The 72,089-nt window shown below is 35.3% G+C and overlaps 4 protein-coding genes across 8 annotated transcripts in view; 1 reads left to right on the plus strand and 3 right to left on the minus strand.

The window, feature by feature from the left end:
- Positions 1–26,220: 26,220 nt before the first annotated feature.
- LOC127832373 (uncharacterized) lies at positions 26,221–45,112 on the minus strand. 4 transcript variants are annotated; one of them, XM_052357811.1, is made up of 4 exons: positions 44,542–45,112; positions 43,842–44,187; positions 28,359–28,992; positions 26,221–27,491 (listed from the first exon to the last, which is right to left on the minus strand). In XM_052357811.1, exons 1-4 carry the CDS (start codon positions 44,874–44,876, stop codon positions 27,127–27,129), a joined length of 1,680 nt encoding a protein of 559 aa, XP_052213771.1. In that variant the 5' UTR covers positions 44,877–45,112; the 3' UTR covers positions 26,221–27,126. The 4 variants fall into 4 exon arrangements, with proteins under 4 accessions (XP_052213771.1, XP_052213773.1, XP_052213772.1 ...); XM_052357813.1 differs by lacking the exon at positions 44,542–45,112 and adding an exon at positions 44,298–44,392; XM_052357812.1 differs by lacking the exon at positions 43,842–44,187 and having other exon boundaries at positions 28,359–29,338; positions 44,542–45,111.
- LOC127832376 (uncharacterized) lies at positions 41,665–43,536 on the minus strand. Its single transcript, XM_052357815.1, has 2 exons — positions 43,208–43,536; positions 41,665–42,213 (listed from the first exon to the last, which is right to left on the minus strand). Exons 1-2 carry the CDS (start codon positions 43,446–43,448, stop codon positions 41,858–41,860), a joined length of 597 nt encoding a protein of 198 aa, XP_052213775.1. The 5' UTR covers positions 43,449–43,536; the 3' UTR covers positions 41,665–41,857.
- A 4,915-nt stretch (positions 45,113–50,027) lies between the features above and the next one.
- On the plus strand, positions 50,028–52,810 carry LOC127831558 (zinc finger MYM-type protein 1-like). Its single transcript, XM_052356538.1, has 2 exons — positions 50,028–50,603; positions 50,810–52,810. Exons 1-2 carry the CDS (start codon positions 50,469–50,471, stop codon positions 52,808–52,810), a joined length of 2,136 nt encoding a protein of 711 aa, XP_052212498.1. The 5' UTR covers positions 50,028–50,468.
- A 10,079-nt stretch (positions 52,811–62,889) lies between these two features.
- LOC127832371 (coatomer subunit gamma-2-like) overlaps positions 62,890–72,089 on the minus strand; it is a 21,835-nt gene continuing 12,635 nt past the window's right edge. For both annotated transcript variants that reach the window (XM_052357807.1, XM_052357806.1), the window contains 11 exons: positions 71,739–71,849; positions 71,039–71,247; positions 68,254–68,415; positions 67,723–67,949; positions 66,901–67,038; positions 66,581–66,655; positions 65,596–65,738; positions 65,015–65,183; positions 64,214–64,311; positions 63,622–63,760; positions 62,890–63,353 (listed from right to left, as the gene is read on the minus strand). In XM_052357807.1, the coding sequence (XP_052213767.1) occupies positions 63,121–63,353; positions 63,622–63,760; positions 64,214–64,311; positions 65,015–65,183; positions 65,596–65,738; positions 66,581–66,655; positions 66,901–67,038; positions 67,723–67,949; positions 68,254–68,415; positions 71,039–71,247; positions 71,739–71,849 (1,704 nt within the window). In that variant the 3' untranslated portion in view covers positions 62,890–63,120. The remainder of the gene's footprint in view (positions 63,354–63,621; positions 63,761–64,213; positions 64,312–65,014; positions 65,184–65,595; positions 65,739–66,580; positions 66,656–66,900; positions 67,039–67,722; positions 67,950–68,253; positions 68,416–71,038; positions 71,248–71,738; positions 71,850–72,089) is intronic.

Below are 72,089 nucleotides of genomic sequence, written 5' to 3' on the forward strand. Positions count from 1 at the left end.
CTAAAATGGAAGGAGAAGCTTAGAAAAAAGTCCTAAGCTGTATTTTGATGGGAAATGTGTTTTTTGTGGGAAACATGCCTTTTTCTTAATTTTCATTACACATTTTTGGAATTTATCTACTACGAAAGAATAATCATAAGTTTTCTATTTATTTCAATGTAAATTTTTCATTTTATGTTGAAATATTATATATATATATAATGAAACGCTTTTCAATTAATCTATCTTCAACGAGTGATATTTTTTCGTAAATTAAATTTTTTGGTCATTTTTTAAGGAATTTTATGAAATATCATGACTGTGATAAAGCATGAATCATTATCGTTTAAACACTAGCAATTATACTTAACAATTATAGTTCATTCTTAGACTTTGCTTAGTAGAAAACACTAAATGTATACAAAAACAGTTGATTAAGCTAATTTTTAACATGAAAATATTTCATTCAACATATCAAAATCTGACTAAAAAATCAAAAAATCAAAATTTGCGTTAATTCAATGAAGTTTTTATAATCAATATATTTCTGCATTTTCAATATGCTTATTGAAGAATTTAAACATAAAAACTAGCATTCATAACTTAAAGGGGCCTTTTCACAGATTTTGGCATTTTTTTAACTTATTCATTAAATGCTTTATATTGATAAATGTAAACATTGGATCGTAAAAGCTCCAGTAAAAAATCAATAAAATAATTAAAAAAAGGAAAAGAACATTGCCCGAAGCAGGAGTCCTGAAGTAAAAACGCTTTAGCCTACTGAGCTATTCCGCCGAGTACACATTCACGACGTATTGTATACCTTATATAAACAATCTTCGTAGTTTCACAAAATTTAACGACAAAAACAGAACTCTCCAAATTATTCAATCGTTTCGCGTTGCAACGCTTTATAATTTTTAGGTTTTAAAATCGTCAAAAGATGCATATAATGGCTATATTAGAGCATGGTTAATGTTCAGTATTACTGTTTCCTCACAAATATCATAAATAAAACAAAAACTTACGAATCTGAAACAACTTTTTTCAATTTTGTCAATTTACCAAAGCGTGAAAAGATCCCTTTAACAATATTTCTTTGTTAATGGCAATAGTCAAGCTACACGACAGTTAATGGTATATATTAAAAATTTGCTACCAAACGTGTGTTTGAAATATAGAATCTCATCTCATCATTGCTTTGAATTGAAAAAAAGGATGATACGTAACAAATAACACTACTAGCTGAGCAATAATGCTTTGTATATGTCAAACTTTTTGTTTTGATGTAGACATTTTAGTTTAAACAAATATGCTGTTTTATTGTAACCGTTTTTTGTTTTATTATGCCCATGAAATACATGTGTGAGAGGGTGGGGGGTCGTAAACACATAAAACTTTTACAGTGTTTTCATATCTATGAGTACTGAACCCCTATCGTAAATGAGCAACGTAAGAGTAAGTTAAGAATCATCTCCCCTTGAAGTTGAGAAAAATATGAAATTACGCTTACAAGATGAAGCAGATTTTTTAAAACCTACACAGTTCTGTTCCATTAATGAAAACTGCACACGAAAGCCAGTAAAAAAAAAGAAATCAATGTAAATAAAAATGAACTATGAAATATTTGGGGGTTACAACACAACATCATAGATAATGGTCATTTGGGGGTTATAACACAACATCATAGATACTGGTTATTTGGGAGTTATAACACAAAATCTTAGATAATGTTTATACCGGTATCTTTTTCTATTTTGTTTAAAATAATCGGCCAATATATTAATATTTACAGTAGAACAAAAATTGTTCCATGTAAGTTCATTGAGTGCCTTTTACACTGAAATTCCCGACGCCCTTTGATGCTTTGCATCAATACCTATCTTGTTAATTAACATATCTCTATTGTCACCACATTGGATGATTGATGAATAATTGTATTTTGGGCCGGAGGCCTTGCATTATAATAAACCATATGTTATGTTATTATACATGATTTTAAATGAATAGTAAATTATTAGTTAGGATACCTTTGTAGTTTTTGAAGCTAATTAAAGTCCTTGACATCCCTTATCTCCAAGTTTTGAAACTGGACGGACATCTTGCTCTTCACAGATGACACAAACCTTTTTAATGTTGTATATACTGGTTACTGTTACTTCCAGGCTGTAAATATTGAAAATATCGTTAAAGCTACATGCATTTTATACAAATAGTATATAACTATATATTATCAGAAATATATACAGCTAAAATCGTTATATAAAGATAGACTTAGTCATTTACCGATGTTTTTGCAAATGATCTCACATATTACTGGTTCATCTTCTAAAATCATATATATTTGTTAATGTATTTAAGTACAAAACAAAATTTGGTTACCTCATTTTGTTTTGCTATAAACAGTTGTTTCCTCATATCAGAGAAATAACAGTTGTCTCATTAGATCACACAAAGGTAGATACTTGTCGATAAAAGCAAAGACATGATTCTGAAAAAGAATGGACATGCATATTTTTATAAGTGTTGTGTGATTCTTTATCCAGACATTATTATATTATAAATTAATAAAGTATTTATGTTACAGTTACATTATTACAACTGTATATAATAAAAAACACACAGAAACTAGACCTAATCCAGTTCATATGTACATGTATATCTTTATTTGTATTCATATAAAGTTTCTTACGTGTAGAGCTATTATAAATGGTTTACAGATATAGCGATATAAATATAAAGTTAAAATACATTTATTTTATCTATATGAAGCTGAAAAAACAGCAAGCTCATAATAGCAGACATGATTTTGATATTAAACAAACATCTCCTCCTGAAATAGAATTAAAAACAGAACATAAGTTCTTTATTTAAAATTTCACTATTTTAAAATTTGATAGCACTTACACGCTTCCGTAGTTTTAAAAATGCATCGTACGTGCGATATATTGTTTTTCTTTATTAAATAATTAAAATATCAATCCTATGTGCATATATAATTGATGTTTTCATAATTTACGATTTAGCTATTTAAACAAATATCATATAAACCCGAAAATTGAAAATATATCTAGCATGTATTAAAACGAGTTTCCGTCGTCTGCAAAGAAACGGATACGCATAATTGAATTTATAAGAGATTATCGTTCTTTTGTATTATATATTTTTGATTATGAAAACCATTACTTACCTAGAAAATGCTGCTTATAGCTGGAAATAGTCGGGTTATCCAAATTCGTTAGACTTACAATTTCGTGACGTTGCGTGATTTTGTGTATCACGTGAACATCCGGGTTTTCCGGGAAAGCCGTGTGACGATTTGTTTACTAACTGTCATTCGCCGTGCATTGGAACGATTTTTTTTGTCGAAATGCGCTTTAAACAGGTTAGTTACGATTGGTTTTTGCATTATGAGAGCAAAAAAGCCCCTTTTCACTATTACCACTGACCTTCTGTCCTAAAAATGTGTTTTTCATCAATAAACAGGAATGACAGCTGTGACCTAAATATCCGTCTGCGAGCAGAAGGCTCGGCTTTTGTGATCACGTGACAACGCCTTTTGAAAAAGGCCAAGTACAACTAAATTTTAGGTTTAAAAAAATACGAAAGATTAAGGATTTTTTTTTAATATTGTCATTTATTGGACATTTTACATAGACGTTGCTTTGAACACAACATTGTGATTTTTACTACTATAAATTGGTCCAAAATATATTGTTTGACCAGACACTTCAAATTGTTTAATTAGGAGATGGATTTACTATTTGATGGCTAAAATAATCTCACTTTTTTCAGGCTCATCCACAGCCTATAATGCAGAAATATAGGCTGTATTCGCCTACCACACTAACGAATGCCTATAAACGTGTCATTAAGGACAATGTTTCTGTCCGGAAAGCATCCATGCAGTTCAATGTACCAATGCAGACCTTGAGGGATCGTGTCCTGGGAAAAGTCCACATTGACACAGTAGCTGCAGGACGTGTTCCTATTTTGACCTGTGAGGAAGAATCCAGGCTGATTGATCATCTCAAGTCCGTTGCCACGTTGGGCTATGGATACACACGTCAGGAAGTCGTTGACATTGCATCTGATTTTGCAGTACAGCTAAACAGACGAACTGTATCAAATCCATTTTCCATGACATGGTTTTACTCTTTTCTTAATAGGTGGCCAGAGCTACGTGTCATTAAACCAAGAGGACTTGAGCAGTGTAGGGCTCAATCTGCTTTTGCCACTGTTGTTCACAACTACTTTGCTGAACTAGATAATATTCTGGATAAGTATGACTTAAAAGACAAGCCACATCTAATCTTCAATATTGATGAAAAGGGCATTACCCAGTGTCACACTCCACCTTCAGTAGTTGCAGGACACAATCTCTATCCTCCTGCTGTTACAGCTGGGAAATCCTGCACAAATACCATTATAGGTTGCGGAAGTGCTAGTGGTGTGGCTGTCCCCCCATATTTTGTGTTTGCAGGAAAGCGGCTAACTCCAGACCTGATGAAAGGGGCTGCACCTGGTGCAGATTCATCCATGAGTGACAGCGGCAGGTCCAATGCAGAGATTTTTCGAAAATATCTAACGAACCACCTCGTGAAATTTCTTCCTGCAAGGAACGACTACCAACATCTCCTGTTATTGCTCGATGGCCATAAATCACATGTGTCTGTTGGCTTGGTGGAATGGGCTAAGTCCCATAATATCATACTTTTCATCCTACCAGCCCACACAAGCCATATATTGCAACCTATGGATGTTGGTATCTACGGACCCTTTCAGCGAATGTACAATGCGGAATGCCATATGTTTACGCGTCAATCTGCATGCACTGTTACTCGTTATGATGTTTGTGAGCTTGCTTCAAAGGTATATGCCAAGGCCCTTTCAGCTGAAAATTTGCATTCAGCCTTCAAAAAGTTAGGTATTTTCCCTTTCAATGCTTCTTTTTTCCCTTTCAATGCTTCTTTTATAAATAGAGACATTTTGAAGCCAGAAGAAGTGTTTGATGCTCTTGACCAAAAAAAGCAAGAAGACACTGATTCTCAGAAGACTGTGGAAGGGGGTATTGAAACAGACTTACCGTTACATACGGATGAAGCACATAGTGAACCTGTGGTGGACCTAGTTGGTGTCACATCAGCTTCTACTTCTCACACACCAGGAACTATTAAGTTTCTTTGACAGTCGTGTTACCAAATTATTCAAAGTTAAACGAGAGGGAGTACTTTCCAAGAAGACACGCCGCACAATGAGTGCTGTTGTATCAGGACAGGCCATTACTGAACCCTATACTAAAGCACGGATGCTTAAATATCAGGAAGACGTAGGGTACAGTAAAAATCAACAAAGTTAACCAAAGGTAAAAAAGGGTAAAGGAAAGGCCCCCAAAAAAATCAACAAGTGCGCTAAAGGCATCTGATCATACCTCTAAGGCTGCAACCTCCACAAGGATAAACAACGCTTCATCCAGCGAGTCTGATGTGGATGACCCTAGTGAGTTATGTTGCGTCTGTAGCCGAAGGAAACCACCAGCAGGGCAGAACATTTATGTTCTTTATATATACAAGTGGGTACAGTGTGTTGGGATGAGGAGGGGTATGCCCTGTAAGCATTGGGTGCATATTCCTCATTGCAGCAATACAAAGGTTGTACGGCGCCACAGTGATTTCTTTTGCCCCTGCTGTGCCTCACCAGCTCACCATGAAGAATAAAAACTGTTGGGGATTTGTGAATGGTAATTGTTGCAAACATTGTTAACATTTAATTTCACATTCAATTTATAATAGTTTCATGCTATTGATATGTTGTTAAAGTTTTTAAATGTTTTTCTCAACGAAACTCATCCCATTCCATTACTAAATATATCAAGTGTACAAAAACTATTAATTACTTTTATTTGGCCTGTTTTACTGTGCCTCTTCAGTGTTAAATTATGCGTAGGTCAGAGGTCACGAAATTGTGTACTACGTCACCGGCCGCCATATTTTAAACATGACTTCGGAATTTCCTTCTTTTGTTGATGGATAATAGGAATTATAACTTGCATCTTACGAGGAATAAAAGGAAATTGGAATACTTTTTGCAGGTAAAGAAATTTTAATCATGTTATCTGTTTTTATTGATATTATGGCCGAATTCATTTAACTATCACGAATTTACAAGACTCGAGGATACATAATGAACGCTGCTCAGAGCACAATGTTAACATCTACACCGGTTCCGGTAAAATACGTTTGTATGGTGTAGTAACGGTACCATCGCTATTCCCCAGAATTAGATTGACTTCAAACATTTATATCTCGGAGACTGCACGGAGATTTGTGTAGGACTTTTTTAGGAGTTTGGTATGTTATTGATAAATCGTGTGTTGATAAAAACTATTTTGACGGAATTTGTTTGACCCAAAATTCCTCGTTAACTAGCCTAACATATGTACATGAACTAGTTAAACTCTTTAAAAGTGTTATTGAATTATAACCTTTGTACACATTGTGTTCACTTAACAAAATGTAAACATGCTAATGACAAGGAAACGTCCAACTGGAATGGAATGATGTTCATCCTTCTGAAATATCAACTATTCATAGGGCAAATCTTGATGATTAAAAAACTTTTTCAATGGAATCTGGCGTAGGAAATTAAGGACGAGAATCTTAATTAATATGCGCACATATTCCATAACATATTAGTTATTTCTAGCGAAACATCGGTGGAAACGCTCTACATCTTAAAAATCTAATACAACATTCAATAACTTGATACATGTATATGCATTTACATGATATATTTCTGTTATAATAAAGTAAGATAAGTTCATAAATTGAATTCTGTATTGGAATGTACTGTTTAAAACATCATATTACATATCACAAAGCCACATGTGTACGACTCACATGTAACAGTTTTAACATTAAAGAATTTGAAAAACCAAGGTAAAATGCATTTCCATTTTTCTGCACTTTGCTAATGATGATATTTTGTTAAAGGATAAACTTATGTGCTGTTGAAAGTTATATATTTACATACAAATATCAAAGATATTCATTGCGTTCAATTAAACAATCAATTAAACTTAAATGTTTGAAAGGTAATGTAAACGGATAATCCTGTCATAAAAAAACACGTGTTCATAAAGTTTTTAAGTGTTTTTTACAACAAACAACACATTTGTAGGCTTTGGCCCTGTAAATTACTGCCACATGCGTGCGAAGCGACGATTCATTTTTGAACGTTTTGATACAAATTCCACAAATTACTCTTCTGTTGCTCTGGTTGTTGCAAACCTTCTAATGAATTTGGAAATTGCACTTTATTTGAAATCTTTTCTGACATTTGTCACATTCAAAGGTGTACTTTCCATGATTCTTCCTCATATAAATGTTCAGTTGTTATTCATGTTTAAAAGTTTTACTGCAGTCTCTACATTTAAAAGGCTTTACATGGAAGTGCATACTCTGCTCATGCCTTGAGCAAATCCACCTTTCTTTGAATTCTTGACCACAAACAGAGCATGAGTATCGGTAATTTTTTTCTCCATCTTATGGCATCTTTTGATGTGGCGCAAGATCATACATGTATGCCTTCGAAAACACCTTTCCGCTATGTTCACAGGCTTTACGTTTTCTCTTGCTTTCCATTTTATGAAAGCACAGTTACAAAACAAAAAATAATTTAACCGTTTGTACTTATTATGATCAATTATTGAAAGTTTTACACAATACCCCCAATCAATTGATAACGCTTACTGAGTTTACAATAGAAAGACCTGGTATTTAGACCGGGTACTTTGGGCTACCAGCTTAAGCTCTACAACTTGAGATACCCTGTTTAAACCTATTTATGTTGCTACTTTGCATTGACAGCCTAAGACTTATTGAGAGATCCTCAAGTCTGTTTCCTGAGAGGAACCATTACTTGGTGTCTATGAAAGAGATCATGAAAACTCCACATCCAAACTAGGATTAGTGGAAAATTTTACCAACCCGTGCGAAAAAAAAGACATCGGGCCCCCGGCCTCAGACATTTCCGATTAAATTTGTCGAGGTATCATCAAACATTCGCTTGAAGAGGCAGCTTTACTTACAAGGGAAGTAACTGTTGAAAATATGAGGTTTTGGGGATTCTGATAATGACGTCACGTTTGCGCATGCTCAAATTTTGGCCGTCAAAACTGCGGCCATTCTGCTATTGTTTGCATTTGATGAACCACATCGTGATAAGGTTACAATTACATATTCGCGACCCTTTTGAAGAACAAAAAATATTCAGAAATTGAAATTCTTTCAGATTAAATTGAATCCAATGAATGAACACAAATAAGGACGAAAACAAACAACAAATTGATTGATTTTATGTAATGAACATATAGAAACTGATTTGAACCTATTTGTCTGTAAAAACTTACCTTGTTACAGATTTACTAAATCCTCTTGATAAATGTAAATGTTTTTATTCAATTGTTCACGCCAATTTAGGCACTCTTTGTTTCAGCATTTTTAACCCAGTGTTTAATTGCCACTTTGTTAATCACAAACCGATTATCTCGATATGATCGGATACTGTCAAGACAATTACTAAGAAAACAGTGTGTCATAAACCCAGGGACCTATACTTGTATGACTCTGTATGGGGTCTCTGCATAAACCACATGTGTCTGGTCATTAAACACAATTTATGATACCTGCATGTCACTTCTCGGCATATTAAGTCAAAAACTTAACAGTTGCTTTAATAAAATATTTGAACATATTTTAAAAAATAGACATTTGTCCGAAATGGATTAACAGCTAGGAACTATTAAGTATATATATATATTAGCCAGTTTAAACATAACAATAAAGTGTTTAATAACTATACATTTAAAATAGTGTTCACATTTACTGCTACACAATTAACATATTTAAAGGGTACCTGCAAATGTAAACTCTGCTATAATGTGTAAAGATCGTGCGTTACTGCAGTGTTCGAAACATCATCATGAAAACAAGCAATCGCGTTTGGTCATTATAGGGATATAAAATACATGCGTTAAATAAATTAAATGTGTAGATTTGTGGTATCATAAAATGCTACATTTGTATCGCCCATTATCACTACAGACGAGTTTTCAATATACATGTTCATGCAAATACAGTTCAATTTGCAAATTATGCAGGTGTTTTTTCAATTTGAATGCTTAAATTTATTAATATTTTCATTCAATGTAAACGAAACGAAAATTCATTCAATGTAAAAGAAAATTAAAACTACATTTCAAGATTGAAATGTATTGAGGTATTTTAGGGCTTTGTTTTATAAATGATTCAATGCACCCCTTACACTAAATTTCAATCGCGGATGAAAAAATAACACTATCGCATCCACATCACTTCTAATAATATTCAAATAATTATATGTTTTATTATCTTTGAAATATCATTTATTAAAGTCTTACTTAAAAAAAGAATACGGGTATTTATAGTTTTGTTTTGTGAAATTGTAAGTATTAAGTCTTCCGACGACCTTTACTCTGATACAATGTAAGATCGAGAAGTTGACGGCCAATCTAGTTTTAGTAACGGAAAACCCTTCTATTGACGTCACACAAAAACCTTCTATTGTAAGACCACACAGCGCTTATTTATAGCGTTGACTGGTTCTCGAGCTTTGCTAATCTTAAAGGTGGAGTAATTGCAGCCTATTTATAACGAATTTTTAAAATTGTATTTTCATTGATCAGGGACCAATACAAACATAGGTCCATGCATTCATTTTAACGAACAAATTTTGAATGAAATATCAACCCATCAACTAATAATTTTAGCAGTAATATTAATGGTGTAGACATCACTGAAAGTATCAGAATATACGAGAAGACCTAATAACCGTAATTTCTTTCTGAACTCGACCCCAAAGTAATTCACACGAGCAAGAGATATGTTGACTACGAATACAACTTATGTATCCCAATACCATTTATGTATCCCTATTAGATTTTGGTGAATTGTGGCCGTTCCAAAACGATTTGCGACAAAGGAGAAGATTCTGATGTCGCTGGCAATATGAAATGTTCAAAATACATGTTTAACAAAATGGATACAATGTCCGACTGTTACGAATAAGGATTTCGTTGAAAATGCGAAATGCTAACCTTATTTTAATCTTATTTTTTAAGTCTAAGATGTGTTTAAATAATCTTTGAACAATTCAAATATATAAATATCAACTCATTTATGACATACAAACCATTGAAATGCACGACCGAGTTTGAATCTTTTCTTGATTATTTGCCTAATTAATTGCGCATGTGTCTTTCAAAATAGTGTTTATCGTCTCTCAAATTAGCCGTTGAAAAAACATATCGGCGCTAATGCACAATATGTAATGTCAGTAATATTTAAGAAGAGAACCATTTTACAATTGTCTATGATTGTCTTCGTTAGAAGTTAAGGGACTGTACTGGAATCAACCTTCACGTTGGTCCGTCTGTCTGTGCTTCTGTCTTTCTTTCTGACTCTCTGGCAGCAGACAAAACATTTAGACAGACCTTATCCTAAACTGTTTAACGTACAACATTCAAGCGTGAGAAAGTATATCTTGTGATGTGAAGATGTTTCATGAAGCTCGTTCGTACAAGAGGATACAAAATTAATGTTATTATCAACTGAGACATTCATTGAATGCATGATTAATATAAGCTTTTAATTATAAGCAAATTAAGCTTCATGAAATCACATATTTTATATTTGGCGTGTGACATTCTCTTCTAAGTTATGTTACATTATGCCCTTGGGGGTACACACTTGCCACGACCTGGTCGTCAAAAGGTTATAAAGACGTATACAACAAACTAACATTAACAATATTTTTCTGAAACCGGTGTGTCAAAAATGTTATATTTGATATGTGGAATTGGAGTTTGGTCTCCAACACAATGCGTTCAAATAATGTCCTCATAGTTTAAAAGTGGGAACACCCCGGCGGCACATGATTGATAATGACCTATATATAAAAATACCTTAAAACATGAGTCGCATTGTGCTATTTGGTATATGGCAGTGTACAGAAAATCCCCACAAAGTATCCTTAAAGTGGAGATATTTGTCTTTTCCTAAACCAGTTTGCCTTTTATTTCTTGTTTAAAGGGGCCTTTACACAGCTTTTGGCATGTATTGAAGTTTGTTGTTCAATGCTTTATTTTCATAAATGAAAACATTGAATCTAAAAAGCGTCAGTACAAACAAGAATTAAATAAATAAATAAAAAGTAACCCTCAACTGGGCTCGAACCACTTACCCCTGGAAGCAAAATTTATCGCTTTGACCACTTGGCCATCCGTGTATACAATGTGTGATGAATTTTATACTTTATATAAGCAATCATTGATATATCACAAAATATAACGGCAAAAACAGAACTCTCCAAATTATTCAATCGTTACGCGTTTCAACGCTTTATAATTTTCAAGTTTTTAAAATCGTCAAAAGATGCCTATAATGGATATTTTAGAGTATGGTAAATGTTCAGTATTACTGTTTCCTCGAAATAACATATTTGTTATATCCTTGAGATCTATTTATAGAACATTCTTTATTATTTAATGACGTCGGTGACGTTCACGACGTTGTCGTCACGGAGAGGTAGATTATATATACAGAGTCCAAGAGAGTGTGCATTAAAGTATTGAAATAGCGAGCAGTCTTAGTGAATGAGTCTTTTAAAATAACTACAAGGAAAATTTGCGAACCTGAAACACTCTTTTTTTCAATTTAGCAAAACGTGAAAAGGCCCCTTTAAGAGCAGTGGTTAATGTTCGTAACGGAATAAGTACATGTATCTGATATTCATTTACCCATCAGAATATACTTCTTTATGAATACATCGGTGTTTACGTAAGTTAAGAAGAAAATTTACATTTTACATTTACATAAATTTAGGTCGATTTTAAAGAGAGAATGAGCGATTTTGTCAAATATGTATGAATGTTTTTAAAATGTGTGAAAAACTTATTATACATACAGTGCTCCAGCTAGAATTTGAAAAGGGCAGGGTGGCTTTTTGTCAAAAGGGCACTTTCGACGCGCAGTATTTTGTGAAAAGGGCACTTTCGACGCGCAGTATTTTGTGAAAAGGGCACGTTCGAGCGCGCGGGTGTTTCTGGAATGCTTTCTATTGCATGTTAATTTATATGAAATAAATAATTGTATTATTCCCATTGTTATTAAACCATTCAAATATAATGTCTATAAGAGATTTATGAATTATCATATGTAAAATAATGTCTATAAGAGATTTATGAATTATCATATGTAAAAAAAAAAAAAAAAAAAAAAATTATTTTTTTTTTAAGGGGGGGGGGGGCAGGGCCTAGGTTCGGGGGGGGGGGCAGGGCGAAGGTTCGGGAGGGCAGGGCGCGGCGCCCTTCGATTTAGGCCTAGCTGGAGCACTGTACATATATTTCAATATAAATAAAATAAAAATTAAGAAGAACATGTGCCGAAAATGCGAAATAAGCAAGATATTTAATTCTGAAATCGAAAATGTCTATACAGACGAATTCGGCAGCATGTATATAATGCATGTACGATGTGAATCTAAATTAAGTTTTACGGATCATTTAATTTCCTGCAACGATTTATTCATACGACACACGATTTATTCATACGACACACGAACACTAACTCCGATCCAAATAAAAAGACGAATGCTACGGTTCTTGTAGGAAAATATGTACGAAATATCTTCGTCACAATCGGCTCGGGCGCTCATTTGTCTTTGCTGCATTTTATGAAATTTGTCTTCAATGTATAATTGTTCTTGCCTATTTTGTGTTATTTTAACATATTTGTATCCATATATTACAATTTAACACATAAAAATCGTGGATACTCTCTTTAACATCTTGAAAGTATACACCTGAAGCGTGTGTTGAAATATCGGATAAAGCCTTTGTTATAACAGGATATACCCGGTAGTTAGTTTTATGTTAGTAAGTCTTCAAGAGTGAAATAAAAAATTTACAAATGGCACCTCGTTATAAATAAAAAATGTATTAACATTATTATAATAATATTTCGAATTGTAGAGTTGTGTCCCCTGATCAGCACGGACGTGTTTTTGTGACTCGTGCATTTCTTTACAAATTTGTGAATATGGGAATAAATATTGTTCTTTGGAGAGCGCGTATTGGCTGTTTTAGTCAGCCGAAGAAGTCAGTTTATCGGATTAAAGTACTTGTGATTCTTAAAGGTGTTAAATGTAGGTTTTTAACCAGTTTTCGCCTTGCCACGTGCATTGCCGCCATTATTCTCACATGTGGCGACGTAGAATCCAACCCGGGTCCCCCAAAGGAAGTCGGAACTAGACGCAAAACGCAGCACTCCGGCCAAGATGACACTCTAGGGCCGATAGACAGGTCAATACCTAACCGTCCCGTGACTCGAGCGCAGGCACCGTCCGGGGTTACTCCAGTAATTGACCCTCGGTCCCCGAACAACAACCGAACAACGTTTGACCCTAAACAAAGGCGAATATCAACATATGCGACTCCGACAACCTCTCACCCTATTTCCCAAGAACGAATACAAGAACCCAACACGATCGCAAGAGACGAAAACAGGTCAGTCAATAATATCGAAATCCTAGAAATGCTTTCGGCAATAAGGAACGACATGAACAAACAACATAATAAAGTCTCAACTGAATTTACAAACATTGATTTAAAAATGGATAAAATCATGTCGACGATCAGTGACCTTAAATCTGACAACGAACGCCTTAAACAGGATAACATTGATTTAAAACAACAAATTACCGATATGCAACAAAAACTGGATATTACAGAAAACCAATCACGACGCAATAATCTTAGATTTCATGGTATACCAGGAACTATCAACGAACAATGGGACACTACAGAACAGAAACTGAGGGAATTTATGAAAAACACGCTAGGACTCGAACATGCAGAAAACATAGACATCGATAGAGCACACAGAGTGAAATCTCGCAATAAAACAGAATGCACGATTATAGCTCGCTTTACCAGATTCAAGGACTGTCAATCTATCTTCAATAAAGCGAAAACTACCCTGAACTCAAACTCATCTTACTCTGTGCAACAAGATTTTTCTGATCGAGTCAAGCGTCACAGGCATAAGTTGGGCGAACGGATGATTACTGAGCGAAAGAATGGCAACTACGCAACCATAAGATTCGACAAACTGTACATAAACAATGATATTTACAAATTTAATGACACTACACAATGTGTTGAACGCATCGCTTCACGCAGGAGTTTCCAACCACGTGCACATCAAGCACGTGGGTACAACGTCAACAATAGCATCACGGACGAAAGACGATTCGCTGACTACCGAAGCGAAATACCACATGGACCACCCATCACCAATGATAACCCTTCTCAATTGGTCACCGAGGATTACCGAAGTTTCTCCGATCGTCGTTCGGACACCTCCGAGGATAACGACAGACCGAGCCAATCACTCTTTGCATAGGAAGTGGGCCAAGGCCAACATATAAAAGCTTGTGAACACTGCAGCATATTCACGTGGAACATTGCCGGTCTAAACAAAAATCAAGACAATAGTGAATTAAGATCATATTTACAAACGTTTGACATAATAAACTTGTGTGAAACATGGGGCAACATTCAATGTGAATTTAATAATTTTTTAGATGGATTTACTTGTTATGATTATGTCAGAAAACGTAAACCAAATGCTTTACGGAATAGTGGTGGTATTAGTGTCTTTATACATAATAAGTTAGAATCACTTAATTTTATAAAAGGGTATATTGCGATTTTATTGATTGTATGGTAATCCACTTTTGATTCTCAAAATGTTATGAGATGAGCGATGTTATTATGTACTTTACATATGTATCTCCCGAGGGGTCGACGATTTACAACATTAACGAGTATTCCGATTATTCTAACGGTATTACCAAAATTTATGATGACCTTAAAAAATTTGGTTTGATTATCCCGACACATCTCTGTTTCTGCCTGGTGATTTCAATAGCAGAACGAAAGATTATCTCGATTTTATACCATGTGATAATTTAAAATACATATACGGTGAAATCGATTATAACGGTAGCACATACGAAATACCTAGGCAAAATAAAGATACTATTGGAAATAGCTTTGGCCGCTCTCTAGTAAATCTTTGTTGCATTTTTGATATCCATATTCTTAATGGCCGATTCGAATCCGATAAAAATGGCGAATTCACTTGTTTCTCAAATGACGGATCAAGCGTAGTCGATTACATGATAGCGTCACCAGAACTTTTTAATACACATTTGAAAGATTTCAGAGTATTAGATAGAGATCATTCCGATCACTTCCCGATATCATGTACCTTTGAATTGAAATCCGTCGTACCCGCAACAACGCCTCAAACGTATCATACGTCAAGTACCACGAACCCGTTACCCCGATTTAAATGGCGTGATACTAAAATGCAGGACTTTATATCCACATTTAAGAATAACCTCCAATCAAACAGTACAATAATTTCAAATTATATTAACATTGATATCAACGAAGCAATAAAGCAAATCACAGCATTATATGCAACAGCTGGAAAGCACATGCAAGTACGGTCATTCCACATTAACCCAACGCAGCCCGAGTGGTGGGACTCTGAGTGCGATGATAAAAAGCGAGCTAAATACGCGGCGTTACGTCAATTTAGAGTTACAAATTCAGCAATTCATTTGCGTAACTTTAAAGATCTGAGGAACAAATTTAAAGCTTTCTGTAAGAATAAGCTTCTAGACTTTCAATGTCGTGAAAGAAAACAACTGTACAATATAAGAAACAATGCGTCTATGTTCTGGAGGAAAATCAAACGTACTAATATTAAATCGTGTATACACTCAGCTATTACGGCTGACGAATGGTATACATATTTTGGCAAACTACTATATGACACAGATGCTGTGGAAATCGACAATAATGAAAATACAGAATTTATTGATTTATCAGCTAATGTACTTAATGAACCTTTTACCGTAGAAGAAGTTGATCGATCATTGTCCAAATTGATAAACAACAAAAGTTGTGGTGTTGATGGTATTCCCGCGGAATTTTATAAGTATACTTCGAGCGAAATAACACCGTATCTTTGTGTACTGTTTAACAAAATTCTCGATTCAAGTAATTTTCCAGAATCGTGGGGAACCAGCATTATATGCCCTATCTTTAAATCGGGAACAACTAATGACCCTGGAAATTACAGGGGCATTTCCGTTGCTAATACTATGTACAAAGTATTTTCTGATATAATTAATACACGTTTATACTCTTGGGCCGAGAACAATAATAAAAGCGACGAATCGCAAGCTGGCTTCCGACATGGGTACTCCACGGTTGATAACATTTTTTGCCTCCAAGCTATGATACAAAAGTACCTATCTAAAAAGAAAGGCAGATTCTATTGTCTTTACGTTGATTTTAAGAAAGCTTTTGACTCTATCAACCATTTTAAATTGTTTAAATGTCTTGAAAGGAAAGGCTTACATGGGAAATTTATGAATATTCTAAAAGCTATATATACAAACTTAAAATCATGTGTAAAATTGCAAAGGAAATCTATATGCTCAAACGATAATAACACACAATCAGTTGAGCACGCTGTTACCAATTGGTTCTCTTGTAACATCGGCACCAAACAAGGAGACAAAACAAGTTCGACAATATTTACCCTCTTTATTGACGAGTTATCTTCCTTTCTGCGTGAAAACTGTGGATCGGGTATTTTTGTTACAAATCAAATCCCCGACATTATTTGTTTAATGTTCGCTGATGATATCGCAAATTGCGCGGAAACAAAACAAAAATTACAAGAGCAAATCAATTTAATAGAGATTTTCTGTCAAAACTCAGGGATGGAAGTTTATCTAAATAAAACCGATATAACTGTATTTCGTAACGGTGGAGTATTAAAAGACACCGAACGTTGGTATTTTCGAGGTAAAGAAATAAACACAACGCCAGTATACAAGTATATGGGTCTAATTTTTACCCCTTCATTATCATGGAAACTGGCACTTGATAAGCTAACTGCCCAAGCACAAAAGGCTATATTTTCAATAAATAACTTTCAAAAACCATTTGGCTATTTCCAACCTTTCGAAATGTTCAAAATCTTTGATTCCATGATCAAACCTATTCTTTGTTATGGATCTCAAGTATGGGGATATGAATACGTACAAGCAATCGAAACAGTTCACACTTTTTGTAAAAAAATTCCTTAAGCTAAATAAAAACACAAATAATTGTATTGTATTAGGAGAATGTGGTAGACATCCATTGTGTGTAAATTATTTTACTAACTGCATTAGTTATTTGTGTAACCTTTTACAAATGCCCACGCATCGTTATCCGAGAAAGTGTTATATATTGTTAAAATCACTAGATGACGCTGGACGAATCTGCTGGGCATCGAAAATAAGAAATTTATTGTTTACATACGGATTTGGTTATGCTTGGATAAGTCAAGACGTTGGTGATAAAAACATATTTATATCATCATTTAAACAACGCGTTATCGATTGCTGCACGCAAAAAATGGCATGACGACGTTTCAAACTCGAGTCGTTGTCACCATTATAAACATTACAAAAGCCTACTTAACACAGAAAAATACTTATCAATTGACTTAACACAAAAATATAAAATTGCTCTTTCGAAATTCCGAGCCTCAAACCACAGATTACAAATCGAACTGGGGAGACACACCAATATACAAAAAGAGAACAGAATATGTACTACTTGTTCTATAAACGAAGTTCGGTATCTAGATTGCGAATACCGTGCTTTCTTCAAGTGTAACAAATACAACGAAATACGATTGAATCATCTTTATAGCTGGTATTCTTCAGGCGATTCACTGCTAGATTTTTATACCTTAATGAGCTCTAATGATGAAACTGTTTTAAAAAAGTTATGTATGTATGTATATCACCTACTGAAAAATATCAATAACTAATCAAATACTTTCAATATATTAACACCGTATTTATTCTGTTTGTGTTGTTGTTTTTGTTGTTGTTGTTTTTTTATTTGTGTGCTTGAATTTAGAAATTGTCTTATCACAACAATGTAAACATCTTAAAATATGAATAACTTAACCACGTGCTTTATACAATAACACAATCCATATATTCATAAACATGTTCTAGACGCAACTCTGTTAGGATTTTATAGCCAATTATAATGTATCACTATGTATTTTGGGCCAGAGGCCTTTGTTTACAAAAAAAAAATTGACTTGATTTCGAATTATTAAAAAGAAAACGGTTTGTTTAAAAAAAACAATCTCACCGTGAATCTAAATTCCGGTTAACTCAACAACGTGTTTCCGCTTTATCGAACCGATGCACAACACGCACACATTGAACTGATATGTTACAAGGTAAAATTGCTGCTCTCTAAGTATTTGTTAAAGTCGCTCATCTGAGATAACAAGATATTATTGGGACAAATCTTCTGACCAAGTTTCACGAAGATCGGAAAATGAATGTGGCCTCTAGAGTGTTAACAAAGTTTTACTATAGCCATATAAGGAAATATGGCCTGCCCCCTGGCAGCCATGTTTTTCAACCAACCGGTATCATTTTTAAACTCTTCCAAAATATTATCGGGATAATTCAAACGAGATTTCAAACAGGCGGCGACATTGTTTCCAGACATTTTCAAATACAGCTCTTCACAATTTAAGCAAATACAACATTTTACAGCAAAGTTCTACTTTTTCAAATAAGGAACAGGTAAGCTGTAAATTAGATTGAGTTATGCTTGCATGAACAGCTTGAAAGGTTTAAACTTTAACCGCACGTCGATCGATTCCCAAGCCTTGTTGTTGTTCCAAACCCACCTAAATAAACAGCGCTCGGCCTTTGTCGTACTATTATATACAGTTGGCTAAATACTTTAGAAGATCGTAGGAACTTTAAGCACTTTCCACTTGCAAGGAGTAGAAATGTTTAATGTAGCCATATTAAATTCGGTTATTTTTCATTTTCTGGCAAAAACAAAGTCCATTTGCCACGATGTGAAATGAGATGTTAAAAATGAAAAGGATAAAAGCAATGGATGGGTGTTTATTAATCTTGATATTGAATTAAGGTAGCGCACCTCTGATGGGCACATATCCAAATATAATTTAATTAAGTATTTTCCTAATCAGCATCATTTCACTGAACTACATGCAAATTTGTAGGTAGGCTTTCCATGCTTTAAAAAAAAAATATTCCGATTTTTTCAAAACCACCCTCACGCTCGGCTTTTGTCCATTTTATTTTCACCCCTGGGGTATATAAAAGTTCAATAATTCATTCAAATTTCCAAATATGGGCATGCAGTTGGTGTGTACAGATGCAGTAAATGTGTTTTAAGTTTAAACAAGATGAAATAAGTATTCTTTTACAGACATTTATTTTTTACAATTATTTATCTATGAAATAGAGTCATGAAATGTAAGTGATTTCAGCCAAGTAAAAATTGGGTCGGTTAAAAACAAAGTGTCATAAAATTTAAAATAGTATCATTTAAGTTATAGTTTAAACTTAATTTTTATAGAAACACTATATACAGCAAAAATACCAAGAAATAGACAGATTTACCGTTTACTTTTTTAAATAAAAATAAAAATGCAACATGCATCATTCGTATTTTCAGCAGTAAATTACCCAATTTAGCCATAACGTTGTTTTAATTTTAAAAATTGAAGGATGTGTATACAATTTTCAACATATTTAACAATACACATAGCTTATATGCTATATTAAATCAAATTACGTTAGAAAAGAAATAAAACGCGTCGCAAAAAGAATGCGATGTCGGGAGGATTCGAACCTGCGCGGGAAGATTCCAATATATTTTAAGTCCATCGCCTTAACCACTCGGCCATGACAATTTCGCATCAGTAGGACCTTAAAAAAGATATCCATAAGTAAACAGGTAAAAAGGCTAGTCGATTTTTGAAGAAATCGCGAAATCGTATTTTTCAGATGATAATTGGATCAAAGTCAATATTTATAGTGAAAATAATGTATTCTAAATGAATTAGGTAAACACATATCAAAATTCGAAGTTTGAAAAAAATAAAATGCATCTCTCGGAAATAACCGATCATTGAAGATCGGCATTGATCGTAAAATAAATCGCGGGAAATCATTAGAGGTGCGCTACCTTAACACGAAACACCGCCCAGCGACAGGCTGCTGATGCGGATTTCTATATCTCTTATTCATATGAACAAGTCAATGTACATGGGTAGAAACTCTTAATATCATATTATTTATTAATTAATAATTAATGTACATGTTCACAAAATCAGGTATATTTTAATTCATTTTAATATTAACGATTATTACATTGTTTTTTTCAGCGAGTATTGTCCAGAAACCGAATACGGAGTAGAATATATGCCATGCCATTGCTCACTGTCTCAAATATGCCCCTGACAGAAGAGGAGGTGGGGGAAGAAAGTGATAAGCCCAGACAGAAGAGGAGGTGGGGGAAGAAAGTGATAAAAAAAATTGATAAACAACTACACACAAACTCTTCTTCACTAGAACATGTATAATATTATGCTTTTTAAATGCTTGATGAAGCTGTGTTTTTGTCATTTTCTGAGATATTTGAATTGTACGTAACAATGACATAAGTACATAAAATTGGCAATTTGTTCCTTTTTTTAATTCAGTGACATGTATTTTATTGTAATTGACCATTGTGTGCAACTTTTAATAAATTAAGTCAATTGCAAAAATAGTCAGTTTTGCACTTAAAATGATTTATCACCCTATCAAGGCTTTTAAATTGAAACTGATGTCAGTCTGTCCGTACTGATGTAATTAACTAGTATTGTTTATTTGAAAAAAAAACACATTCTTTTTTAAGCATAATTTAGAATTTTCTTCAGTCGGGTACATGAAAAACTATCAAGCCCTGAGATATGTGGAGCAGTTGCTCTCGCTATGGTCTACAGCCTAGTTGAAGATGACATGATTATTGCTACTTTAATGTAGAAGTGTTTCATATGTTGGTGTATTTTTTCCCAAAAGTAAATATTCAAGAGCTAAAACTTGCTTAATTATTTAAATCTTTGTTTTCCAACACTAGTCAAACAACTGCGTCACAGAGGCAGTTGTGATTATTGGTACTTTATTCAAACATATGGGATTTAAAACAAATAACTCTGTTATGAAATAGGAGCCCCTTCAGGATTCGCGCAGACCTTAAAAGTGCTTGAAAATAAAGATTTACCTTGCAGAGTGTTTGAAAAAGATCTGGATTGCTTAAAAATGCTTATTTTTTACGATAGCCTTTAAAAAATGCTTAGAAAATGCTTGAATTCGGCTCCAGAATGCTTGACATTTGAAATCTTCAATTCCAATGTCATTTCAAAGATCGATATAAATCATGTTAGTTTGTTTAAAGGGGGCATGAGGCGAATCGTGGATAAAACATAACAGGCTGTAAAGGAAAATTGACGAATCCAGTTTTAACCAGTCTCCCCAGTTACGGAACCACCCTATTGTTCATCGTAGACGTTCGTTATCGCCCGGCAGCGAATCATATTTTTCGCTGCATGTACAACTATAGCCGGAAATATCCTGATCGATTATATTGGTTTGTGGGAAATCGGCACGAAAAACAAAATTAATTGATCAGAAAACAAAAGGCAACACTTTTTATACGAAACAATAGCAACGCACATTATTTTTTTCTTCGATGAACGACATGAGTCATTTTAGTGTTTAGTTTTTCTTTATAGCATTGTATTACATATATATCGGAACAAATACTTTAATATTAAAAATGAATGCATAACCCCTTCCTCTGCATGTTCTCTGCAAAAGACGAAAACTTAAGAAAAATACATAATAGTTCTACCATTGCGCATCGATGTACTGCAATTTCATGAGAATGTTTGCTATTGTTAAACAGTGTTCATTTCATGGGGATTCATGATGAAATTTATCATTCAGGTGTTTTCAAATACGAGTCCATGAGATATTATTAACTTAGCTATCTTGTTCAAGTCACCATATTGTGTTTGCTTATTAATTTTATATCTGTGTTCAATAAGTCTTTGTGTCAAGCTTGGGCATGAACAACAATTCAGCAAATAATTTGATTGACACGCAGTCGCTTTAGTAAACTTACGTTGATACCACAGGGATCGTTAGGTAAAAAATACTCTATTATACTATATACATATATACAAGGGATACAACTGTCAAATTTTCTGCACAACATCATGGTCTGAACAATAGCAAAAAAATCGCTTCCAAAAGCAATAATTACACCAAAAAAACTATATAACAACAGCTCAGACATTTATCTATCAGATAATAACTATGTTTATAGCAGTAAAAGTGTTCATAGTTGTGTTTGAAACGAAAGTTTCATGAAAAACGGTAAAAATTTCGAAATGCGACACAGGTGTGCACACCCACTTTGACACATTTTGTTTCATAATTTAATAATTACAAAGAAGTTGAGCAAATTTTACCTTGTTTTATTATCCATAGACACTTTATTAATCAAAGTAGACACCTTCCATAATTGCATGTAACTGCATATATGTAAAACACCGTCAATATTAAATTTGTTTACATTTCTACTATCTTCAAGAATTTGTATGCAATTTGTCAGGTAATGTTACGTGGAACGTGAATGGCTGGATTTATTACTGCAGTGGAATTTCAACCAATCAAATCGCATTTTAGAAATACATGTGAACTATCCAAAATGAAAGTAAAACATTGTCATTGTGAAATTGAAGCAGATTGATATGAATTTCTAGCAAAATATGCTCACTAAATAGTAATTATGTTCTATTTTACTATGAAAAAAAACTATCCAAGGAATATGTACCAGCAAAAGAGCTTTATAACAAAGGAATACGAAAATTACTTCTAGAATTCTCAGTTTTCAGCTGTGCACACCTGTGTCCAAGTAAGGAATTTTTAGAATTTTGAATGAAACTTTCTCCCTTAGTTCAATGAAAAGCTTGTACTTTATTGCCAAGTGTATTATTTTCTGAAAGATAAATGTCTTGGCTGTTGTAATACAGTTTAATTGGTGTATTTATTGCGTTTGAAAGCAAATTTTTCGCTATTGTTTACACCATGGTTGTGTGCAGGAATTTTCACAGTTGTATCCCTTGTATATATATGTAGTATAATAGAATATTTTTACTTAACGGTCCCTATGGTTGATACTGGTTATCTTTTTCTGCAGGTAGAATTTTCTTGAGACCAGTTTTGACGCAGATCAAACATGTTCGATTGTCCAAAGATCATTATGTCGTTATCGTGGGCAAAGATCATGTTTTTTCTTTCCATGATGCACATTTTACGAGATAACGCTGATAAGTGCCACATGGGAAGGTGACAACTCAACCTGTTTGACTGTTGATTGTGTGAAGCCCGAGTTTTAAAATGTGATAAAGCCTCGTTTGAATGACTCATATAAGCCTGGGTGTATTTTAGTTACCTGATTCCTGTGTTCATGATTGCCATTTTTGTTTGTGCTCTTATATGAACATTCTTAGTCCACATGATGACCTTCCTAATTACAGTATATTTTACATGGTCAGTTATAAAATATAGTTAAAAGTAATTTATTTTTGCTAATCAAAATAACCAATGGGTGGTATACATGTATTTCATGTAATCTTGCTATTAATTTTTCACACATTTTCACCAGCCAGTAAACATATTGTAATGCTAATATCTAGTCATTTTAACCACTAGTTCATTAAATAATTGTCTGTAATTTCAAAATATAATGATACAGAAACAATATAATCACAGTTAGGGCATCATTTGTGCTCATGTAGTTCCTTTGTCATTTCTTGATTAGGGCTTTGAGATTCATTTGAATTTATGATAAATCATTGACATCATGAAAACGGGGATAAAATGCGTGTGTCGTTAGGAAAAGGTTTAAAAAGCTTAAAAGTTTTATCGCATTTGTATTTGTTCAATAAACGATGTTTAAAATGAATGGATGGGCGGGTGGGGGATGGTATAGGATGGTTTGATGGTTGGATGGATAGATTTGGGTGGGTTTCGGCTGGATGGGTGATTGGAATAAGGGGGGGGGGGCACAAACGACTTGACTTACGGACAGACTGACATCTACTATTTAAGCTATTATAATGGTGCACTTATAAATTTTGTCTAAAGTCATTCAAAAAACAACAATTTAACTATATATGAACACGAACAGTTATTTTAAAATTAGCATTACTCCGTTTTATTATTAGCTTGAAGATTTTTACTTATATATAAAAAAATAATTTTTGTATAAATACAGCCCCTTGTTTTTAGCTCATGCAAGCACAATATGCTCATGGTGAGCAACGATGGGTCATGTGAGGTCAAAAACTAGGTTACTGGGTCAAATTAAAGAAAAAGCTTGTTTACACTCTAGAAGTCAATTTTTTTCCAATCTTAATGAAACTTTGTCAAAATATGTGTTCTTAAAGTATCTCTGTTGTACTCTGATCATATGTCGGCCGAGTTCGAAAATGGTTCCGGTCCGTTGAAAAACATGGCTCTAGGAGTCACATTTTTAGTTTAATCTGAATGAACCTAGTCAGAAGATTTGTTCTTATGACATCTTAGCCGTGAAACGGTCCATTAAAAAACACGGCCGCCATGGGGCGTGACAGTTTTATTTATGTGGCTGTAGTGAAACTTTGTTAACACTAGAAGTCACATTTTTATTCCAATGTTCATGAAACTTGGTCCCAAGATTTGTTCTTATAATGTCTTGGCTGATATCAAAAATTGTTCCAGTACATTTGAAACATGGCCACCAGTAGCGGGGCAGTTATTCTAATATGACTATAGTGAAACCATGTTTACTCTGTAGAAGTAACTAACATTTTTAGTCCTCTCATCATGAAACTTGCTCAGAAGATGTTTTTTCTTATTATGTCTAGGACCAGTTCGAAATTGAATCCGGTCTTATAATGTCTTGGCTGATATCAAAAATTGTTCCAGTACATTTGAAACATGGCCACCAGTAGCGGGGCAGTTTTACTAATATAGCTATAGTGAAACCATGTTTACTCTGTTGAAGTAACTAACATTTTTAGTCCTCTCATCATGAAACTTGCTCAGAAGATGTTTTTTCTTATTATGTCTAGGACCAGTTCGAAATTGAATCCGGTCTGTTGAAAAACATCGCCACCAGTGGGTGGTAAGTTTTTCTTATATGGCTATCGTGAAAGTTTGTTACAACTCTAGAAGTCGCATTTTTCCCACTCTTCGTGAAACTTTCTGAGAATATTTGTTGTAATGACATCTCAACTGAGTTCGAAAATTGTTCCAGTCAGTGGAAAAATATAACTGCTACATGATTTGTTAGTTTAGTCTGTAATTTGGGTTGAAGTGCAACCTTTTATATAACACAGGTTGATGTTGCTTCTTGCTGAAGAGAATTACAATTTTTAGTTTTATTTCATCATTAACAGCTTTTTAGATGGTCTTTGTGTATGCTGTGTCATATCCGCATTAAACATTCCATGTTGTGAACACTGTAGATGTGACATTATTGGCTGATCTTCTTGAAAGTTAGTCAGAAAAATTTGCATTAAATTTTGTCTATATGATATTTTGACTGAGTTCTATATTCTGTCATGTGGGGTCATAAACTAGGTCAGTATGTCAACTGGAAATACCTTTCTAACATTTTGAAAATTCAGAATATTTAGCCCATTCATCATTAAACTTGCAAAAGAGATTATCTTGATCGATTGATATTCATTTCGAGTTTGAAAATAGTTCCAGTCTGTAAAAAACACCCAGACGGTGGGGCAGTTTTTTTTGTGTGTGACTTTATTGAAACGTTGTGGACAAGCAAGAAAGCTTATTTTTTACCCAATCATCATGCAACCATTTCACAACTTTTGTTTTTATATTATCACGAATTGCTTAAGAGTGTTAAGACATTTTTCGATAAAATACCTGGCTGCAATGAGGTGGTGAAGTTTTCCTTGTATAACATGATTAGTATGTGAACCATATTTTTATTTCACTATTTCAAAATGGTTGACCAACCAGAAGCCTTCTTCTGTGCTTAATTATCAATATTTGGCAGAACATTTGAATTATTTTGTCGATTCCCACATTATAACTGTGTCATAAGGCGTAAAAAAGCTCAGTCAGAAGTCAATATTTTTTTACACAAACATTACAAACACAGATCAGTTAGTTTTATTTTACATTTATTGTATTTTTACAGTGAATGACAATATTTAAGCATTATATACATGTGAAAAAAGCGGACGTGGTGCACATCGTACTGCCTGTGCCTGTTTATCGAAATCTCTTTATAAGTGATTATGATATATAAATACATAACATTTTATATTATGAATCTGTATTGTTTGTATTTTCGGATACATTATTTAAGCCCGCTGTGGTCAAACGAAAAGGCTTGTTTAAATTGTGTTGTTCCATATACTACCGTACACTCTTTATTTTTATTTAACTGGTACTCGCTAATAAATACGCTAAACGTTCAGCATTTTATTTTTAAAATATATCAAATGTATATGTATTAAGCACTTAATTATTATATAAAGCTGTATTATTAAATTTCTGACAATCGCTTTGGACACATGACTTTTCAATTTATACAATATGTTACATATCTTATTAAATCAACAGTTGAGTATTTGGCGTTAAATAACACCAAGAACTGACTAGGACTACTATTACGAGACGACATGGACGTTACATGGCCACAAATCAATGGACCGGAACGAAACTGAACTTAATCTGTTATGTATGCAGGTAGACTCACAAACCAAAAATCAGGTAAATATCTGGACGTTATTGATATAAAAAAAATAATTAAAAATTACTATATGCCACATTAACGGGGGCATACAAAGGTAAACTGCAATTTGTCGCCAACGATTTTCTGATTTCTTACAGATAAGAGAGTTCAAATGTACTTTTCGAACAGTCTTACAGTTTTGCAAAAATTATACAAACTGGGGCAATACTTCATTATAAAATATATAGTAGAAATGTGTGATACAAATCGAAAGTGCAAAAATGTTTAAGAGTAAGATTTATAGTACCTCACTATAAACTCTATTGTGAATATTTAACTCCGAATACCAATAAGTTGTCTTTGTCGAACTGTCCCACAATCATATAGTTACTAATGCTGTTTAAAATGACTGTCTGAGGAGGGCCTTCCAGTCCGTCTTTCTCTGTTACCAATGTAGCTAGCTTCTTCTTGCTTTCGCTATCCAACTGCAGTATATTTTTGGAGCTGTATCCACACACTAGTACCTGCCCCACAGGGGTCACATGGACACCCCACGTACCTTGCAGTTCAGGGTCGCCGAAGCTAGAGAGAAGAGTCCCATACTTGGCAAGTGTGAGGAGCTTGTGCTTTTCATTGTTGGTGACGAAGATCATGTCGCCAGTCGGACTCACCGCACACTTAGTTACTGAACGTAAACAATTTTAGATGTTCTGTTTTGATCGGTTTAACATTTAATTATATATTAATAATTTGACACATAAGAGTGGTCGTTTTATAGCATTACCTACATTAATGTTTTTTTTACAATGTTGAATATGAATTCATAATGTAAAAGTAATGAATAGTATCTCATTATACAGGTTTTACTTCAAATACTCAATACTAATGTGTTTCAAACTGTGTAAATGGGGTTTTATTTACATGAATATACTAATAGCTATGATGAAAGTTATATATATATATATATATATATATATATATATATATATATATATATATATATATAAGGAGTAGACAATGTAAACAATGTAATGATATGTAGCATATATGCATATTAAGCAACATGCAATCCAGATCGTTACTCGCGTTATTTGGGGTAAGCAAACATGCTTAAACATGAAGGCATTTTCTTAAATGTTATATTATGGAACAATTTGCTCCAAAGCTCAGGGTCACGCCTCTGACTTAATCCGAGCTCGAAATGTCCACTGTTACAAGAGAAACTTTCAATTAAAATCAAACAAAACAAATATTTACGCTATTGACACAAAATAAGATACATATGAATAGTGGTATTTGAATATGTTCTGTATTATAAATTAGATACAATACATAAATAGTATCTGTTTTATTTACTCTCAATTATTTTCGTTAGGTGAAGAAGTTAACATGGTGCAGACAGCCAATTTTCTTCTACAATAATTAATTGTACGAACGAATTTACAATGATTTATTTTCGCGACAGAAATTCATAGTAAATTAATCATTTAAAGCACGAATGTCTCATATGCAGCTGTTTTCCATAAAAAACAATGAACATTGTCGTGATTACCTGTATTTGAACCTGGTGTATCCTCATGCAACATGATCCCTTCCGAGCCAGACAGCGTGTACTGGTACAGAGCTGTTCCAGATGTTATGTATAGTTTGGCAAGGTGGAAAGCAATCCCAATGCACTTATGTTGTAACTGCATTGCCCTGTCTTTTGCCAGTCGTTCTTTGTTCAAAGATATAAACTGCACCTCACCTGTGTAAAAACCAACCGCAACCTCGCTAGAAGTGATTTGACACATATCTCTCGGACCATCAGACACAGCACAGTGGCTTTTTACTTTGAAATGCTGATCTAATAGCTTAATGCTGTTGTGTTTGCAGTCTCCGACTACAAAGTGGCCATTGGAAACCTGAACTATGCATTCAATATCACATGGATTACTAGAATCATCAAATATACTCACATCATACTCCGTTTTTCCCTTCACAAATATCGCCGTGTTTGGATGTATGAGTACTCCCAGTGTTGACTGTTTTGTCAGAAATTGTTCTATGCTAGCGTTTGGAACAAGTTTTATAACATGTTCAATCGTACAATTATTATCGTTCATATATGTTTCCGACTGCTGTATCATTTCCATGCATTTTATTCTGCCAATAAAGGCCAGATCCTGTTTTTCCTTATCACCAAGGTCCAGAACGGCTTCGCTGAGGCGCATGAGCTTGTCTTTTAGCCGTGTGCAGTGGTCAACATCGGTAGTGAGGGCACTTTTTAGTTTATCCATCAAATCATCCAAGGCCTTTATTGTCTTCTCTTCGAGTTCTTTCAAAGAAGCTTTTAGTTTCTTGTACATATCTCGTATTGCATGTAGCTGTTCTGCATACGACTCCTGTAGAGATAGGATGGTGTTTTGTCTTGAGTTCTGCAGTTTATTCAGTTCCTGAAGGTTTGATTTCATGCTTGACAATAACTGATTGAAGTCTTCTGAACCACAGGTTTTGGCTGATTCAGCAATAAGGTTGACCTTGCTACACTGCCTGTATAAGAAATGTAATATAGAATTCTGGGTTACCGCAAAACAAATTACAAATAAAAAACAACTAATACTATTACTAAAATATGAACCATTTATAAAAAATAGATTAACCTTTTTCTCTCTGATTATAACACAAACTGCATTTATAGCAAGAACAAAGTTGGAACCGCACATTTAAAAAAGTCAAGTGTTTACAAGAGCGTTTTCATTAACTTTACTCATTGTAATAGCAGTTTATATAAGTGCAAATACTGTTATCGTCGAGATTGAAAACAACCAATAACGCGTTGGTCTCTCTAAAACCTGAAACCACGGTGACATATTTACCGATGATTAAGGAGCACGCAGGTACTGCAGCAGAGCTGATGGTGATCCTCACAGAACAGTTTCAATCCTTTATTAACGTGGTCTTCACATTTCTCTAAGATGTCCGTAGTTGCCTTCGAAACAGGCCATTTTTCCACATTTGCTCGACCATATGTGGCATGCGTTCTAAACAGTTGCTTGTGTGGCGCGATACATTTTTCACAGTAAAATTTCTCACACTTTTCACAGAAAAACTCTGCCACGATACAACTACTGTCTTCTTCACACGAAGTACAACAATAATCCAGAACTGAGTCAGATTCTTTAAGGAAAGAAGACAAAACCGTGGTCGCCATAACGAAGAACGCACAAGATTGTGTGCATTTATTTGAAATTCACTTTATTTCGTGTTTATTTCATCATGTACACAGTTCAAACGAGTAGCGTGGAAAAAAATCCTTGTAAATAGCCAGAAATAGAATAAATTCAATACAACAAATTTCAGAAAACAGACAACTAAAGAGAAATGTACGTGTCAAAATCTCCGTAATCTGATCACCTCACTGCCAATGTACACACTGTGGCCTGATAAGATTGTTATTCAATACATATCTATTCACGCAGCTAACCACTCATGACACACAAATTAACTTAACAGGAAGTATACGTATACAGCTATTAATACACAATAAGCTCCAGATAAAGTTTTAGCCCAATTGGTATTGTACCCCTGGTCATATTATATTTACCCCCTAAAAATCAGCTTTGAATGGTATTTGATAAATGTTACGTATATTTTCATTTGTTCTAACATTTCAATAGATTATTCGATGATGTGATTATCCTTCAGTGACCAATTATCGATATAATAAGAAAACGAGTAACAAGATTTCCGAATGAATGAAAACAATGCAAAAACAAACGTTTTACCTTCAAAGATTTATTTAATTACCGTTAAATGCACGTCAAAATAGTTTATTTACAGCTTGTTTAACAACGGAAAGCCGATAGTTCCATACACACTGCAATAGCATTCACTACTTGCATGAGTTACCTATTTATCGTGACGTCACCCCAAAAATCAGAGTACTTGATTATTGCGCAATCACTCTGGATCAGCAGACGATTTATTCCATAAATCAATAGACCAGAAACTCTTTAAAATGTTGAAACTATAAAAAAAAGTTTAATTAGTGTTAAAGTTTATTTAAAATTGTGAATCACATTCAGTTTAGTTGGCTTAATGCCTATTGCATTCCAATCGTGAATCCCTCCTCCGCAAGATATTGATTTATGGAATAAATCTATGGCGTATACTATTTGGGTCGAAAGTCTATGTAGCCTTCTAGGTAAACATAAATTTGTACTTTTACAAATATGAAATACACTTCGAAGTAAATATTTGTACCCCGAAGAACAATTTGTACTTCGACGTACATATTTTCTGAACAGCCAATCAAAACACTCGTCTCTTGAGCCGCTTTTCCTTCAGATTTATTCATAATAAATGTTTAAAATCTCCGTTTTAATTGAGGACAAAATGAATAAAATATCAAAATTGGTAAAAAAAAAGAATTTAAAAAAGTATCTACTTTGAAGTAATTTAATTTTCTTAAAAATTTAAAGACATTCTATTATAACGATAAAACAGAGGTGTTTTCAACCGCTGTCTTTTTTTCACACCACAGTCAGTGTCAGACAGGTTGTGAAATCTAGCTGCAGTCACTTTTAAAAGAAAGTATATTAACAAAATATACATTTAAGGGCTACCTAGTATATAACATCTTTAATAACATTATCGTCAATTAAAATGATAGAAGTAAACGTTTAAAAACTGTATCAGAAATATAATTTGATAAAGTTTAAAACATGGACTGTCACTTTAAGCAACAGATGTAAGGCGTCTTCTGATTGGCTAACACTCAAGGGTCTGTAAAAACTGTACCTCGAAGTACAAAAAATTTTGTACGTCGAAGTACAAAAATGTAGTTCGATGTACATATTGTACATCAAAGAATATTTCTCTTTTTACCTAGTAGGTCTTGTTGACTTTTGCCTCAAGTGGTACGCCCTATAAATCGTCTGCTGATCCAGAGTGGCGATTGGCCTCATATAGCTTGAAATCTCTTGCACGACGGTTACATTACATTCACTGCATTAAAGAAAACCATCTCATACCATAATATCTTTTATCAGTCTTAATTCATTATTATAAAATTGATATGTTTTTTTTATGTTAACATACCTACATACATACATAAGTCGAAGCAATGCCTAATGTCACTCAATAAAAATTATTTTCAATTGTTTACATTTGTGAAGTGCGAGGAATGATTCCATATGCGTAAATGGGCAATAAAATAGTTTCAAAGAGTTGCATTAAAACTCGCAAGTTTTTGCACGATGTATCGTAAATTTAAAATTTCTATTTCATAATTTTACGCATCTGATCCTATAAAATCCAAATAAAATATACTTTGAATGCGTGTGTTTGGTTTTTCCCAGTTTTTGGTCAATATGGCGTGCTGAGCCTTTTGCAGAGGTGTATGTGAGAGCAAGGAACGACAACTCTGCGTGGAGATTGATAGCTTGACTAACCTCAAAGTGTCTCTAAGGCTGACTTACACTATAAGCTATCATGGATAGTTTGGTTAATTCGGTTACACAGTTTAGTCGATTTAAAATTCGTGACGTGAAGACATGAAGCGATGACCGCGATATGAACATTTGAACCAGAAGAACAATGATGGTATATAAAAATAAATTGAATTTTAGTAAATATCAACCTGACGATTGTATAAATTATTGAACTTGTTTTACTTCAAAAATACTTATGTTATTCATTTGACACTTACATTCATATCCTTGAAATCAACTTCATGTGCAATTTATTTGCTTATCGAAGTAAAAGTTTTCATCAAATCGAACATTGCAAACACTTGTATCTTAACATTTATTCCGAAAGACCGAACAGTATTAACAAGAGATTACCAAGCAATAGTTTCCCCTACCGGTGAAACTCCACCGTTGTCAGTAAAAAAAATAAATATATTTGTTGCCATAGCAATCACAATTTTTGACGTAGGAACAAAATGAATTGACGTGCATAATCTCCAAATTGCCATCTGCCCATGTATCAAGTGTCATGAAAAAATACGACGGACAGACTGACACACGGAGCGCAAGCCATAAGTCCATTCCGGTTTCACCATAAAATCACCGGTAGGGGACAAAAACACCTTTTTAGTAAAGACTTCCATTTTTAATACCAGTTTAACAGAAATTAATCATAATAACACGATTTTAAAATACCAACAATGTTTTCATTTTTGCATATATTTGTACATTCCAACATCTCGGAACATGGCCTAAATCTGATGGAAATATTGGGTGCTGGAGGTTTCGGTAAATGACAAGGTCGGTAAATTTGATTTATATAGTAAATGCCGTGGAGGTTTCGGTAAATTGGTTTTTTATAGAGGTGGTATACCTACAATGAGGTGTTAATGACACCTATTATTGGCTTACAATAACATCAAGGGCATATATTTGCAAACTGTGGATTAATTTTGAGTTGAGTTGCTATGCCTACGGTAACGAAATAACGGGCATGAATGAGATATCTACAAAATAACTGATTTCATTTTTTGCCTGAACAAATCCGTTATATAAAAAAATACTAACTGATTAACTTTGTAATCCGTTTTATTTACCATATATTATAAATAATCATTTAAAACATGGATACAATATATATATATATTATATATATATATATATATAGGACATTTTTTAATCTTTCATTTTCATGTCCCCTTCTGCGCCGCTTTGATTTTTTTTTTACCTTTTGCCTTGAAGGATGACCTTGACCTTGACCTTTCACCACTCAAAATGTGCAGCTCCATGCGATACACATGCATGCCATATATGAAATTGCTATCTTCAATCTTGCAAAAGTGATGGCAAAATATTAAAGATTTTCATTTTTTCTCTCAAATTCAAGGGGAGATAATGCTGGATAAGGGTTTGACTCATCATTCAGATAAAGACACTGTGCAAGTTGGGAAATGATTGGATGAAAACTGTGGACTTTATTGCGTAGAAAAGCCTTATTTCACAATTTTCTCATATTCAAGGGGAGATAATTCTGCACTTTTTACTCTGATGTAACCTATTTTCGATAGTGTTCGAGTCCTCATTAATATAAAGACAGTGAACAAGTTTGAAAAGAATCGGATGAAAACAGTGGACTTGATTGCGTAAACAAGCCTTATTTCACAATTTTCTCAAATTCAAGGGGATATAATTCTGGACTTTTTACTCTGATTTAACCCATTTTCAATAGGGTTCGAGCCCTTATTAATATAAAGACACTGAATAAGCTTGAAAAGAATCGGATGAAAACTGTGGACTTTATCGCGTAAACAAGAAAAAGTATAACGCACGCACGGACGGACGACGGAAACCACGCCATGACATAAGCTCTCCAGGCCTTCGGCCAGTAGAGCTTAAAAACAAGTAACACTATTACTAAAATATGAACCATTTATTGAAAAAAAAGATTAACCTTTTTTTCTCTGATTATAACACAAACTGCATTTACAGCAAGGACAAAGTTGGCACCGCACATTTAAAACAGTCAAGTGTTTACAAGAGCGTTTTCATTAACTTTACTCAAAATGCCCTCACACCGTTTTGTCAATTGTAATAGCAGTTTATATAAGTGCAAATACTGTTATCGTCCAGATTGAAAACAACCAATAACGCGTTGGTCTCACTTCTCTAAAACCTGAAACCACGGTGACATATTTACCGATGATTAAGGAGCACGCAGGTACTGCAGCAGAGCTGATGGTGGTCCTCGCATAACAGTTTCAATCCTTTATTAACGTGGTCTTCACATTTCTCTAAGATATCCGTAGTTGCCTTCGAAACAGGCCATTTTTCCACATTTGCTCGACCATATGTAACATGCGCTCTAAACAGTTGCTTGTGTGGCGCGATACATTTTTCACAGTAAAATTTCTCACACTTTTCACAGAAAAACTCTGCCACGATACAACTACTGTCTTCTTCACACGAAGTACAACAATTATCCAGAACTGAGTCAGATTCTTTACGAAAAGAAGACAAAACCGTGGTCGCCATAACGAAGAACGCACAAGATTTTGTGCATTTATTTGAAATTCACTTTGTTTCATGTGTATTTCATCATGAACACAGTTCAAACAAGTTCAAACAAGAAGCATGGAAATAAATCCTTGTAAATAGCCAGAAATAAAATAAATGCAATACAACAAATTTCAGAAAACAGACAACTTAACAGAAATGTACGTGTCAAAATCTTCGTAATCTGATCACCTCACTGCCAATGTACACAAGATTTCCGAATGAATGCAAACAATGCAACAACAAACGATTTACCTTCAAAGATTTATTTAATTACCGTTAAATGCACGTCAAATTAGTTTATTTACAGCTTGTTTAACAACGGAAAGCCGATAGTTCCATACACACTGCAATAGCATTCACTACTTGCGTGAGTTACCTATTTATCGTGACGTCACCCCAAAAATCAGAGTACTCGATTATTGCGCAATCACTCTGGATCAGCAGACGATTTATTCTATAAATCAATAGACCAGAAACTCTTTAAAATGTTGAAATTATAAAAAAGTTTAATAAGTGTTAAAGTTTATTTAAAATTGTGAATCACATTCAGTTTAGTTGGCTTAATGCCTATTGCATTCCAATCGTGAATCCTCCCTCCGCAAGATATTGATTTATGGAATAAATCTATGGCGTATACTATTTGGGTCGAAAGTCTATGTAGCCTTCTAGGTAAACATAAATTTGTACTTGTACAAATATGAAATACACTTCGAAGTATATATTTGTACCCCGAGTACAATTTGTACTTCGACGTACATATTTTCTGAACAGCCAATCAAAACACTCGTCTCTTGAGCCGCTTTTCCATCAGATTTATTCATAATAAATGTTTAAAAAAAAGGAATTTAAAAAAGTATCTACTTTGAAGTAATTTAATGTTCTTAAAAATTTAAAGACATTCTATTATAACGATAAAACAGAGGTGTTTTCAACCGCTGTCTTTTTTTCACACCACAGTCAGTGTCAGACAGGTTGTGAAATCTAGCTTCAGTCACTTTTAAAAGAAAGTGTATTAACAAAATATACATTTAAGAGCTACCTAGCATATAACATCATTAATAACATTATCATCAATTAAAATGATAGAAGTAAACGTTTAATAACTGTATCAGAAATATAATTTGATAAAGTTTAAAACATGGACTGTCACTTTAAGCAACAGATGTAAGGCGTCTTCTGATTGGCTAACACTCAAGGGTCTGTAAAAACTGTACCAGACAGACAGACAGACAGACAGTTTATTCAGACTTATACATAAGTACATCGTCTTCATACACAAATATATACATTGATTTCTGTCACGTAAATAGGTTAACAATATTACATTACATAACATAACATAAATGGTCATTTAAGAATACAAATATAATTAAACACAATCAATTACAAGAATACGTAAATTCCATCAAAGCGGTAATGAAATTTATTTTTTAAACATAACATAACATAATAAGTCATTTACTAATACAAATGTAAATAAACACTATCAATTGCAATAATACGTATATTCGCATACGCAAGGATACGTATATTCCATCAAAGCGGTAATGGATATTTTTAAACTTAACATAACATAAATGGTCATTTGCGAATACAAAAATAAAGAAACACAATCAATTGCAAGAATACGTAAATCCCATCAAAGCGGTAATGAATTTGTTTAAACAACATTATTCAGAATTGTATTTCTTAAAGCAAGAGCTTCCTTCAAATATATACATACATTTGAAATAACTGATTTGTCACATGAAACTAATAACTGGTGGAATTTATATACGGATGGGTTTATATAAAATTTGCGGCTTATATATTTTTTCCTAAGATCACTTAGGAAAATGGTATTCATCTTCTAAATCCAAGTCATTACAACATAAACAATAACGTTCATTTCGTGGTATGTTATTTTGGGCGTATCTCCCAGTTTGGATTCTAAAAGGATGTGCAGAGACTCTTAATCTTACAAAAAATAGTCGCAGTCGTCTAGGTAGTAAATCTAAATATGTTTCATATTCCAGACAGTTTTTAAAAACTGTATAATTATCTAATACAGTACTATTATTAATTTTACCGTACCATTCTTGTTTAAAATTGTCAACAAGTCTTCATTTGAACTCGCTAATAAAACTATTAACATGTACAACGTTTGGATTTTCAAAAACATAACCAAATCCAAAATTATTTAACATGTTCTTGACATTTGAGACCCAGTTTGTAAAACCTTTATTACAGTCGCTCAAGGCTTGTTTGTACACAGTGTTCAGTATGATATTATCATTGTTCAGAACTTTAAACCAATATTTAATAATTTTAACAAACCTGTTTACATACAATGGATATCTACCCAATTCTCCATAAACAGCAACATTACATGTATTTATTTTTACCTGAAGTAAGCGTTTGCAAAATTTTAAATGTATACGTTCTAAATCATCGGACTTCGTGAAACCCCATACTTCTGAAGCATAATTTAATATCGAACCCACAAAAGAGTCAAACAACTGGCAAAATATTTTCGGTTTTATGTCAAATTCGTTGCATTTAGACAATAATGTATTCATGGCCTTAAGGGCTTTACCAATCAAATGCTCATGGTTTAGTTTAAAACTTCCAGTATAATTCAACACTGTGCCTAGATAGTTAAAGTTATCAACAACTTCAATAGCATTACCATTATATACCCATTTTTCGTTTTCTTTTAATCCCCCTCTCTTCCGAAATACCATTATTTTCGTTTTTGCAGTGTTAACATTTAACCCCCAAGAATTGCAATATAAGTATAAATTATCTAAATGAGTTTGAACTTCAGCCGAGTACAATTTTGTACGTCGAAGTACAAAAATGTAGTTCGATGTACATATTGTACGTCAAAGTACATTTCTCTTTTTACCTAGCAGGTCTTGTTGACTTTTGCCTCAAGTGGTACGCCCTATAAATCGTCTGCTGATCCAGAGTGGCGATTGGCCTCATATAGCTTGAAATCTCTTGCACGACGGTTACATTACATTCACTGCATTAAAGAAAACCATCTCATACCATAATATCTTATATCAGTCTTAATTCATTATTATACATTGTTTACATTTGTGAAGTGCGAGGAATGATTCCATCTGCGTAAATGGGCAATAAAATAGTTTCAAAGAGTTGCATTAAAACTCGCAAGTTTTTGCACGATGTATCGTAAATTTAAAATTCCTATTTCATAATTTTACGCCTCTGATCCTATAAAGTCCAAATAAAATATACTTTTAATGCGTGTGTTTGGTTTTTCCCAGTTTCTGGTCAATATGGCGTGCTGAGCCTTTCGCAGAGGTGTATGTGAGAGCAAGGAACGACAACTCTGCGTGGAGATTGATAGCTTGACTAACCTCAACGTGTCTCTAAGGCTGACTTACACTATAAGCTATCATGGGTAGTTTGGTTAATTCGGTTACACAGCTTAGTCGATTTAAAATTCGTGACGTGAAGACATGAAGCGATGACCGCGATATGAACATTTAAACCAGAAGAACAATGATGGTATATAAAAATAAATTGAATTTTAGTAAATATAAACCTGACGATTGTATAAATTATTGAACTTGTTTTACTTCAAAAATACGTATGTTATTCATTTGACACTTACATTCATATCCTTGAAATCAACTTCATGTGCAATTTAATTGCTTATCGAAGTAAAAGTTTTCATCAAATCCAACATTGCAAACACTTGTATCTTAACATTTATTCCGAAAGACCAAACAGTATTAACAAGAGATTACCAAGCAATATTTTCCCCTACCGGTGAAACTCCACCGTTGTCATTTAAAAAAATAAATATTTGTTGCCATAGCAATCACAATTTTTGACGTAGGAACAAAATGAATTGACGTGCATAATCTCCATATTGCCATCTGCCCATGTATCAAGTTTCATGAAAAAATATGACGGACAGACTGACACACGGAGCGCAAGCCATAAGTCCACTCCGGTTTCACCATAAAATCACCGGTAGGGGACAAAAACAGCTTTTTAGTAAAGACTTCCATTTTTAATACCAGTTTAACAGAAATTAATCATAATAACACGTAACAGAAATTAATCATAATAACACGATTTCAAAATACCAACAATGTTTTCATTTTTGCATATATTTGTACATTCCAACATTTCGGAACATGGCCTGAATCTGATGGAAATATTGGGTGCTGGAGGTTTCGGTAAATGACAAGGTCGGTAAATTGGATTTATATAGTAAATGCCGTGGAGGTTTCGGCAAATTGGGCTTTTATAGAGGTGGTGTACCTAAAATGAGGTGTTAATGACACCTATTATTGGCTTACAATAACATCAAGGGCATATATTTGCAAACTGTGGATTAATTTTGAGTTGAGTTGCTATGCCTACGGTAACGAAATAAGGGGCATGAATGAGCTATCTACAAAATAACTGATTTCATTTTTTGCCTGAACAAATCCGTTATATAAAAAAATACTAACTGATTAACTTTGTAATCCGTTTTATTTACCATATATTATAAATAATCATTTAAAACATGGATACAATATATATATATATATATATATATATATATATATATATATATATATATATATATATAGGACATTTTTTTATCTTTCATTTCATTTCCAAACAAGAAATGTGTTTGTCAGAAACACTATGTCCCCTTCTGCTCCGCTTTGAATTTTTTCTAGGAGTCACATTTTTAGTTCAATCTGAATGAACCTGGTCAGAAGATTTGTTCTTATGACATCTTAGCTGTGTAACGGTCCATTGTAAAACACGGCCACCATGGGGCATTACAGTTTTATTTATATGGCTGTAGTGAAACGTTGTTAACACTAGAAGTCACATTTTTATTCCAATGTTCATGAAACTTTGTCACAAGATTTGTTCGTATAATGTCTTGGCTGAAATCAAAAATTGTTCCAGTACATTTGAAACATGGCCACCAGTAGCGGGGCAGCTTTACTAATATGGCTATAGTGAAACCTTGTTTACTCTGTAGAAGTAACTAACATTTTTAGTCCTCTCATCATGAAACTTGCTCAGAAGATCTTTTTTATTATTATGTCTAGGACCAGTTCGAAATTGAATCCGGTCTGTTGAAAAACATCGCCACCAGTGGGTGGGACGTTTTTCTTATATGGCTATCGTGAAAGTTTGTTAATACTCTAGAAGTCGCATTTTTTCCCAATCTTTATGAAACTTTCTCAAAATATTTGTTGTAATGATATCTCAACTGAGTTCGATAATTGTTCCAGTCAGTGGAAAAATATAGCTGCTATGTGATTTGTTAGTTTAGTCTGTAATTTGGGCTGAAGTGCAGCCTTTTATATAACACAGGTTGATGTTGCTTCTTGCTGAAGAGAATTACAATAATTAGTTTTATTTCATCATTAACAGCTTTTTAGATGGTCTTTGTGTATGCTGTGTCATATCCGCATTAAACATTCCATGTTTTGAATATTGTTGATGTGACATTATTGGCTGATCTTCTTGAAAGTTAGTCAGAAAAATTTACATTAAATTTTGTCTATGTGATATTTTGACTGAGTTCTATATTCTGTCATGTGGGGTCATAAACTAGGTCAGTATGTCAACTTGAAATACCTTTCTAACATTTTGAAAATTCAGAATATTTAGCCCAGTCATCATTAAACTTGCAAAAGAGATTATCTTCATCGATTGATATTCATTTCGAGTTTTAAAATAGTTCCAGTCCGTAAAAAACACCCAGACGGAGGGGCAGTTTTTCGTGTGTGACTTTATTGAAACGTTGTGGACAAGCAAGAAAGCTTATTTTTTACTCAATCATCACGAACCATTTCACAACTTTTCTTTTTATATTATCACGCATTGCTTAAGAGTGTTTAGACATTTTTCGATAAAAAACCTGGCTGCAATGAGGTGGTGCAGTTTTCCTTGTATAACATGATTAGTATGTGTACCATATTTTTATTTCACTATTTCAAAATGGTTCACCAACCAGAAGCCTTTGTCTGTGCTTAATTATCAATATTTGGCAGAACATTTGACTTATTTTGTCGATTCCCACATTATAACTGTGTCATAAGGGGTAAAAAGGCTCAGTCAGAAGTCAATATTTTTTTTACAAAAACATTACAAACACAGATCAGTTTATTTTATTTTACATTTATTGTATTTTTACAGTGAATGACAATATTTAAGCATTACTAGATACATGTGAAAAAAGCGGACGTGGTGCACATCGAACTGCCTGTGCATGTTTATCGAAATCTCTTTATAAATGATTATGATAAATAAATACATAACATTTTATATTATGAATCTTTATTGTTTGTATTTTCGGATACATTATTTAAGCCCGCTGTGGTCAAACGAAAAGGCTTGTTTTAATTGTGTTGTTCCATATACTACCGTACACTCTTTATATTTATTTAACTGGTACTCACTAATAAATACGCTAAATGTTCAGCATTTTATTTTTAAAATATTTCAAATGTATATGTATTAAGCACTTAATGATTATATAAAGCTGTATTATCAAATTTCTGACAATCGCTTTGGACACATGACTTTTCAATTTATACAATATGTCACATATCTTATTAAAGCAACAGTTGAGTATTTGGCGTTAAATAACACCAAGAACTGACTAGGACTACTATTACGAGACGACATGGACGTTACATGGCCACAAATCAATGGACCGGAACGAAACTGAACTTAATCTGTTATGTATGCAGGTAGACTCACAAACCAAAAATCAGGTAAATATCTGGGCGTTTTAGATATAAAATTAATAATTAAAAATTACTATATGCCACATTAACGAGGGCATACAAAGGTAAACTGCAATTTGTCGCCAACGATTTTCTGATTTCTTACAGATAAGCGAGTTTCAATGTACTTTTCGAACAGTCGTACAGTTTTGCAAAAATTATACAAACTGGGGCAATACTTCAATATAAAATATATACTAGAAATGTGTAATACAAATCGAAAATGAAAAATGTATAAGAGTAAGTTTAAAAGTACCTTACTATAAACACAATTGTGATTATTTAACTCCGAATACCAGTAAGTTGTCTTTGTCGCGCTGTCCCACAATCATATAGTTAATAGTGCTGTTGAAAATGACTGTCTGAGGAGGGCCTTCCAATCCGTCTTTCTCTGTTACCAATGTAGCTAGCTTCTTCTTGCCTTCGCTATCCAACTGCAGTATATTTTTGGAGTTGTATCCACACACTAGTACCTGCCCCACAGGGGTCACATGGACACCCCGCGTATCTCGCAGTTCAGGGTCACCGAAGCTAGAGAGAAGAGTCCCATCCTTGGAAAGTGTGAGGAGCTTGTGCTTTCCACAGTTGGTGACGAAGATCATGTCGCCAGTCGGACTCACCGCACACTTTAATACTGAACGTAAACAATTTTAGATGTTCTGTTTTGATCGGTTTAACATGTAATTATATATTAATAATTTGACACATAAGAGTGGTCGTTTTATAGCATTACCTACATTAATGTTTTTTACAATGTTGAATATGAATTCATTATGTAAAAGTAATGAATATTATCTCATTATACAGGTTTTACTTCAAATACTCAATACTAATGTGTTTCAAGCTGTGTAAATGGGGTTTTATATACATGAATATACTAATAGCTATTACAAAAGTTAAAATTTACGACAAATTAAATACATTACATTTCGAACACGTGATTTATAACACTATATATATTTATATATATATATATATATATATATATATATATATATATATATATATATATATATATATATATATATATATATATATATCAAATGACGGTTTAACAGTTCCTTTTCCTTACAAACTGCACATTTCTTCATTAAAGGAGTAGACAATGTAAACAATGTAATGATATGTAGCTTATATGCATATTAAACAACAAGCAATCCAGATCGTTACTCGCGTTATTTGGGGTAAGCAAACATGCTTAAACATGAAGGCATTTTCTTAAATGTTATATTATGGAACAATTTGCTCCAAAGCTCAGGGTCACGCCTATGACTTAATCCGAGCTCGAAATGTCCACTGTTACAAGAGAAACTTTCAATTAAAATCAAACAAAACAAATATTTACGCTATTGACACAAAATACGATACATATGAATAGTGGTATTTGTATATGTTTTGCATTATAAATAAGATACAATACATAAATAGTATCTGTTTTATTTACTCTCAAATATTTTCGGTAGGTGAAGAAGTGAACAGCCAATTTTATTCTACAATATTAACTGTACGAACGAATTTACAATGATTTATATTCGCGTCAGGAATTCATAGTAAATTAATCATTTAAAGCATGAATGTCTCATATGCAGCTGTTTTCCATAAAAAACAATGAACATGGCCGTGATTACCTGTATTTGTACCTGATGTATCCTCATGCAACTTGTTCCCATCCGAGCCAGATAGCGTGTACTGGTACAGAGCTGTTCCAGATGTTATGTATAATTTGGCAAGGTGGAAAGCAATCCCAACGCAAATATGTTGTAACTGCATTGCCCTGTCTTTTGCCAGTCGTGCTTTGTTCAAAGATATAAACTGTATCTCACGTGTGCCAAGACCAACCGCCACCTCGCTAGAAGTGATTTGACACATATCTCTCGGACCACCAGACACAGCACAGTGGCTTTTTACCTTGAAATGCTGATCTAATAGCTTAATGCTTTTGTGTTTGCAGTCTCCGACAACAAATTGGCCGTTGGCAACCTGAACTATGCATTCAATATCACATGGTTCACTAGAATCATCAGCTATTCTCACATCATACTCCGTTTTTCCCTTCACAAATATCGCCGTGTTTGGATGTATGAGTAGTCCCAGTGTTGACTGTTTTGTCAGAAATTGTTCTATGCTAGCGTTTGGAACAAATTTTATAACATTTTCAATCGTACAATTATTATCGTTCATATATGTTTCCGACTGCTGTATTATTTCCATGCATTTTATTCTGCCAATAAAGGCCAGATCCTGATTTTCCTTTTCACCAAGGTCCTGAACGGCTTCGCTGAGGCGCATGAGCTTGTCTTTTAGCCGTGTGCAGTGGTCAACATCGGTAGTGAGGGCACTTTTTAGTTTATCCATCAAATCATCCAAGGCCTTTATTGTCTTCTCTTCGAGATCTTTCAAAGAAGATTTTAGTTTCTTGTATATATCTCGTATTGCATGTAGCTGTTCTGCATACGACTCCTGTAGAGATAGGATGGTATTTTGTCTTGAGTTTTGCAGTTTATTCAGTTCCTTAAGGTTTGATTTCATGCTTGACAATAACTGATTGAAGTCTTCTGAATCACAGGTTTTGGCAGATTCAGCAATAAGGTTGACCTTGCTACACTGCCTGTATAAGAAATGTAATAAAGAATTCTAGGTTACCGCAAAACAAATAACTAATAAAAAACAACTAACACTATTCCTAAAATATGAACCATTTATAAAAAAAAGATTAACCTTTTTTCTCTGATTATAACACAAACTGCATTTACAGCAAGGACAAAGTTGGAACCGCACATTTAAAAAAGTCAAGTGTTTACAAGAGCGTTTTCATTAACTTTACTCAAAATACCCCCACACCGTTTTGTCAATTGTAATAGCAGTTTATATAAGTGCAAATACTGTTATCGTCCAGAATGAAAACAACCAATAACGCGTTGGTCTCACTTTCTAAAACCTGAAACCACGGTGACATATTTACCGATGATTAAGGAGCACGCAGGTACTGCAGCAGAGCTGATGGTGATCCTCGCTGAACAGTTTCAATCCTTTATTAACGTGGTTTTCACATTTCTCTAAGATGTCCGTAATGGCCTTCGAAACAGGCCATTTTTCCACATTTGCTCGACCATATGTGACATGCGTTCTAAACAGTTGCTTGTGTGGCGCGATACATTTTTCACAGTAAAATTTCTCACACTTTTCACAGAAAAACTCTGCCACGATACAACTACTGTCTTCTTCACACGAAGTGCAACAATAATCCAGAACTGAGTCAGATTCTTTAAGGAAAGAAGACAAAAACGTTGTCGCCATAACGAAGAACGCACAAGATTTTGTGCATTTATTTGAAATTCACTTTATTTCATGTTTATTTCATCATGAACACAGTTCAAACAAGTAGCGTGGAAAAAAATCCTTGTAAATAGCCAGAAATAAAATAAATGCAATACAACAAATTTCAGAAAACAGACAACTTAACAGAAATGTACGTGTCAAAATCTCCGTAATCTGATCACCTCACTGCCAATGTACACACTGTGGCCTGATAAGATTGTTATTCAATACTTATCTATTCACGCAGATAACCACTCATGATACAAATTAACTTAACAGGAAGTATACGTATACAGCTATTAATACACAATAAGCTCCAGATAAGTTTTAGCCCAACTGGTATTGTACCCCTGGTCATATTATATTTACCCCCTAAAAATCAGCTTTGAATGGTATTTGATAAATTTAAAGTATATTTTCATTTGTTCTAACATATCAATAGATTATTCGATGATGTGATTATCCTTCAGTGACCAATTATCGATATAATAAGAAAACGAGTAACAAGATTTCCGAATTAATGCGAAAAAGGCAACAACAAACGATTTACCTTCAAAGATTTATTTAATTACCGTTAAATGCACGTCAAATTAGTTTATTTGCAGCTTGTTTAACAACGGAAAGCCGATAGTTCCATACACACTGCAATAGCATTCACTACTTGCGTGAGTTACCTATTTATCGTGACGTCACCCCAAAAATCAGAGTACTCGATTATTGCGCAATCACTCTGGATCAGCAGACGATTTATGCCATAAATCAATAGGCCAGAAACTCTTTAAAATGTTGAAATTATAAAAAAGTTTAATTAGTGTTTAATTTTATTTAAAATTGTGAATCATATTCAGTATAGTTGGCTTAATGCCTATTGCATTCCAATCGTGAATCCTTCACCCGAAAAATATTGATTTATGGAATAAATCTATGGCGTACTATTTGGGTCGAAAGTCTATGTAGCCTTCTAGGTAAACATAAATTTGTACTTGTACAAATATGAAATACACTTCGAAGTATATATTTGTACCCCGAAGTACATTTTGTACTTCGACGAACATATTTTCTGAACAGCCAATCAAAACACTCGTCTCTTGAGCCGCTTTTCGTTCAGATTTATTCATAATAAATGTTTAAAATCTCCGTTTTAATTGAGGACAAAATGAATAAAAATATCAAAATTGAAAAAAAAAGAATTTAAAAAAGTATCTACTTTGAAGTCATTTAATTTTCTTAAAAATTTAAAGACATTCTATTATAACGATAAAACACAGGTGTTTTCAAGCGCTGTCTTTTTTCACACCACAGTCAGTGACAGGTTGTGAAATCTAGCTGCAGTCACTTTTAAAAGAAAGTTTATTAACAAAATATACATTTAAGAGCTACCTAGCATATAATATCTTTTATAACATTATCATCAATTAAAATGATAGAAGTAAACGTTTAATAACTGTATAAGAAATATAATTTGATAAAATTTAAAACATGGACTGTCACTTTAAGCAACAGATGTAAGGCGTCTTCTGATTGGCTAACACTCAAAAGTCTGTAAAAACTGTACCTCGAAGTACAATTTTGTACGTCGAAGTACAAAAATGTAGTTCGACGTACATATTGTACGTCAAAGTACATTTCTCTTTTTACCTAGTAGGTCTTGTTGACTTTTGCCTCAAGTGGTACGCCCTATAAACGTCTGCTGATCCAGAGTGGCGATTGGCCTCATATAGCTTGAAATCTCTTGCACGACGGTTACATTACATTCACTGCATTAAAGAAAACCATCTCATACCATAATATCTTATATCAGTCTTAATTCATTATTATAAAATTGATATGTTTTTTTTATGTTAACAAACCTACATACATACATACGTTGAAGCTATGCCTAATGTCACTCAATAAAAATTATTTTCAATTGTTTACATTTGTTAAGTGCGAGGAATGATTCCATCTGCGTAAATGGGCAATAAAATAGTTTCAAAGAGTTGCATTAAAACTCGCAAGTTTTTGCACGATGTATCGTAAATTTAAAATTCCTATTTCATTAGTTTACGCCTCTGATCCTACAAAATCCAAATCAAATATACTTTGAATGCGTGTGTTCGGTTTTTCCCAGTTTCTGGGCTATATGGCATGCTGAGCCTTTCGCAGAGGTGTATGTGAGAGCAAGGAACGACAACTCTGCGTGGAGATTGATAGCTTGACTAACCTCAGTGTCTCTAAGGCTGACTTACACTATAAGCTATAGTTTGGTTAATTCGGTTACACAGCTTAGTCGATTTAAAATTCGTGACGTGAAGACATGAAGCGATGACCGCGATATGAACATTTAAACCAGAAGAACAATGATGGTATATAAAAATAAATTGAATTTTAGTAAATATAACACCTGACGATTGTATAAATTATTGAACTTGTTTTACTTCAAAAAATACGTATGTTATTCATTTGACACTTACATTCACATCCTTGAAATAAACTTCATGTGCAATTTAATTGCTTATCGAAGTAAAAGTTTTCATGAAATGCAACATTGCAAACACTTGTATCTTAACATTTATTCCAAAAGACCGAGAAGTATTAACAAGAGATTGCCAAGCAATATTTTCCACTACCGGTGAAACTCCACCGTTGTCAGTAAAAAAAAAAATATTTTATTTGTTGCCATAGCAATCACAATTTTTGACGTAGGAACAAAATGAATTGACGTGCATAATCTCCATATTGCCATCTGTCCATGTATCAAGTTTCATGAAAAAATATGACGGACAGACTGACACACGGAGCGCAAACCATAAGTCCACTCCGGTTTCACCATAAAATCACCGGTAGGGGACAAAAACAGCTTTTTAGTAAAGACTTCCATTTTTAATACCCGTTTAACAGAAATTTATCATAATAACACGATTTCAAAATACCAACAATGTTTTCATTTTTGCATATATTTGTACATTCCAACATTTCGGAACATGGCCTGAATCTGATGGAAATATTGGGTGCTGGAGGTTTCGGTAAATGACAAATTCGGTAAATTGGATTTATATAGTAAATGCCGTGGAGGTTTCGTTAAATTGGTTTTTTATAGAGGTGGTATACCTACAATGAGGTGTTAATGACACCTATTATTGGCTTACAATAACATCAGGGGCATATGTTTGCAAACTGTGGATTAATTTTGAGTTGAGTTGCTATGCATACGGTAAAGAAATTAGGGGCATGAATGAGCTATCTACAAAATAACTGATTTCATTTTTTGCCTGAACAAATCCGTTGAATAAAAAAATACTAACTGATTAACTTTGTAATCTTTTTATTTACCATATATTATAAATAATCATTTAAAACATGGATACAATATATATAGGACATATTTGAATCTTTCATTTCATTTCCAAACAAGAAATGTGTTTGTCAGAAACACTATGTCCCCTTCTGCGCCGTTTTGATTTTTTTTACCTTTGACCTTGAAGGATGACCTTGACCTCTCACCACTTAAAATGTGCGGGATTTGCTTGTCAGAAACACTATGTCCCCTTCTGCGCCGCTTTGATAAAAAAAAATTACCTTTGACCTTGAAGGATGACCTTGACCTTTCACCACTCAAAATGTGCGGCTCCATGAGATTCACATGCATGCCAAATATCAAGTTGCTATCTTCAATATTGCAAAAGTATTCATCAAATGAGCGATTTTGGCCACATATATTTGACCTCTGACCTTGAAGAATGACCTTTACCTTGACCTTTCACCACTCAAAATGTGCAGCTGAATGAGATACACATGCATACCAAATATCAAGTTGCTATCGTGAATATTGAAAAAGTTATTGCAAATGTTAAAGTTGGAGCAAACAGACCAACAGACAGACGGGGCAAAAACAATATGTCCCCCACTTTAGTGGGTGGGGTACATAAAAAAAGGGCGTAGTCACATATAAATAAGATACATTTATGACACAGTACAATATAAATAAGACACATAAGCATCTTTCAGAGTTTCCACATGTTTGTTTAATTTAATGTCATTTAATGTGACATTTCAACAATATCAGTCATTCACATAGTTCAATACTCGTCGTTGAGCATTTGGTGGACCGCCGTGGGTGGTCCCAGGGCGTTGATATGGCTGATGGTCGAATAGGTTGCAAGCCTGGATATTTAATATTAACACACACACACACACACACACTATCTTTATTTCTGTCACGTTACATGATAATAACAGACATGGCATAAGCATAAACATCGCTATTGGTCGTGAGACTGTGTTCTATCACATGATATTCGATAAACATAATTGAAAGCATGTTTTCAATAACAGAGACATAATTGGGATTGTATACTATAACCAAACTTTAACTTTGTAAAAATGTCGTACCGGGGACAGTTGTGCGTAACATTTTTGATCTTTTTATTTTATATATAAATTGAATGAATATTGTTTCAGTGATACAAATTTAAACAGATTGTTTTTTGCATTTATAGAGGTTTTCCGCGGTAATTTTATTAGAATATTTAACCTTTATGATATTAGTAAAGTCAAATAAAGAAAAATATATAAGTCCGAAAATAGTAATGGAAGATATTAGTATTAAAATGAGTGTAGTAAAAAAGATCTAATGAATTGTAAGAAGCGTCCCAACGCCAATGATGTAAAATAGGCAAAAGTATCAACAATTTAAAGCATTTAGTAAAACGCACAAAGACATAACTTTGATGCAATATTCGAAGGTAGCTGGTTATAAGAAATAAAACATATACATATAAATACAACACATAGTACACATATTGGTTACATCTGTTAGAAGTTAGAAGTAGACTATACAATTGTTTAAGAAATTTGGTCATACGTTTTTAACGAAATATAGTCCAAGTGCATAAACAATTTGTACTTGTTTACAATTAAGCATCTAGAAAAAGAAAGAAAAAACATCAGGTGAATGTAGTCGGAATTTACAACTCATTTGAAAGAACATGCAACGAATCAAACACTACAATAATGTACATTAGGATAAGTGATTAAATCGTACAACAATAATAGAAGTTAAATTGCGTATAACAAGTATGTTCATTGGATAATTTCAGGGGCGTAGATAATGGGGGGGGCAGGGGGGGCGGCCGCCCCCCCAATATTTCGGCTAGTCATCGTTATATAAATAAATGTAAAATCCCAAAAAAATCGCCGCCCCAAAACCAGTATTTTTGTAATCACGCGCCGTCAGTGCAGAAGCCATGTGTCCCCTAGGTAAAATAATGGGATGGTTGGAACCTCTTAATGTTGATGGCAACATTATTCAGACACTATAATGTTTATTTAACTTGCCTGGCAAAACAACCCTTCTTCGAAACTGCTTGAATCATAAACACACTGTCAGTGCTAATGTCTTCACTGTTTATCTCAGACTGCAGAACATTCCAGGAATTAGACAGTAATGACCATTAGTATCATGTCAACAGTCTCTGCAATCAAATACGCGTGAAAAACATTCATTAGTTTGAAAATATTTTTGTTCTCTAAGTACATCAGTTATTATTTGATTAGAAATCATTGAAACAATATCATATATGTAATTGTTTAATGTTCAAAATGAGTATTCCTAATCAGCCTCGAAATTTTGCGTTTCCTAAGCGTACATTCGGGAAGAAAAAGCCAGAACAGCGTTCATTCCAATCTTGTTGGTTTGATTCCTTCACATGGCTCCACTACGATGAGGTATGTATATTAGTATTAAATTTTAATTTGCGATCGTTCTTATCTTTTCTGAACCTAACGTTGATCTAAATACAAATGAAATTTAGAAAAAAAGGCACAACATACAAAAAATACTCGTATTGTAAAAAAAAATGTTGCTTAATAATGTTTCTTATTATTATCATTAATATTTAACACAAAATTTATTACAATATTATTCTTTTCAGAGCCGGGACCTTGCGTTCTGCCACCTCTGCATGGCGGCCAAGAAGTTGGGCAAGATCGGCAACACGAAGGTGGACGGCAGCTTCATCAGTGATGGCTTCTCCAAATGGAAAGCGGGTACCGAGAAGTTCCGGAAGCACGAAAAAAGCGAGTGCCACAAGGAGGCGGTCGAGCGACTGGTGACGCTTCCCGCCACGACGCGTGACGTGGGGGAGATGCTGTCAGCGGGGCACGCTAAGGAGAAGGCCGACAACCGGAAGCAGCTTCTGCAAATCCTACGCAGCATACGGTTCCTCGCACGCCAGGGCATCGCGCTACGTGGGCACGACGACGATGAGGGGAACTTCATGCAGCTGCTACAACACCACGGGGAGACGGACAGCTCTATTCTCGCGTGGCTGGAACGGAAGCGGGACAAGTTCGTCGCCCCTGATATCCAGAATGAAATACTCCAGCTCATGGCACTGCGCATCCTCCGTAAAGTGGCCAGTGACATCAAGACAAACGAGTTCTACACAATCATGGCTGACGAGACAACAGACAAGTCCAACCGAGAACAAGTGGTGGTAGTCTTCAGACACGTGGACGAGGACTTAAATGTGCACGAGGACTTTGTTGGGTTTCACCAAGTAAATTCCATTGACGCCACTACACTGACGTCGGTCATAGAAGACACTCTTCTAAGAATGAACCTATCCTTGAGCCAGTGCAGAGGGCAGTGTTATGACGGGGCCAGCAACATGACCGGAGCGAAGCGTGGTGTGGCGACCAACATCTTAGCAAAGGAGGAGCGAGCTGTGTTCACGCACTGCTACGGACATGCACTCAATCTGGCCGTTGGGGACTGTGTACGTCAGTGCAAGCTCTTGCGCGACACCATGGATACAGTGCATGAAGTCTCCAAACTGATTAAGTATTCACCAAAGAGGGACAGTACCTTACAGACCCTGAAGGAGGAGATGAGCCCCGATACCCCTGGTTTCCGTGTACTGTGCCCCACGAGATGGACAGTGCGTGCAGCAAGCCTGTGTAGTGTCTTAGACAACTACACTGTGTTACAGACCTTGTGGGACACCTGCTACGAGCAGACCAAAGACTCGGAGATCCGTTCCAGGATAGTAGGCGTGCGGTCCCAGATGGAGAGCTTCGACCTCTTCTTTGGTGTCCATCTGGGTTACATCATCCTGCGACATACAGACAACTTGAGCCGCACCCTACAACAGAAGGACATGTCCGCATCAGAGGGTCAGGCAGTTGCTTCAATGACGGTGGAAACATTGACCAGCAAGCGCTCCGACGATGCCTTCGACAAGTTTTGGGTTGACGTCAACAGCCAGCTCGATGACGTCGACGTAGGAGAGCCAGTGGTTCCCAGGCGACGCAAGATGCCGAAACGCTATGACGTTGGAACCGGGGCCCACGAGTATCCAGCCACAGCACGTGATCGGTACCGCCAGGTCTACTTTGAAGCATTCGATTTGGTGATCGCGTGTATCAAGGACAGATTCGATCAGCCAGGCTACAAAACCTACAGATCCCTCCAAGACCTTCTGGTGTGCTGCGCCTGTGGTGGTGACTACGCCACTCATCTGCGGAGCGTGATGGACTTCTACAGGGACGACTTCAACGAGCAGGCGCTCACCACTCAGCTGGAGACGTACCAGGTCGCCGTACGGGACAAGAAGGTCAAGACCATCACGGACATTGTAACGTTCTTCCGCGACTTGTCTCCTGAGTCTCGCCTCTTTTTCTCGGAGGTGATGCGCGTCCTCCGCCACGTCCTGGTAATGCCCGCCACCAACGCCACCAGCGAGAGGTCCTTCTCCGGCCTGAGACGCCTGAAGACGTACCTCCGGACGTCTATGACACAGGAGAGACTCACCCAGCTCATGACGCTCCACGTGCACAGGTGTGCTACCGACGCAATGGACTTGTTAGATGTTGCCAATGAGTTCGTCAGTGTGAATGAATCACGGTTAACTATCTTCGGGAAGTTTTCATAGAATGTGACACTTGGCATTAACATTACGCGAACAGTGCATGATAAATTGTGGCTTAAAAATGAATTATCCGTAATTTTTGTTTATTTAACTTAATTTAATAATATTTATTCATCCTGGTTCAGTATTTTAATAGTGCTCGAAATGTGGATACATTCTTTACTAATCATGTCATATTGTATTGGTTGTTGTGTATTTTCATGTGGTTATTTATAACACTCTCCCATTTTCAGGTGTTAAATATGTCCATCAGTAATAAAATATATCCGTTGTGAATGTAATGTTAATGTTTTTATTTTTCATATCACTTGTAAAACTCCGTCATTAAAATACATAAACATTTACTTAATTTTATGTTGTAATTAGAGTTTTTGGAAAGAAAACAATAACATTTATATCAACATGAAAGTTCCCCAAAAACGCACCATTTTAATTGTAATTGTAATTTTTTTCGGAACCACGGGAGAGGACAACCCTCTCAAACGAACCTCTTTATGTTCCCAGTACAGAAACTGGACCGCCCCCCCCAATGTTGGGAGGTTATCTACGCCCCTGAATTTTATCTCATAGAGTCGAAGAGGTGGATTTTAATCGAATTCGTTTGCTTGAGTATGTAATCAGTGGCATGCAGCCTGTGATGTAATTATTTTTAGAACAATCGATGTACCCAATTGACCTGACCTACATGCCGAAATCGAGATCGCGTGTAGATCAGAGTTGGGTGTGTGTAAGCAGTGCGTTTATGAATGAAATTGGAAAGTTTTGCACGTGCTCTGCAAATATTCACATGCGGGATTACTAATTTGGATTTGCCCTAAATTGCAGGTACGTATGTTTATTTATTTTGATTTAGTCTCATGAATTAATTAGTTAATTATTGTGTGTTTGTGAACGCGTCCATAATTTTACGAGTAAACAAGCTTGTGCGTTTAGCCATGTTAATGTTGTTGCACTTCATTAATTCAATGTATTTGATGATATTTGGGCGCGTGGAGTAGCATCTCGGGATCAATTTACGCCTTTGTTCTGTAAAGTGTGGGCACACAATGACGTAGTGGAATTCGTCTCCTAGTTCTCTTAGCCCTAGCTGGAGGCAAAAGGGGCAGTATCTTAAGTTATGAGGAATGTTAGACCATCTTTGTACTTCAACAGGCAGTTTGTGGTTAGCAATTCGGAATTTAATGAGGTTTGTTGAAAGGTTACTTGGAAGTGATTTTATGTACTTTTCGAGTTTAATATTGTTTTTGAACAGGAGAAAGTGTTTGCCTTTGTTTGACGTGTTCCGTTTTGCTTCCCATTCTTGTAAAAATTGATCCATTAGGGTTTGTTTAATTGTCTGGTGGACGTTATTTGTGTTGATATGATTTTGGGCCTCGAAAATGTATGTATTTCCTGTTTCGTTGAATATCTGTTTAATGTAGTCGAGCCACTTGTAAGTTTGAGGACTATTTAGCATATACTTATATAGGATGTATGTGTATTTTGTGTGGTCGCCATTTATTATCTTTGACCAGTATTTTATCATGTTTGTTTTGATTTGTATTTGAAGTGGGTATCTGCCCAGCTCTGCGTAGAGGAATGAGTTGGGTGTTGATTTTCTGGAATTTGTTATTTTCTTGAGAAAAGAAATATGTATTTTCTCCAGATTGTTTGTGTTTTCGTATCCAATTATTTCAGTGGAATATGTTAGAATTGGTAGGATTGTGCTATCGAATAAGGATATTTGCAAGTCGAGTGGAAGATCGAGATTGTTTATTCTTTTGTATAGTAGATGCAGTGCTTTGTTGGCTTGTTCTTCAATATGTGTTCTTGCTTTAAAAAAACTTCCACTGTGGCTAAAGTATGTTCCTAGATATTTGTAATTGTCTACTATTTCAATAAGTTTATTGTTTATTCTGAATGAGTATTTATGCCAAGTTCTTTTATTGGTGCCAAATATTATGACTTTCGTTTTATCTACATTTACTGTTAATTTCCATTGTTTGCAATATTTTTCGAAATCGTCTAGACATTTTTGAAAAGATTTGGGGGAATCTGCTAGGAGAATCGTGTCATCGGCGAACAGTATGGCTATTAGTGCTAGAAAATGCATTGTTTCTCCATCATGGTATTGAATTTGGATCCCTTTGTTGTTGCTATTTTTAAGGTATTCGAGTAAGTCATTTAGGTAGTAGGAGAATAAAAGAGGAGAAAGGTTGTCCCCTTGTCGGACACCCTGGTCGCAAGCAAAGAAAGCTGAATTGTCATATTTTGTTTGGACACATGATTTGATGTTGTCGTACATGTTTTTTTATAATTCGAATGAATTTTCCTTGGACATTGTTGTTAATTAATTTATGGAATAGTTCTGCTCTGGGGATTAGGTCAAAGCATTTAGTAAAGTCTACAAAGCCCACAAATAGTTTACTCTTTAATTTTTTCATGTTGTTTATAAGAAAATTTAGGCAGAATATGTTGTCTGTTGTTGAGAAGTTTTTACGAAAGCCAGCTTGATTTTGGTGGATTATGTAATTTTCATTGCTGTACCTTATCAATCTTTCATTTAAGACGGATGTAAATAGTTTGCCTAGACAGGATAAAATCGTTATGGGCCTATAGTTTTCGGGGCTTTCCCGTGGGCCTTTTCCTTTGTATATTGGAAAGATGTAACCTTTTGACCAGGTGTCTGGTATAGTTCCACTGTCAAATATCATGTTGAAAAGTATTGTATAGATTGGCAACATCAGAGTTTTCGTGGCTTTAATATATTCATTGCAAATATTGTCGGCCTGGCTACATGTTTTGCCGTTTTTACATTTGTTGATCATTTTATCAATTTCATCACGGGTGATGGGAGAGTTAAGGGTAGTTTCTGTGTTATTGTCGATTATATTTGGTTCAACGCTATTGAGGTCATGGTCACTTGTGCTTTCATGTTGTGTTGTGTTTAAGTCTTTGAAATATGTATAAAATTGTTCGATGCTTGGTTTAATTTCATCTTTGTGACTTTCCAGTGATTTTAGGTAATTCCAATAATGCTTCGGTTGTTTGTTTTTCATGGTTCGTAATTGGGTTTGAGTACGATGTACTCCCGTGGGCCTTTTCCTTTGTATATTGGAAAGATGTAACCTTTTGACCAGGTGTCTGGTATAGTTCCACTGTCAAATATCATGTTGAAAAGTATTGTATAGATTGGCAACATCAGAGTTTTCGTGGCTTTAATATATTCATTGCAAATATTGTCGGCCTGGCTACATGTTTTGCCGTTTTTACATTTGTTGATCATTTTATCAATTTCATCACGGGTGATGGGAGAGTTAAGGGTAGTTTCTGTGTTATTGTCGATTATATTTGGTTCAACGCTATTGAGGTCATGGTCACTTGTGCTTTCATGTTGTGTTGTGTTTAAGTCTTTGAAATATGTATAAAATTGTTCGATGCTTGGTTTAATTTCATCTTTGTGACTTTCCAGTGATTTTAGGTAATTCCAATAATGCTTCGGTTGTTTGTTTTTCATGGTTCGTAATTGGGTTTGAGTACGATGTATATGTTTTTTGTGATGGAAATGCACGATCCGTTTGTATTCTTTACTTGCATGGTTCAGTGCGTTTTTATTGTCTGATGTATTGTTTTGATTGTAGAGTTTACGCATTCGTTTGTAGGTTAATCTCTTGTTATTACATTGAGGCCCGTACCAGGGTTTAGATTTGATTGAATTTGTTGTGTGCCGTTGGTTTTTATGTTGAAATAATTTTGGTTGAAATGTTTGCACGGCTGTCGTATGGAATAGTTGTGCTATTTGTGTAAGGGCCATATTGATAATGTTGTTGTTGCGACTATTATTTTCGGTTTTGATTAAATTGTCGTGTTGAATAGTATTATTATTGTTTTTATTGTTGATGTTGTTGGTGGTGGCTGTTGTGTTAAGGAACGTAATGTTAGATGAAGTAGAGGAAGTAGCAGAAGTAATATTAGAAGAAGTAGTAGTAGTAGTGCAATAAGTGGTAGTGGTAGTTTTAGCCGCACAATTTGTAGTATTAAGTAACGAGTAAATTGGTGTTAAATCATGATTTTTTAAATTCGAGACAAATTCCGCTTGTTTATCTGATTTCCATAGCCGATTTTGGTGTTGTTTAGGGTTTTGATTTTTCATAATCTCGATCACTTTTGCAGGTTTGAAGTTCAAGGACAACACAGAGTGGCCATCAAAGAACAATGGGTCAAGTTCTACGATTTCAAAGCTGTGTAAGTATTTTAGGGTAAGTACTGAGCAAAGGGTGTAGTCAATAACAGAATTCTCTTTGAATGTTGAACGACCTATATTCTTATCTTTACTAAATCTTCCATTTAAGATGAGTAGATTGTTGTTCCTACAAATATTTACTATAGCTTTGCCTATTGCGTTTATTTTAGGATCGCACGAGCTCCTCGTTATATTCATATTATGTTTGTGTAAATTATACTCATGGTTAAAATTATTTATCATGTCATTGTCGAAACCAAAGTATTCGGACAAGAAATCATCGAATTCTATGAAGTCGGATAATTGGGCTGTATGACCGTTAGTGTCGCCTGTTATTATAACGTGACTATATTTGTTGCTCATATCAGTGACCTCTATTTCGAGATTATTGAGCTCATCTTGGTTAAAGAATCTTGATGATTCTGGTGGGATGTACACTATCCCAAGTAAGACGTCGTGTTCGATTGTAATGCAACCTTTTTTTAGTTTTACCCAAAGGATATAATCGGAGTCAGTATTGATAATTTCTACAAATTTGAATAATTGTTCTTTGATAAGAATACCCAGACCACCTGACTTTCTATGAAATTTCATTTTTCGTGGTTGGGCTATAAACTCAATTCCATGAATTTTAATTATATCATGCTCGTCTATTTTGCATTCTGTGCAGCAAAATATGTCAAACTGATTAATATATTCAACAAAGTCTGGGTAAAAACACCCTTTCTTTAGTCCACATACATTTGACGTTCCCATTTTTATAGTTTCTAGAGGATCTGATTTTAATGTTGTACTTATTGGGTTTTTTCTTATATTTTCAGGAACGGACGTTTTGCACGGAGAGGCGTTACGGGGAGTGTCCGGGGAGCGGGAATTGGGGAGTGCACAGTGTACATCAACGCCATCTGTTCTAGGCAAGGTAGCGCCAATGAATACGTTCGACTGGCAATCCTTTGGATTTAAAATTGTATTGTCGCTCGCAACATTGGGAGTGTTGGATTCTTTATGCATCCGATTGGTTTGTGCGTCTAGTGTGCGCTGTAGCGCTTGTGTGTGGCGGCAGTGGCGTGTTTTGGAAGACGATGGATAGCTTAGGCATGCATGGCAGATATATGTGGTGATTGAGGAGTAAGGCGTATCTGGTAAAAAGTGTACGTTACTGGATACAAGACTAAGACTGTGGGTGTTATTTGGGAAGGACTCTACGTTTATGTACGTATCGGCTGCAGGAGTTCATTGTGCGAGGGTTGAATTGTCATTGGAAATGATTGGAGACTGAATAACATTATCAAAAATGGAGTTAAAAATGGAATTTCTTACAGAGTTACATTTAAACGTTGTTTTATGTTGATCATATTCTATGTTATTATTAGGGTTAGCAAATACATGGTCACAAATGGTTTCACCAATATTATAAGAATATTCATTATGTTAAACAAATTGTTTTTTGCTAACAAATATATTGTCAGTGACATTTGATGATAAAGCTTTGTCAAAACCGCCGTTTGCCATATGTGGATTCACTGTCCCCTGTTCTCCTAGCACATTATTTTGTCTACTGTTGGGGAATTGGGTAGGTCGCACTGTGTCGCCTCTTCATCAGACATGTTTCCATCTTTGTCCGTTAAAGTCAGGTATGATGGCTGCGTTGTCTTGGGTTTGGAAGGTCCCTTTCCGCGAGGCGAGTTTGGTGTTGACCTTGATCTTGGCGAAGCCGTGGGATTCGGCATTTTGATGGTAAGGTCCACTGGCTATTGTCTGGATGTTTCGTCTGCCAATTTTCTGGGTGGTTTGTTGGTATGTGTTGGAGGACTTTTTTGAGCGGGTCGTGGTAGCTGTTGGGCGGTGTAGTGTACTGTCTGTCGGAGCATTTCTACACTGGACGCTACGGAGTTGTGGATTCGTTCATTGGTATTTGATACTCTTGACCCCTTGAGAATAGGGTACCACTCTGGGAATAAATCCTCGACGATTCGCCCGTTCACTCGGAGTGCTGCTGGGAAAAGCATCTGTACGTTCCGGGGTCCGTGTTTGGACCTAGCGTCCTTGAATTTGGGCCATAGCTGCTTCCTGGCGTCGCTTATTTCTTTGGGGTAGTCTCTCAGAAGGCTGAGGTTGGTTCCGGCGAGTCGACGTGCGCTGTTCATGAGGTCGTCAACTTCACCTGGGTGGCTCATCATGACTCGAATTAACCGTGGTCGTGCGTTGTTTGTGCTGATTCGTCTGCCGACACGATTGGCGCAAAACTGAAATTTCACCCCTGTCAATATCAAGTGACCTTCGCAGGAATTCATGAACTGTATTACGGCAATTTTCGTTTTCATGTTCATCTATCCCCGCAATAAGTATGAAGCTCTCCCTCTGACGGGCCTCAAGCTCTAATGTTTTGTATTAGAGCAGTAATACACGTTCGTGGGTAACGTTCTGGGCGGAACAATTGTAATACAAAGTCGACTCGATATTGTCAACACGGCATTTTAATAGACCCATATTTTTCATACCATCTAATATTGTGTCAATTTTGTTCTCTAACTGCTGGAAGTTATCATTGGTATACACCTGTCGTATTGGGGAACTATCCGCAGAAGATGATTGTCTGAAGGTCGATACCCCACCTGCTGACTCCTGGCGTTTACGTTTGTTATTTCTTGATTTATGTCTTTCTTCCTGGAAAAGTTCCCTTTTTAGTGGTGCAAATCGTGAACCCATACTTATACCATACAAATAATCTGCTTGTGCTCTATTCATGTTGGTAAAATGTGCTAATAAAAAATATTTTTCTTTGTTTACGATTTCAATGACACGTCTCACGACCGGAAGCTCGTCATACCAAACCCTTTGCAAACATCTCTAAATTGATAACATCAACTCCGTACATTTTAATCAGATAATTTAATTAGTGCCAAACGACTCAATTAGTTTACACGCTTATCGACTAAAGGTGCGATAATCCCTATTTATACCAATTTACCGAAACCTCCGCGGCATTTACTATATAAATCCAATTTACCGAACTTGTCATTTACCGAAACCTCCATTCTAAACTTTAGTGAGATCCGAGTCTTAGCATTTAATTTGAATTCATACACACTTCAGTTTTTTATTTTGAACCTAACATGCCGACCTACTTCTTTAATATGTTAGAAACAACAATTCACGGGACAGAGGTTTAGAGCACACTGACTGGGTTTTGTTTGTTTGTCGAATTGCATAAAATACTAGTATAACCACGGCTCGATTGGTCATCGTCGGCTCGGGTACTACTTACATGTACCCCGGGTACGGTAAATATACTAAAACGTACCCGGGAATTTTAATGCTTACACAGTCGTTGTCGGTTATTTTTTTAATCAATTATGTTCTGATTATGTCAATTTTCTTTAAAATGGCCTCTTTATTATCGAAACTCAAACTCAACAAGAGGTGTGTTTGCCAGAAACACGATGCCCCCTATTGCGCCGCTTCATGAGAACGCCGTTTTGAAAAAAAATAAAATTTTTACCTTGAAAGATGACCTTGACCTTGAACATCCGCCACTAAAAATGTGCAGCTTCATGAGAATGCCGCTTTGAAAATATTTATATAAAAAAACTTTGACCTTGAAGGATGACCTTGACCTTGAACTTCCACCACTCAAAATGTGCAGCTTTATGAGATACACATGCATGCCAAATATAAAGTTGCTATCTTCAATATTGAAAAAGTTATGGCCAATTTTAAAGTTTTCGGACGGACAGACGCCATATATTTGACATTTGACCTTGAAGGATGACCTTGACCTTCACCTTTCACCACTCAAAATGTTCAGCTCCATGAGATACACATGCATGCCAAATATCAAGTTGCTATCTTCAATAGTGAAAAAGTTATGGCCAATGTTAAAGTTTTTGGACGGACGGATAGAGGCCACATATTAGACATTTGACCTTAAAAGATGACCTTCACCTTCACCTTTCACCACTCAAAATGTGCAGCTCCGTGAGATGCACATGCATGCCAAATATCAAGTTGCTATCTCAATATTGAAAAAGTTATGGCCAATGTTTAAGTTTTTGGAAAGACAGACGCCATATATTTGACATTTTACCTTGAAGGATGACCTTGACCTTTCACCACTCAAAATGTTCAGCTCCATGAGATACACATGCATGCCAAATATCAAGTTGCTATCTTAAATAGTGAAAAAGTGATGGCCAATGTTAAAGTTTTTTTCGGACGGACGGACAGACTGACTGACAAACTGACTGACGGACAGTTCAACTGCTATATGCCACCCTACCGGGGGCATAAAAAGCATGTTGATGCAGTTTTTTTTTTAAAGAGAAGTTTGTTTAAGATAAACAATACCGTTTTACGGTAATCGGTTGAGCGTTTTACGACATCTGATTTTGAACGGGAAAACAAATCGGGTACAGTCTAATATCGACCAGGTACGTTTATGTATACCGGTATTCACCGTACCCGGGATACATATGAGTATACTTAAGTGTACATGTAAGTAGTACCCGAGCCGACAATGACCAATCGAGCCTTACTACGTGGATGTACGTGTCTATGTTTTGTGCTATACTTCCAACGTTCATAAAATTTGCTAATTTCGATGTCTTAAAACATTCAACTCATAATTGTGGAAATACTTGACCATAATCTACAGTACAAAAATGTCTATCTGCAGGAGTGTATTTGCAATACACATTTACATATTAATCATTAGCAAATGTACTCGGAAAGCACGTTTAACATAAATAGTTTTTGATAAAATGTACATTTATTAAGATAGATACTTTTTTTTTTATTGAATGTGTCATACATGGTTTACGAAAGAACTTTGTTGTTGTTTGTTTCGCTGGCAGTTTCCAATTGAACTTTAGTCATATAGTTATACCACTAACGCTCGATTGGTCATTGTCGCCTCGGGTTCTACTTAAATGTACCCCGGGTACTCTTTAAGTATACTTAAATGTACTCTGGGAAAATTATACTGAAATGTTCCCGGAAATTCTAACGCTAAATTGGTCGTTGTCGGCTTTTTTTTTTCAAATAAATTATGTTCATTTTCATGTAAATATTATGTTAATTGGCCCCCATATTTTCGAAACTCCTTCTCACAAAATTATGTTGAGGCAGGTTTTGTTCAAAGAGAATGTTTTGTGTTCCGTAGCGCGTTTAACATTTGATTGGAGCCAACAACTGATGACAAACTACCAACATATGCAACACAAAAGCTCACCATGAGCATGTTGTGCTCAGGTGAGGTTTAAATTACAGAAAGTCCATCTGCATTTTAAACAAATTTATTTGAAGAAGAAATTAACATACAATCTTCAGATGCAAGAAATGATGTTGACAATTAAATATGTTAAACCACAATTAGGAAGAATCTGTTTGTTTGAATATGTCGTTTCGGCATTGTATTGTATTGTATTGTATTGTATCCAAATGAATAGTAAAAGAAAGATCAACACAACAATAATATACAAGCAGTTTAAAATATATTTCAAAGAAGCAAATTTGTTGATTTGATATCCCTGCCAAGTAAATTTTGTTTATGGATGGGTGCAAAACAAAAGAAAAGGTGCAAGTGAAGAGTTGTGCTTTTCCTTTATAATGTTTTAAACTTTGTACCTGTGATGGGTTTGCATCAGACAATAATTTGGAGATATTCTCCTTTTCCAAGCTTGCAATGCAAAACTCTGTACACAACTACTTATAGAAATCACTCAGTGATACACTTTCAAAAAAGCAGTTCTAAAAAGCAGCTCAAATTATATACTCCGAAATGAAGTAGATTTGTTAAGTAACAAAGAATGCTACTAAAAGGTGGTCTTATTAAAAGACAGTATGTAAGGACAATTGTCATACAGCTATCCTTGTATATTTTTGCCATATTGCAATTTAATCTTCCAAAAAAGCAACAAAATTTATGTGACCTTGACCAAAAATACATAATTCATATAAACTGCTAAGGTGCACTATAATATATTTAAGATTCATAATTATATAGCGATACATTTGAAGATTTATGTCCATAACTTTAAGAACTTATATGTCGTATTATGTCCTCCCTTCATTGTGGCTGTTATCATACCATTTACCCAATGGCTGAAACAAGCACCTCAGACACATTGGGATCTGTAGAGCGCACAGTGAGCTGCATGGTTACTCCCCCGTCTGCCATGGCAAGTTTTGCCTGCACCAGGGCGTCATGTCCGCCACGGTAGACGCCTGCCAGATAGAGCGTGTGGGCACTCTTCCCTTCTGGGACCTTGTCACTCCTCTCACAGGGCTGCATGCCTAGGTACTGGATAATGTTTTTAACTGCATCTGAAAGCAAATGCAATCCACTTTAATTTATGTTGAAAAGGGGTGAAGTTAAGCAAAACAGGAAATATGAGAAAACTTAACAAACTTTCTCAAGGGGAAAAAACAAATTCACCATTTCTGTATGATACTCGGTTCAGTCACAAACCACAATAGTTCATAAATAAAGAACCCATTCTAATTGTTGTATGCTCTCTAAATTTACATGAAACGCTCTTAAAGAGAGCTGTAAAGTGTTAAAGGGTAAACACAAACACCAATAGCTATGTACCGTCCAATGTTTTCATAGTGGACAGAGCGAAGGTATCCTCCATTTCATTGTCTGGTCCCACCTCATCCCAGCTGGCTCCAAAGTTTGGTTTCATCACCTTCTGCACATGGTCAGCCACAGACACCTCCACATCCTCCAACTGATCACAGAACAGGCAAAATTAGCAGCAAAGACAGTACATGATTTCATATCAAAGATTATTAATGAAAATATTCATCTTTTAACATATTTTTATCCAAATAAAGCAAATAAATGAGGTAATATCCCCACATCCACTATGTTCCAAATGCCATGGTATAATACTCACTATTTTGGATCCAAACATAAATTTAATGGCTTACCCAGAGGTAATGTTGCACTAGCCATGAGAGGCAGCCACTTTGTCATTTTCCTAGATCTCAATTAGTTTTAATCAATCGGAGTTGATTGGTATGAAAATATTTTGACAGTACTGACATATAGTAATGACAAAATTGATAAAACATGAATTTGATACCTTTAATTTTATCAAATGAGGTCTATATAAGAATTCCAACTTGAAACATTACTTTCATTACAGTCACCCACACATGTTTAAGACTCAGACACTCACCACATATTCATCGTCATATCCTTCATCATCTGCCTCTCCAGTGTTAGGATCGCAGTCCTTCACGATGAACTTCAGAGTGCAGCTGAACGTCCCAGTCACTGGCAAAAAACAATTACCATGCAAAGTTACAGTGCTACAACTCATTTAGTTAAAATTACAAATCATGGTGCTTTGTTTATTTAGTGTTTTATTAATGCAATTTAATCTGGTAAAATACAATTAAAAGATTAACAATTTACTACAGATAATCTCATAACAGGACTTTAATATGTCCATTGTTTAACATGGCTTACAGCATACCTACTGTTTCCTACTTTGTGAGAAAATGGTCAGGTTCCTATCTTGGCCTACATTTCTGTGATATCCTTAATATAGCTTTCCTACTTTTTGAGCGTATCAGAAATAATTGATTCCGATTATAATTTGGATCATTAAGTTTTTTTTAAGTTAAGTTTTAAAACTTTTTTTTTGCCATACAAACTTGAATGTAGATGCATCTTTAAATAGCGTATTTAAAATGTGAATGATTCCTCTCTTTATTACAGATATCAGACTGGAAAAACACAAGCAAACATGTACATTTTATGTTTAAAAAGTATATATTGCACTTCCTACTTTCCCTTTCTTGTATCAAATGTCTCATTCCTTAAATCAGGATTAATTACACCTGTATTATCCTACCCTCATGTTGAACCCTATAGTTCTAGAGTGGGCTGAACGGAAAACTGCAGTATCTCCTTTTTTATTTAATATGAGTTACAACAGTCTTCCGTTCACCCCTCGAATTATCAGCACTTGTACCTGCTGTAGCCTCCTCCGGGAGTCGTACCAAGGTGTACGTGGTGCCAGGGCTGTCATACGGCAGCTTGGGGCACGGCACACACTTCAACACCTGGAAGTCATCGGTGTTCTCCATGTGGACTGTCACCTTCTCCAACACCTGGTCATTCAGCGTGTTGGTGCAGTCAAACTGTGACAGTTATAATAGTAGAATAAACAATAGCACTGAATACAAAAAACTATCATTAATGCTTTTGTCAAATTAATGAACTTCATTCAGTATGTTGATATAACTTTATCAATAAGAAAAATTGTGTAAAGAAGTTAATATTTTGGCAGACATGAAAATAAGAAAATATCATCTTGTGCTCCATATAAAATTGTCACACAAGTACAAATTTAGTGTCAATACCTCTCAATCCTCTGCCGCAGTAGATAATGAAAACCTAACACGAAACTTGTTGTCAATGCTATTTCACTTTAACCACTATTTATTTGGTAATTTGTATGTTTGTTGGAATTCTGCTCAATAACTCTAGGATTAAAACAGATATTGTAAACTTTCAACCATGAACTATGCAAGTGTTGCTATGCCATCATACCTGGAACACCATGTATCTGGAGTATGTATGCTTGATGCAGCGGACCACATACTCTGTCTCAGACTCGGTCAGCTCAACAGGCAGGCTCGAAGACTTGAACAGCGGTCCCAGGTTAGCAAACTCTGGGATGCCAGCAAGTTGCTCTGAAAACAACGTGCTTTCATGTAATAAAGCATTTTGAAAACTTAACATTCTTGTACCAAAACAAATTCATGGGAACTTTTGTTGTATTGGTCCAACTCTTTAATATCCTCTGTCAATTTAAAAGAATTTTAAACTAAGGAGTCACAAGAGGACCCTGGGCTGCTCACATGAGTTTTTGCTATTAAAAATGATCAAATATTATAATAATGTTTTAAACACAAGAACATTGTTTTAACATAGTTAATAGAGATTGGAAATAAACAGTGACCTATATACAAGCAGTTCTGAACCCTAAAAAATTATCATTGGAAATGATTTGTAACTATTTTTACTAAGTGTCATTAAGATTGGGGAATAAAAGTGCCACCTTCAATTAATTTTGTGACTCAATTCTTGACAACATAGGCTACAGTCTCAAACTCCGCTTATACCTCTATGTGAAATGCTCTAAAAAGTTTTATGAAGAGATAGAAATAAATATGACTCAGTTTACCATGAATTTGTTTTTAATTTGACTTTATGTTTTAGTGATTGTACACACTAGACAGAGATGTATTTAAATGTTCTGACCAAATTTTATGATTATTGAGCAAGAAAGATAACCTCTATGGTGTCAACAAATGACAATACAAAACTGACAACAGATAAAAGGCAATCATAAAAAAACAACAGTAAAACACGTCACTTTCACATCCCAAGCTATTGCTCAGAAACACTAACATGTATTGGATTTTCATTTATCACTTAAAAGTTTTTGCAAAATTTTGCCTTGCAGACTCAAATTGTTGACCTACGAAAAATCAGAATTTGATGACCCAGTACTAAATATGTCTGCACCTACCAGCATACACATCCTGGCGGGAGGAGGCCACTTTCTCTGTCGGCTTGGAGGTCACCGTGTCTCCTGGCTCCTTGGCTGCAACAGAAGACAACAGTGGGTGATAGGCTCAGTACTTGTCAACAACAGAAAGGTGGATAGGATAAAAACTAGTTTCAGCTGCTTCACATGGGAACCAAGCTACTGTTTGGTCATTGACGTATAAGCTAAAGTATGAGCAATCAGCTTGTTACCACTATTTCATGTAGAAGATTCAGTAAGCAAATAGCAGAAATTCATCTAGATAGTTAATGACAGAGCTAGTAGTGCCCTGCATCTGTTACCTCCGCCAGCAGTGGACCTCTGCTCAGTTAGAGGCTGGGTGGCCAGGGGCACTGACTTCATGTCGAAGGGTTTGTCAGAGGGCTCCAATGTGTACTGATGCAGGGCTCGTTCCAGACCAACCACCGACACCTGCAGACCTGCAAACAAGACAGCAAGCATTTAACTCACATACATGTAGATCCGGATAGGGGTGCAATTAAAAAATCTAAGGAAATTCAAGAACGAGCAAAGGGATTCGACTCTGAGTAATAGGCACTTTTACCCCACAATTTGATACTGTACAGCAACCAAATTTGACAAACATAGCATTTAACAACATCAAATATATCATTGGCAGGTTCAGATATTATCTCCCTTTGAAGCTTATTACTTCCCTTGGATTTGTTTTTTTGACCTTTGACCTTGAAGGATGACCTTTCATCACTCAAAATGTGCAGCTCCATGAGATACACATGCATGCCAATTATCAAGTTGCTATCTGATGGGACATAGAAGTTATGAGCATTTTTCGAAATCTAAACGCAGAAACCGAAACGCAAAGTGTGGCGGAAAGACAGACAGACAGACGGACGGTCGGATCACTTTATGCCCTCCTTCGGGGGCATAAAAATAATATTGCAATTTCGAGCAAAAGCTGTGTTTGTGAAACACAATGCCCCCAATTGCACTTTGAATAGTTTTTTGAAAAAAACTCCAGACACCTAATGAAGGATGAACAGACAATTAGTGCAACTGCTATATGCAACCCTACCCGATGCAAAAAAATAACACAAGGTAAATGGCTTCACAATGACATGGAAACATCTCTGTACCCTACTCACCATTGAGGATGTAGGCAGAGTTGAGGGCCTTCTGCCTCTCTCTGAGCACGTGCACATAGAAGGTGGCCCGGTCTCGCACCTCGTCATCGGAGTCCAGCTCACATCTCTCCAGCAACACGATGCAGCTCTCCAGTAGCTCCTCGCAGTGGGCCCCAAACTTGGCCATCGCAGTCACAGCCGCCGCACGCACAGCCGCATTCTCCAGGATCACCCGGTTGTAGATGAACCTGCACAATGGGAAAATAGCTCTTAAGTCAAACTGTAAAATGGGAAAAAAACTACAGTCAACCAGTCTTAAATAATGAACAAAATAGTAATTCAGTTATAGTGCAAAATGGGAAATTCACTCATCAGTCAACTATAGAATGGAGAAATAGCACAATATGAAGATGTTGTCATTTAGAATTTTTTGCTCAATTTAATGAACTATGTTCAGTACATTGGTAATAACTATTCAAGATTGTTCAACGAAGTAAACATTTTTAAGCAGAAATAAATATTAGAATATACTTAAAGAGTGTCCATACTAACCGGATGTACTTTGACGGTGTTGGGGTCCTAGGCCCCTCACGGCCCAGAAGGTGAAGGATCCTGGTTGCCAGCACGGTGTGCTCGCAGTCTTCAATGAACTCACACAAGTGGGCCAGGCCGGCCTCCTTGGCCTCAGAGTTGTCCTCTATGATGATGATGATGCTGTAACAGGGTATGCACACTCATTAATCTATTAATGAATTATCCAATCAAGACTGTGAGAGAGGGTTAGTGTGGGTGATCATTGGTGATGAATAAGTGATTCAATTTATTAAACCTGCATGCGTTTTATGTGAGAAGTTTTAAGAGACCCAGTCATCCATATGATTTAAATTTATTCCTGAACACTTGATCACTTGTTTGGGAACCTTGCAAGTGGTTGATGGCATTTTTTTTATAAGCCATATACAACATTAAATCACATAATATTCTTTATAGATTGTTAGGGTTTGGTCCCTGTTGAGTCAATTTTTCTATATTTATATCAATGTATTGAATTTAATACATAGTTTCCTAGTAATATGCACATGTATTATCTATGATAATATTATTGTGTATTACACTAAACTTTTGAAAATATTACATTTATTATAATGTGTTAATAATACAAGAGGACCAAGATGGCCCTAGTTCGCTCACCTGAGAGGAGTCGGTTCATTCAATCTTTACCAAATGTCAAACTTGACCTAGATAATGTCCAGACAATCATCCTGGTCAAGTTTCATCATTATTTCATCCGCGAGTCATGATCAATGTACCTATGAAGTTTCATGATCCTAGGCGTAAGCATTCTTGAGTTATCATCCAGAAACCATTTTTCTAAAATGAGTCACAGTGACCTTGACAGCCATTTTGTGAATACGTTTTTTGGCACTGTGACCTTGACCTTTGACCTAGTGACCTGAAAATCAATAGGGGTCATCTTCGAGTCATGATCAATGTACCTATGAAGTTTCATGATCCTAGGCATAAGTGTTCTTGAGTTATCATCTGGAAACCATTTTACTATTTCCGGTCATCGTGACCTTGACCTTTGACCTAGTGACCTGAAAATCAATAGGGGTCATCTACGAGTCATGATCAATGTACCTATGAAGTTTCATGATCCTTGGCCTAAACGTTCTTGAGTTATCATCCGGAAACCATTTTACTATTTCGGGTCATCGCAACCTTGACCTTTGACCTAGTGACCAGAAAATCAATAGGGGTTATCTACGAGTTATGATCAATCCACCTTTGAAGTTTCATGATTCTAGGCCTAAGCGTTCTTGAGTTATCATCCAGAAACCATTTTACTATTTCGAGTCATCGTGACCTTGACCTTCGACCTAGTAACCTGAAAATCAATAGGGATTATCTGCGAATCATGATCAATGTATCTATGAAGTTTCATGATCCTAGGCATAAGCATTCTTGAGTTATCCTCCGGAAACCATTTTACTGCTTTTGGTCACAGTGACCTTGACCTTTGACCTTAAAATCAATACTGGTCATCTGCGAGTCATGATCAATGAATCTATAAAGTTTCATGATCATAGGCATAAGTGTTCCTGAGTTATCATCCGGAAACCATTTTACTATTTCGGGTAATCGTGACCTTGACCTTTGACCTAGTGACCTGAAAATCAATAGGGGTCATCTGTGAGTCATGATCAATGTACTCATGAAGTTTCATGATTCTTGGCATAAGCGCTCCTGAGCTATCATCCGGAAACCATCTGGTGGACGGTCGGACCGACATGAGCAAAACAATATACCCCCTCTTCTTCGAAAGTGGGGGAGGGCATAATGAGAAAGCTTCTCCCCTCCCATCAGCCATGTTATTCAACTAACCGGAACCATTTTTAACTCAACTCTCGTATCAAGGAAACAAATGTACTGAGCAAATTTCATGAAAATTGGGCCAAAAATGTGACTTCTACTGTGTTCACATGTTTTCACTATATACATATTGAGAAAAATGCCCCGCCCACTGGCGGCCATGTTTTTTCACCGATCCCGACCATTTTCAAACTCGTCAGAGATATCAATAAAACCAATGTTTTGACCAACTTTCATGATGATTGGGCAAAAATTCTGACTTCTAGAGTGTTTACAAGGTTTCTCTATAGCCAAATTGGGAAAACTACCACTATATACATATAGAGAAAAATGCCCCGCCCACTGGCGGCCATGTTTTTTCACCGATCTGGACCATTTTCAAACTCGTTCGAGACATCAATTGAACCAATATTTTGACCAACTTTCATGATTATTGGGCAAAAATTGTGACTTCTAGAGTGTTTACAAGGTTTCTCTATAGCCAAATAAGGAAAACTGCCCCCCCCCCACTGGCGGCCATGTTTTTCAACGGATCGGAACCACTTTTGAACTCAACCAAGATATCATTAAGACAAACATTTTGACAAAGTTACATGAAGATTGGGCATGAAATGTGACTTCTACAGTGTTTACAAGGTTTTTCTTTTTTTTGACCTAGTGACCTAGTTTTTGACCCGGCACAACCCAGTTTCGAACTCGGCCGAGATTTCATTGGGACAAAGCTTCTAACCAAGTTTCATGAAGATGGGACAAGAAATGTGGCCTCTAGAGTGTTTACGAGCAAATGTTAATGGACGGACGGACAGACGGACGGACATACGACGGACAAAGACCGGTCACAAAAGCTCACCTGAGCAATCAGATGAGCTAAAAAGGTTTTTTGTGTTTTCAAGTCATCATTTATATAATTGAAATAAATTGAACTGTGAAATAAACCCACATCGTGTGTTATCTATACACAAACCTGTCCACGATGGCCTTCTTGTACTCGAATCCACCTTCATCTCGTAGCATTGACGACAGGAAGTTCATCATGACGTTGTGCTTGCGCGGGTACTTGAGGCACAGTGACTGGATAGCCTGCACGACGACGATCTTGAACTCGTCTGATATCTCGGACATGAACGTGGAGATCTGCTTCATAAGCCGGTCCACGCTGCTCTCACTGCCGGTCTGTGGGGACATGAAATGAAATATAAATGTATGAGCCTGGTTCTGGGATAACAGGGTTTAATGCATGGGCGTAAAGTGTCATCCCTGATTAGCCTGTGTTTGCACAGTCCTGTTATAATAAAGAAACATAGTTCAAAGGCATGCCCAACATGTATGAACAGTAGTTTGTTTGCAGATACAAGTATCAACCCTACCTCACTGTGTCTTCTTACATAAATTAAGCTAAAATTAAGCACTGTTTGACAATTTTGATAAATCATTATTAATAAATCCACTCAAGTAAAATCAACATAGCATAAATCAATAATGTAAACTATAAATACTGTATAGTACTTGCAATATTCAGTGTTAAGTGCATTTTCTCACTTTATATCGGACATTTTTCACAACATTTTTAGTACAGAGCATATTTGTATACTTTGTCACATCCAACTGATCTTGAGAAATATGAGTTAAATTAAAAGACATATTTCAGTTACAAAATCCTGTACCTTGAGAAGAGTGGTAATAGCAAGGGTTGCTATGCTACGGTTGGTGTCCGTGATCAAGTTCTCAAGGTCAAGGTTGCATGTTGTCACTGCAGCAGGGTGCTTCATGGCCACCTAGCAAATTATTATGAATAACAATGCATATAAAAAGTTGTACAAAGAATACATTTTCACTTTTGTAGTATCAAAGTTTGATAAAAATCAAGATGCTGCATTCAACACCCATGTGCCCCTTGTGAAAGAATAGTCAGCCCTTTCACTATGCATACTATTAAGTCAAATTCCCACCAACTTGTGCATACCCTGTTCAGAATCCTAATGGCAGATAAAATGTACGGTGATTATTTTTCATCA

The sequence above is a fragment of the Dreissena polymorpha genome, chromosome 5, assembly GCF_020536995.1.
Source record: "Dreissena polymorpha isolate Duluth1 chromosome 5, UMN_Dpol_1.0, whole genome shotgun sequence".
Classification (NCBI taxonomy): Eukaryota; Metazoa; Mollusca; class Bivalvia; order Myida; family Dreissenidae; genus Dreissena; species Dreissena polymorpha.

Bases quoted from the DNA above. Each gene is read 5' to 3' on its own strand.
- LOC127832376 (XM_052357815.1), bottom strand. From the start codon at position 43,448: ATGTGTCAAATCACTTCTAGCGAGGTGGCGGTTGGTCTTGGCACACGT. The intron at 42,214-43,207 runs GTAATCACGGCC...GTTTACGTTCAG, and splicing joins TACATCAGGTACAAATACAG to TATTAAAGTGTGCGGTGAGT.
- LOC127832373 (XM_052357811.1), bottom strand. From the start codon at position 44,876: ATGGCGACAACGTTTTTGTCTTCTTTCCTTAAAGAATCTGACTCAGTT. The intron at 44,188-44,541 runs GTAAATATGTCA...TTTCTTATACAG, and splicing joins TGCGTGCTCCTTAATCATCG to GCAGTGTAGCAAGGTCAACC. The intron at 27,492-28,358 runs GTAATCACGACA...GTTTACGTTCAG, and splicing joins TACACCAGGTTCAAATACAG to TAACTAAGTGTGCGGTGAGT.
- LOC127831558 (XM_052356538.1), top strand. From the start codon at position 50,469: ATGTTCAAAATGAGTATTCCTAATCAGCCTCGAAATTTTGCGTTTCCT. The intron at 50,604-50,809 runs GTATGTATATTA...TATTCTTTTCAG, and splicing joins CATGGCTCCACTACGATGAG to AGCCGGGACCTTGCGTTCTG.